At 37.5% G+C, this 72,089-nt stretch overlaps 1 protein-coding gene and 1 long non-coding RNA gene across 2 annotated transcripts in view; both read left to right on the top strand.

The window, feature by feature from the left end:
- Positions 1-14,887: 14,887 nt before the first annotated feature.
- Positions 14,888-47,227, top strand: LOC129268400 (uncharacterized). Its single transcript, XR_010294590.1, has 4 exons — positions 14,888-15,215; positions 15,574-15,782; positions 42,191-42,788; positions 44,379-47,227. It is a non-coding gene; the product is annotated as an uncharacterized LOC129268400 (long non-coding RNA).
- An 11,241-nt stretch (positions 47,228-58,468) lies between these two features.
- The window catches only part of LOC129267931 (CD151 antigen-like), a 17,271-nt gene continuing 3,650 nt past the window's right edge, over positions 58,469-72,089 (top strand). Inside the window, exons 1-4 of the mRNA XM_064104546.1 lie at positions 58,469-59,243; positions 61,107-61,211; positions 69,824-70,018; positions 71,455-71,538. Coding sequence (XP_063960616.1) covers positions 61,200-61,211; positions 69,824-70,018; positions 71,455-71,538 — 291 coding nt within the window. The 5' untranslated portion in view covers positions 58,469-59,243; positions 61,107-61,199. The remainder of the gene's footprint in view (positions 59,244-61,106; positions 61,212-69,823; positions 70,019-71,454; positions 71,539-72,089) is intronic.

Raw genomic sequence — 72,089 nt, 5'->3', positions numbered from 1 at the left:
AGAGGATGGCATTGACCCCTCTCCTTATGACTCTCCAGTGACCATTATGGACTTCACTCTGATAGAAACACCTGCTGCCAAACATTTAATTTTTCATTCATTGTCATTGTCAGATATTTATTGACCCTCGAAGACTGGTCTGTTAGTGTAAATTTGTGAAGAATTACTTTTTCACATATTTTGTATGTTTTCCTACTTTCTTGATTCTTGGAGAATTGGTTTGTCTGGAGAGTAAGTTTCATTTAATGATGAGTTAGTCTGTAAATAAATAGCTTAGTCAATATTGGATCCTCTTTTTATGTATTTGATAGATTTGATCAGAATTAATATCCTTTCATGAAAAATGACTTTTCTATAAAATATGTCCAAGTGTTTTCACTTTCGTATTCTTTCTTGTTCTTTCCCTAGATATTTTTGTTTTTCATTGTTTATTTCTTTCATTTTCTTTGCTAATAGCACTTTAAAACTTCTGTATAAAGCACTTTATAAATTTTGTATATTATTGTTATGACATTTTAAAGTTTCACCTAATTTCATAAAACAGTTATATGCACATCCTGGTCGGTATGCAAATGAAGGAATCGATGATGTCACCCACTCACTATTTCCTTTGTATATTATTATGTGATATACAAAGTTATAATTTTAAATCTGATTTTGATTTTTGATGTTATCCTCAGCAGTCTGTTTTTTTTTTCTTTTTATTCAAATCAACTTTTTGTTACAGTGGACTTGCCCATTAAAGGGGTACTTCAGGTTGAAAATAATATGATATGAACTGATTAAAGTGATTGGTTAACATTGGTATGACTTTTAAAAAATCTGAGCTAGAAGGTCACACTTGTCACCTGTGTCTGTGATGTTACAAAAATGAAGCCCAGAAAAAATTGCGTTCAAAAATAATTAATTAGTGCTTCAAAAGTTGAAAAATAAAGTGACCGAAAACACCATCTTAATTTCACCCCATACACTTATGTGTACTATTTAGGCGTCTATAAGACGCCTATTTACAAAATCGGGGTTTGCCTTGTAGTTTTAGCTTTTCGTTCTCAATAATGGTTGTTTTCAGGGTTTATTAGTTCTAATACATGCACTTGTACACATGTTTCATCTTGGTTTGAGAATTTTTTAAATCGGCTGCTCACAAAGTTAAACAATACCTTTAAGAAAAACAGACAAACAAAACACTGAAAATTTGATCAAAATCGGACAAGGAGTAACAGAGTAATGGCATTTCAAATATTTGCATTATTCCGGTGAAATAGTTCTATGCATGTCTTCATGAATATTCAATGAGCAAACTGATGATGTCATATCCCCACTTGTTCTTTTGTATTCTATTATATGAAATTAGGTTTATTCAAATTTTTTCCTTCAAGAACCCAAAATATTGGAATAACAACTGATTAAGTGAATTAGATTAGATATTTATTGCTGTAACTTATTTCATTATAACTATAAGGGAGACATATCATCCACACATGTATGAAAAAATGAAACAGTTATGATTTCATGTAATAACATAAGAAAAAGGAAAGAGGGGATATGACATCATCAGCCCATCTAATGAATATTCATGACCATGTGCATATGTTTTTGCAATACATGTATATTGCTAAACTTTAAAATTCAATAACTTCGCTGTTTGTTATCAGATTTTGATGAAATTTTCAGCATTTTGCTCTGTGAATGTTACTCTATTTATTTAGATTAAAATATTTTCAGCCCGGAGCATCCCTTTAAGCTCTGTATATTTCTAAAGACCAGCAAAATCTTGGATACAGATTCGCATGGATGAGTTTATTAATGTATGAGGAGTGAAACTTTGCAAGTTGTAACATAAATTTTACCTGAAATAGAATATGAACTTTAACTTTGGTCTTGTGCCAAGAAAGAGAGAATATGTTTTAATATAGACCCTACATGTAAATATCAAATTATCATCCCAGAAAGATAAAAAAGACTACTTTGCAATATCTGTTTCCGTCTATAAATCTCTGAGAATAATGTTTCGATGATAAAGGATGTGTACTTGTATATGTCACTGGGTCATTACAACTCTCTGGTCATATTCCTTTATTTTTTTTAATTTCCTTATGGGATTTTTCATGAAAAAAGGCAAATCCCCAACCACTATTTACTCTAGATTGCTGAAGATTTATGTCTATTTATATACCAAAGAGCTTATGAATGTACTTTTTGTCAAAAGGTTTATGGTCATGAAATGATTGGTTCGTGCTTACATAGAAACATGTACAATTGCGATTCACTTGATTTTTCTGAAATGAACAGTAGGGGAAAACAAACATTATATTATAGGCTATCTAGGCCGACTGAATGTGCAAACTCATAACAACGTGATGATAAGCAGGAGAAAAATAAGATTTTCTTTATGTCGGTGATTGTCCCCACCTCCCTTTCATTCCATGGACCTACAGAAATTAGAACAACTTTTTTTCGTCAGGAATTAGGGATGGGTCGTTTTGATTTGTATTAAAAGTTTCATGCTCGAAATCTTCAGTTAGACGGTGTAGAATTCAAGTATTTGGAAACTGGTATTCATGGGCATTCTACCCATTAAGCAGTGAAAGGAAACCAAAACCAAACGAGTGAAGTTATCTTATACCCCTTTCATAGTGCCCTCTTCATTTTTCACCGGCGAACTTCGCCGGCGAACTTCTCCGCCTCGCATTCCTCACTTCCCCGGCGAAGAAAAAATGTACCCTTTCGCACTGACATTTCTTCCCCGGCGAAAGTCAACGGGCGATTGCAGAACAAACAAAAGAAAATTGTAAACATTACTTCTTACCTATTACAAAAAGGTATCAAAAAAATTAATTACAACATATTTTGGAAGTATTACGATAAAAACAAACAATATCACCTTGTTTTTATATCTTAGCGCATTTTATACATGTAAAAAGTGCTTTTTAATAAATATTGTTAGTAAAAAAAAAAAAAAAATTTCGAGGGTATCTACTTGGCCATAGCATTCAGCTGAGCTTGCCACTATCGCGCGCGGAAACTCGGTGCAGGGGACTTTGGGAGAGAAAAAAATTGACCTCTGACATCATTAAAGAGGAGAAGTTCTCCGGTTTGCTTTCATACTGGCCTTTTCACCGGCGAACTTCACCGGTGAAACAGTTTCGCCGGCGAAGTTCTCCACCTCTAGAGGTGGAGAAGTTCACCGGCGAACTTCACCGGTGAAGTTCTCCTGTGTACCTTTCATACTGGACACTTTCCCCTTCGCCGGCGAAGTTCGCCGGTGAAGTTCGCCGGTGAAAGGCGCAATATGAAAGGGGTATTATTGGAAAGAGTAAAATGAGAGGAGCAATTCAAAACAAGTTTCATCAAACTCGGTTATCAAATAAGCAAGTTATGGACGTTTAAAAAGTCTTGTTGTACTGGCCATGGGGATCCTCAAACTGGCCACCATGCTTAAGAATCACAGATTTTGTGGACAACTCTCCATTTGTTTTGTATACAAATTTTCAGATTTTCCCTATTATCTTTCATCTTGCCTCCTTGAGTGCATAACATATGTCATGGGAAAATATAATTCACACCACACATGTCAGGGTCAGGATGAGATCATGTAAAATATGTAAAATAATGGGGGAAATCTGAAAATTTGTGTACAAAACAAATGGAGAGTTGTCCACAAAAATCAGCCATTTTGAAGCATGTTTGCCACTTTGAAGATCCCCATAGAAAGTACAACAAGACTTTTCAAACTTCCATAACAGATAACTTACTAATATTCTATAACCGATTTTGATGAAACAAGTTTTAGATTGCTCCTCTCATTTTTTTCTTTGTGATAAGATGGATTCTCTCCTTGTATTTTGGTTTTCTTTAAGATTACATGCTCATATTTGAAGACAGTATCAGACACAGAGACCTCCGTTCACATAATTTTAGAGATAATTCCCATCGAGCATCGCAGAGATGATGACGATGCTCTGTATGTGGCGTTGCTATGGAAACCGTAAACTCTAATCCAGGAGGAATATCAAATCAGGAACCACATAGATTGATGTTAGATATATAGAATTCACGTCAATTGACCAACTTGCCAACTCTTTGTTTTCATTTCATACATGAATGAAGAAATATGAATTCTAGTTGCCATGGTAAACTGCATCATATTTACAGGGTCTTGGATATTTTGATGCAGAGGATCATCTACAACATGAGGATGATTGAGGTTAAGGAAACAATAACAATAACCGCATCGTTGGGCTTTGTTGTGGTTTCTGCAACACTGCTTGCTCTTTTAAGGCCTAGTGATGCCGCCTTGCAATTGTATCGTCTGTTGCCTAGGCAACGCGTACAACATGTAGATTGGATTTTCATGGATTTCCATGGATATGTTTCTATTATGGATACAAGTAGGCCTGTATTCAAACATTTGTAAGGGCATTTCTTTGTATGCTTTCTGTGTTAAGTAAAGGGGGTGTAGGATTGAGGAAAAGGAAATGGATGTATGTTTTTTTTTTTTTGGGGGGGGGGGCTGAGGAAATATGTTGACATGATGACATCTTTCTATAATTGAAGAATGCAATCATTCTGAAATTGTTTACCCCCATCCCTTAAATGCATTTTTTAATGAACTGGGGGGGGGGAGGGGGGAGGGGGCAAAGCCATTATGGGGGCTTGGGGTGCCGCTGGATCTGTTCTTAACTCTTTGTGCGCTGGACCATGAACCCATCTGTACTGAATTATTTTCAGGGAGGGAAACAATGCATTGTTTGTTGAGTGTGAAATGCGAAGTTCGCACGGCACCGAGTGTGCATAGGTGCGAAGTACGCGTAAAAAGGGTTAAAGGACAAGTTCACCCCAACAACCCCAACAAAAAGTTGATTTGAAAAAAAGGAGAAAAATCCAACAAGAAAATCACTGAAAATTTCATCAAAATCGGATGTAAAATAAGAAAGTTATGACATTTTAAAAAACATCCTGCAAATTGGCAGACTGATGACGTCACCCACTCACTATTTATTTTGTATTTTATTATATGAAATATTCTAATTATCTCCTCCTTGTCAAGTGGTTTATGGTTAAGTTAAGTTGGTCCTTATTGTCAAATTTGTAAAAATTGAAATATTGTATTATTCAAACAATAAAAAACAAAAGAAATAGTGAGTGATGGACATCATCGACTCTCTCATTTGCATATTGCAGAGTTGTGCATTTGACTGTTTTATGAAAAATAAGTGAAAGTTAAACATGTGATAACTTTCTTATTTTACATCCAATTTTGATGAAATTTGCAGCGTTGTGTTTGTTTGATTTTTCTCTATCGATTCAACTCAACAATTTTCTGGGGTGGACTTGACCTTTAGTAATGATATGTACATACTAGTAGTCTTACAGTAATACTTGGTATTTCACTTTAATGTGAGTTGAAGACATTCTTTAATAGAGACACTTGTATATTTGTTTATAGCTCACTGGAACCATGGACATTCAACAATTTATGGACCGTGGGCCATTAAATCTTGTAATGATTTGTGTGTATGAAAGTCTCTCATAAATACCATGAGTCATGAGTTTGAATCAAAGAGCATGTTCATACTCATATACATGTACTTGCACACGTTTTCATGAAGTGTCCCAAGAGGTCTAAATTTATGAAGAATAAACAGGTATTTTGTTTTTCAGCTGTTATTGTGAACAATCCTGTCAATTGCTTATAATCTCCAAAACTCACTACACCTTTATTTTAATCAACAGTTGGTAAAGTTATAGTTACAGGGGTACTCCAGGCTGAACAGTATGATTTTAAAAGTAAAATCAGACAATGAAAACAATGACGATTTGATCAAAATCGGACAAGGAATAACAAAGTAATGACATTTTAAAGATTTGCTTTATTTTGGTGAAACAGTTATGAATGGGATCATGAATATTCAGTGAGCAAATTGATGATGTCATATCCCCACATGTTCTTTTTTGTAATTTATTATATGAAGTTATGTTTATACTAATATTTTCCCCTATTGAATTGACAACTGATTGAATTATTAGATATTCATTGCTTTATTTCATTATGGGAGACATATCATACACACATGAAAATATATGATTTCATGTAATAAGATAAGAAAAGAGAGAGTGGGGGAGACATGACATCATCAGTTCACCAATTAATAAATATTCATGAAGAAGTGCATATAACTGTTTTCACAAAATATTGTGGAACGTCAATAACTTCCTTAATTTGTTATCGGATATTGATGACATTTTCAAATTTATCCTTAGTGATTTTTCTCTGTTAATTTAAGTATATTTATTTTCAGCTTGGAGTTCCCTTTAATCAAGCTTTTTTGGGGGTAGTGGATAGCCCAGAGACATTATGCTAAGTTTTATCACATATCTACTAGTTTATGATAACCATCCACTTTAATAGACGGGTAACAGTGAATTTACTTTTTGAGAAAGAATTTATTGAAATAAGATACCCATCAATTAGAAACGAAGTGGTATCCTCACTTTTTTATGCCTCAGCCAACCAAGTAGCATATCCTTTCAAAGCCTCTCTTTGTCCTTCCACTTTCAATCTTTTTTTTCTCCGTCATTGAAATCCGCTTGCTTCTTTTACTTTTATCATATTTGTACTGTATTTTTGATATTTACATTTCTCTTTCTATTATTGCTATCCCTTCCATTCTATCTCTCTTTAGTCTCGACTCTGGAAGCTTCCCCCTTCAGTTGATCTGTATGTTCTTCAAACATCTGTTTCATCTCATCTTTCTTCATTCTCCCAACTGTCTGATCATTATCTATCTATCTATCTATCTATCTATCTATCTATCTATCTATCTATCTATCTATCTATCTATCTATCTATCTGTCTGTCTGTCTGTCTGTCTGTCTGTCTGTCTGTCTGTCTGTCTGTCTGTCCTTCTGTCCTTCTGTCTGTATGTATGTATGTCTGTCTGTCTGTCTGTCTGTCTGTCTGTCTGTCTGTCTGTCTGTCTGTCTGTCTGTCTGTCTGTCAGTCCGTCCGTCCGTCCATCCATTCATCATCTGTCTTATCTATCTGTCAGTCCGTCCGTCCGTCCATCCATCCATCTATGTTATATCTGTCTATCTGTATCTGTTTGTCTCTGCATCTGTTTCATTTTGTGTCTCATATTTTGCATCCGCTCTCTTTTTTTATTTTTCTCTCTGTCTCTTGTCTCCCATCTGTTTACCATTATATGATCTCTACTCCTCACTCACTCTGTCGGTAACTTCACCTTTCCGCTTCATTTGATGCATTTCAAACAGATGATGTCATTAATGTGTGTTTGATTTATGGTGTCTGTGATCTCTCAAATTTACAAACAAAATCAATTCCATTACCAAACTAGGTGCCTCTGGCCATGAATAGTAACAGATCCCTGCTCTGGCCATGTTCATGTAGAAGTCTCTGACACCGTTCTCACTACCTTCCTAAAACCAGTATAGTGGAAACTAGTTTAAAGTGTAGTCATAACGGTCAAAGCGATCTTCCAAACCGGTGCAGAAAACCACCTCGCGATGTAGTTTTCCAGATTGCTTTGCCTCGTTAAAATGGTTTTAGCGTAAGTGAGGACACAACCGTTCTTCGCACATTTTGAGTGGGCTACTCCACACGACAGGTGTAGAATGCCTTCGCTGTAGTTTTGATTTTCGCGCGAAACGTGTCACCCCACTGAGAGCATTTCCATAGCAACAAGATCGCTTTACGTGAAGTGATTTTGAAAACCACTTTCGTGTGATCAAGTGGGAAAGCTAGCAAAGCGATCTTTTAAACTGGTTTCCTGAATCGGTTTCCAGTAAACCAGTTATAAAAAGCGTAATGAGAACGGTGTCTCTTTCTGCACAGCAAACCTCACTTGCAACCAGGCAACTCCCCGTTGCAACATATCCGGATTTGATGTAATCACAATATGCTTACTGCCATGTACTTTTTTATTGTAAAAAAAAACACCAAACAACAACCATAATAGTGATTGGTTAAATCATGGCGGTAGCTTTTCTGCCTCCATGGTTAAATTTTCAACATTTTGTTTCAAGCTGCATGCAGTATTCTTTTTATGTATGATTCCCAAATAAATTTTGCTTCTTATTTTACTGTTCTGGAATTTGTCTTTCTTATTTTACTGTTCTGGAATTTATCTTTCTTATTTTACTCTTCTGGAATTTGCCTTTCTTCCTGTTTGAAAGGAATATTTCAATCAGTGATAGTGTGAAGCATATAATAAAATGTGTAACTTTGTATGAAAACTATGGTGTCTGTTTTTCATTGTCATCGGGATCAGAAATGAGCGGAACTGTTTTCTTTTTTACATTGCAAATTTTCTACACTTATGCAGACCTGCCAACCAGTACGTTTTAGGCGTATTTAGTACGTTTTTGCAACCAAAATACGGCAGTACGTTTTTTCTTTGAAAAATAAGTTTTTTTTTTACAAAATCGTAATTTATTGAGAAAAATCATCTCTATAGATATGTCTCTATTTCATAAAGATATACACATGTTTCAATGTTTTTTTTTTTCATCTGCAAGAGCAGTGCGCATTTTAGCTTGCATGCAGCTTGAGCGCCGCAATTAGCGAGTGCGCCAAGCATTTTATTATGAAATACACTTTTTTGGGGGAAAAATACATTTTTTTTATCACAGAATACAGTTTTTTATTCCCAGAGGTTGGCAGGTCTGCTTATGTACTATGCTGGTCCAAGGGTGCAATTTTTTTGCACTTCAACCAATCATGAAACTGGTTATGACATTTGCTATAATTTTACAATGATTTGTTATGACATTTGCTATTATTTTACAATAATTTGTTATGACATAAATCTTCAGTAAAGAATATAATTATAAGATGAAGATCAATAATTTTCATAGAAATAGAAATAGAAATGCTGATCTAGGCCCCGTTGCGTAAAGGTTACTATTATGGTAACTTTGCCATCCAATTGTAACGATAAATTGCCAATTCATCTACTGCCAACTCCTCCACTCACAACAAGGTCTAGTTTCATTTAGTCTAATGCCATTCCGTCCATCAACATTTCGTCTAACAACCATTTGGTCCAGTAACCATTTGCTCCAATTATCACTACGTCTAATCACCATTTTGTCTACGACCATTTCGTCTTATAACCAATAAGCCAGTTCACGGTTAGCTCATGATCAACTTTTCTCCAATGACCTTTGTGATTTTTCATTAGGATAAGCACTATCATTTTCAAATGTAGATGTTGCGTAAGCTTTACTGGTAGAGTATTCAAATTATAAGAACAAAAGGCATTGTATAGACCAGGTGACTAGAATAGTACATCAGGGATAAAGTTTGGAAATCTGTTTTATTGTCTGCCTTTGGCACATTTGACTATTGTTTAGGCTACTGTCAAATACCAGTGATTATGAAGGCTCTATTTATTACTCTTCAGCTTGGACGTGATAAATATTTTGAAAGGAATACATGAATAATCATCAAATCACAAATGCCTATGTCAGTGAATTTGAAAGCCACCTTCATGGTTGTCTCCAATGACCTTTTTCTGCTCGTGCGCAGTTTACAACCGTGAACAGGCTTATTGGTCTAATATCCATTCCATTTTTATTCATTTGCATAATTTAACACTTCCAATTAGACCAAATGGTAAATGGACTAAATGGCTATTGGACAAACTGGTTATTAGACGGAATGGCATTAGACAAAATGAAAGTAGACCATGTGGTGAGTGGACGAACTGATGGTAGACGGAATGAAAGTAGTGAGTTGGCAATTGGACAAATTGGTATTAGACGAATTGGAAATAAACCAATGTAGCTACCATGGTAACGTTGATCAACAGCCAATCAAAATCATCAAGGATTCCATGTAAGTTACCATTGCATGGCAAAGTTACCACCATGATGGTAACTTTCATGCAGCGGGGCCCTGACACAAAGAATGTGCTTTTGGCTATCAAAATAGCATTCTGCGTCAAGATACCCGAGATCGGCACAATGTTAGGTGGATTTCCACTGATGTGAATTGGGTACACGTAGATGTGAAATGGGCCTGAATAGAACACTAATTGAGTGACTCATTGTACAGATTCACATCTCTGATGATCTAGGGTCGTGTCCAAATGCTTTCGCTGTTTTGTTCCTAAATTAGTTTGCTTTATCGAATGGGCGCCGTGCATGCAGTTGATGGATCTTTTTGTCTTCAGTGATATGTACATTTGTGAGTGGTGCGCGTCGTTCATGCACCAATAGGTTTAATTCTTTATAGTTTACCGGTACAATTGAAAAATCCATTATTTCATCTAGTTTGTTGCTATTTTTGTACACAACTCAGAAATCATGGTTAAGGGCCCCGTCGCAGAAAAGATGCCATTATGGTAACTTTGCCATCCAATGGTAACTTGCATGGAATCCTTGATTTTGATTGGCTGTTGATCATTGCTACCATGGTAGCTACAATTGGATGGCAAAGTTACTATATTAGTAACTTTTATAAAAGGGTACTGGAGTGTAGCCAGGATTACCATCCATTTTCATTTTTTATATTCCATGCACTTAAAAACCAGGGTTGGTATTCTGAGATCCATTTTATCTTCATTTTATCTCTGTAAGACACACCTATTTTTTAATCAATATCCAATTAGAAACGCGCTTTTATAGCTATCATATCACTCAACCAATGGGAATCCATTCCAATAGGAGGTGTGGCGAAGGAGTGAGATTGCGTCAATTTATTGACTTCAAATACGCTTGCACTATACGCTTGCGCGTCTTTCAGAGATTTCTTTTTAACAAAACTGACAATACTCTAATCTTTTTTTCGAAGTCTATTTCGCATCTTTTCAAGCATCATTTCAAAGACAATTTTAGTCAAGAAAAGTCGTATGAAATACTTCCCGATTTTACAGGAATAACTTTAAGGTGTTGTTCTCAATGAATATATAATTTTTCTTCATTTTCATGTCAACATTTGGAGTTAATTTACCTAGAAATATTGACGAAATCAACGTCGCGGAGATAAAATAGCCCCTACCCTCTTTTAAGTTTATTTTATGTTTTCTTCAAAGTAACTTAGGCGCAAGCACATCACCCGCGTTGCAATGGCCAGATACACAATGGGTTTGTCTACGCAGGCACTGCTCTGTTGCGTATCATCATAGATACGCAAGATAACATTTATACGCAAGATAACATTTTTAATTTTATCTGAGAGATAAAATGTCATCTCAGAATATCAATTTCATTTTAAGAGATAAATAAAATATTTTAAAGATAAAATGACCTCAGAATACCGCCCCAGTTTTTGCCTTATTTACTGTGAAAACAGTGTTCTGTTAAAATAAAGCAAACATACATTGTATACATGTGATAATAATATTTAACATTTATTTGGCGCCAATTGTCTCGTTGCCTATTCAATTTTGCACTATTACTCCGGCTGTAAGTCCAGCTGCTGAAGGCGCTTGGTGCATTCAAGGAATTAATCCTGCTGGGCACCCATTTACCTCACCCGGGTTGAGTGCAGCACAATGTGCGTAAATTTCTTGCTGAAGGAAAACATGCCATGGCTGGGATTCAAACCCACATCCCTCAGATTTGAAAGATGAGACTCGTAACCACTATTACTTTACGTTTTATAACACTTTTGGGTGTTGAACTGTAAAGTAACACTACAATGTTACTATTGATGTAGTCTCAATGTTTGGTGTGGTGTAGTTTAACACTTCTAATTTTGCAGTGTATGGTGTAGGCTAGTCTGCAGGAACAGACCTTTTGAGAGACAGAAATTTTCCGTAAAAAGAAATGGTCTTTTCCGTTTCGGAAAATCTGTAATTCCGTTTCAACTAGATCTAAAAATGGAAATTCTGTTTGTCACTGAAAATTTACACAGCAAAAACCTGAAATCCGTTTTGCAAAGGTGAATTCCATGAATTTTTACATGAAAAGTATAAGAACCGAACAGAATTTCCATTTTATTTACCAGTAAAATGGAAAATCACTGTCCCTACCCTTGGTTTTCGCGAATTGCATAGGGCATAATGCAGAGTCTGAAGTAGTGAGACTAGAATCACCATGTACTGTGGCAGGATCTAGTTTCTATCTTATTCGATACAGAGCCTTTGGTGTCTAGTCTTCACTCTAGACACGGTATAATTAATTGGTTAAAGTGTCAGATATGAGTCTGTGCCTGCAGACTAGGCATAGGCCTATGGCTGCGTTTATGCGACCTCAAGCCAGAATCATGATTTGAATCATGATTTGAATCATGATTCAAAACACAAACATGAATCACAATACCACAGAATCAGCATTCAGACGACCTTCATTTTAAAGCTGTTTTTCCTCGGATTCGGACCGATCCAGTGCGCATCACAGTGCGCAGTTTAACAGAGGAAGTTAGGTCAACTTTTTCGCACGTGTTTTGGCTCTCGAAAAATCAATCCTGTACCTTCCGAATTCAGTCTATTATACCACAATTTGTTTACTTATTATGCTTCTTGTCGGTTTATCGAAAATTGTGTTCGGATGTAAATTGTAGCGTAGATCCAATTTCATATTGACACTTGTTAACTCAACAACAATTGATATCATTGTCTGTTCAGTTAGTTCATTTACTAGTTCACTTGAAGTTGAAGACATGACCAAAAAAAAGAAGTGGACGATGCGATGCCCAACACAGAATGCATGCATATCATATCATGTATAAATACACTGAGCACAGCGCGTCTTGAGCTTGGCAAGAGTCAAACCTAAAGTAGCCCGACACAATGACGTCATAGAATCATGATTGTAATCACGATATCGTTTATTCGAACATTTTCGTACGTGATTCTGCAGAAACGTCTTTCCAAACGCCCCTTTTTTCGTGTTTCATGTTTGTGATTCTAATCATGATTATATTCAATTTCGACTAAACGCAATCGTGATTCTGCAGAATCGTGATTTGAATCATGATTCAGATCATGATTCTAGGGTAAAAAAGTGGCGGATAAACGCACCCTATACATGTAAGTGTTAGTTGTGTATCTAGTATGGCCAGATATTTGGTAAGTTTATTGTGAAAACATGGGCCTTCTACTCAGAGTCCTCAGAGTAATAGGTCCATGGTGAAAAGGATAAATTCTCAAATGGATAGATGTAATATTCTGATATATTTCCATGAAGATATTGCCGGTATGATTTAACAAATTGCATACAATATGAATCAGCAACAAAAAAAAATCAGTAATAAAACTTAATTTGATAAAACAGAATGGTAGCGTATCAGTTGATCTGATGATATTTGCTCTTGACCTCCTGGTTGCTATAGGTCCATGGTGAAAAGGATATATTCACGAATGGATAGATTAAATATTCTGATATATTTCCATGAAGATATTGCCGGTATGATTTAACAAATTGCATACAATATGAATCAGCAAAAAAAAAAAAATCAGTAATAAAACTTCATTTGATATTAACAGAATGGTGGCGTATCAGTTGATCTAATGATGTTTGCTCTTGACCTCCCGGTTGCTATAGGTCCATGGTGAAAAGGATATATTCACAAATGGATAGATGTAATATTCTGATATATTTCCATGAAGATATTGCCGGTATGATTTAACAAATTGCATACAATATGAATCAGCAACAACAAAAAAATCAGTAATAAAACTTCATTTGATAAAACAGAATGGTGCTGTATATCAGTTGATGTTTGCTCTTGACCTCCCGGTTGCTATAGGTCCATGGTGAAAAGGATATATTCACAAATGGATAGATATAATATTCTGATATATTTCCATGAAGATACTGCCTGTATGATTTAACAAATTGCATACAATATGAATCAGCAACAACAACAAAATCAGTAATAAAACTTCATTTGATATTAACAGAATGGTGGCGTATCAGTTGATCTAATGATGTTTGCTCTTGACCTCCCGGTTGCTAGCGGTAACAAGATTAGGAGTAAATGGGTTTTCCAAGGTCCAGGCCACTGATAGAAATCCCAGATAAACTGGATTGCCTCCCTTTCCGGTTTATCAACTTCAGCAAAACTATCTTGCTTATGTTACTGCAGCTTAAAACTATGCGCTATAAAGTTTGGCTTGTGTTGATAATCTTTTATTGTGCGTGCACAGTGACTGTTTTCTTGTTAAAGAGGAATGAGAGATTTTGATGAAGGATAGATTGATATGATGAGTGAATAAATGAATGATGGATGGTGAAAAAAAATGAATAGTTGTCCCCTTCTTTTGTTTTCTCTTCCCTACCCCTTCCCGGGGGGGGGGGGGGGCACTTCCATTGACGAGTGGATACCATGCGTGACCATTGGGTCTCGAAAAGCAGCCTAAGCAAATATTTTCCATATTCTGAAAATGCACCCCCTTAACAAGTATTGGCGTGTGAAACCCTAACCTGAACAAGTAGGCCTATTGGAAACAAAACGATACACTTGGCAAGTATTCTCTTTCCACATCACTTCCTCTATTCCTTTCCCTACCTTTCCCGCCCCCTTTTCCCGACCATTTCCCCATCTCTTCTTCACTTGTCTTTCCCATCCCTTTCTTTATCTCCATCCCATCCCTTGCCATCTCTTTGTTCCACCACCATTCCCCATCCTTCTAGAGTTTTCCTTATTATTTTCACCTTCCCCCTTCCCACCCCTTCCCCATCCCTTTCCCCAACCCTCCCCCTACCCCACCCACCCTCCTCTACCCCCCATCCCTTCCCCACCGATTTCCAGGTAGGGGCAGTATACTCTCTGTCAACAGTGATTGCACCTTTTCCCATCATCGCCATACCCTCCCTTTCCAGCTACTCCAGCTAGAACCACTCAACACAAGGAGACCCCAGCCAGCCAGCCAGCGTGCACCCCGCAATAAAATGACATCACACTGTCCCGTTGGCCAATATCACACAGCATTATCTGTCTATACACACAGAGCATATCTCCATGCAGAGACACACTGGCACATTTTGCTCTCCTCGATGCACGCTTGAGTATTGCTACATGCTTTGTTGGAATACTCTTTTCGCTCTCCTCTCGCAACTGCCTAATAGTGCCTAGTGGAGGTTACTGGGGCTTGCTTGCATTTCTCTGGTCAGCCTTCTGTAAAATCTATCCACTTCATTAATTTCATTTTCCCCCGATCATCCCGGTTTGCTTGACAGCTCCGTCTCCCATCCTTCCATCCCAGCTCGGCTGCCGTAATGCCAGGCAAGGTCATCGACGCAACGTAAGCAAGCACCGCGTCCAGTAATTCCGACTTATGTTAATTTACCGTGATTTTCCAGGCTGCCGGCTGACACGGGCCGGGGATCAATTTATTCATAGATTGGCTTTTCGTAACAGAATGCGCCTCTGTCGTCGTCCTCGTACAACCAGGGGAAAAGCAAATTAAGATTTTTGCCATGGTAGTGAACGTGGCCCTGCTCTCTCCCCGGGATGTGTGTATCTTTCCGAATCACAGCGTTTTGTGATCTCTCACTTGCACTTCCTTCCAGTTGACATCTGTCAAAGAAACACCATTCACAATCACTGCAAAATTTATTCCTTTGTACCTGATTATTGTATGATCTCTTTTGTCATTGCAGGGTTGATACTAGGCCTTTAGAGATGTCCGTTGTCTCTTGATTACTCCTCCGATTGACAACCTTATTGTGACCTTCGATACAGCCCCTGGTGCTCTTCATACGTTCATGAACGAACCTTGTAGGAGTTTCATTGTGGAATAAACTCAGGAAATCGTACAATTTGGATTCTCTTACATAGTAGGTTCTATGCCTTTGAACTTGAAGCAAATGTAAGTACAGCCAGATGGCTTTATATGCTATGCTTAACTCTTTGCATGCTGAATCAATTCTGGTGGAATAATAATGCTAATTGTTAATATGATATTTTCTCTGAATCTAGATTTCCATATATATAAGCGACCCGATATCCGAACCGATTTCGATTTTTCAAGTGAAAAATCTGAACCGATATCCGAACCTACTTTTGCCCCAACTTACAACATTAGTTATAATTACGTTTTTAATAGGGAAATGATTTGATGAATTGACACTATTTACATTTTATTTCAGGATGATAAATGTATGATTAATTACAGACAGGCTGTATGCTTTTTGATTTTGAATAATGCAAATGAGCTCCATTTGTAGCTATCAAATGGAAATAAAATATAGTATTCCTAATATCTGAACAGCTACACACTGATTTCAATATTGGAAAATAAGGAACAGTGTAGGAAAACTTGAGGGTGGAGGAGAGAGAGGGAGGGGGGGGGGGGGGGATAGAGGGAGGGGGGAAGAGAGAGGGAGGGGAGGAAATAGGCAATAATTATCCCAATATTTGAATATTTGTCTCACACTGATTTCATCTGAAATTTTTAAACAGTGTAGAAAAAATGAGAACGGGAGAGAGAGAGAGGAAGGGGGAAATACAAGAGACAGAGGGGAGGAAATTGACATCAATTATCTAAATATTTGAATAGTTGACCCACAGTGATTGCAATATTTACAAAATGTTTAAAACAGCATAGAAAAAAATTTGAGTGGGGAGGGGGGGGGGGGGGAAGAGAGAGAAAGGGGAAGAACAAGAGACAGAGGGGAGGAAATTGACATTGATTATCCAAATATTCAAATATTCATCCCACACTGATTTCATTTGTTAGAAATTAAATAGTGTAGGAAAACTTAGGGAGAAAGAGAGGGGGAGGGGGGAGGAGGGAGGGGAAAATAAAATAGAGACAGATAGGAGGAAATTGGCAATAATTTTCCTAATATTTGAATATTTGTCCTGCACTGATTTCGATATTTGCATTTTTTCTTTAATAGTTAAGAAAGAATTGAGGGCAGGGTAGAGAAAAGGGGAGAAAAAGAAAAGAAGGGGAAAATACAAGAGACAGACAGTCCTGAGGAAATGGAAAATAATTATCCTAATATTTGAATGTTTGTCCCACACTGATTTCAATATTTGAATACCGGTATTTAATGTAGGAAAAGTTTCAGGGGAGGCATTAAAAGGGAGGGAAAGAGAAGGGGAAAGATGGGGGAAAGAAATGGAAGGAAGGGGGTTATGAGCTACGGAGAAGAGTAAGAAAAAAGAAGAGGAAGACAGATTTAATCGAAGTAAAATCAGTTTAAAATTTAACTTGGAAGATTTGATCACAATTACATTGGGAGTTGCTGGTTTTATTAAAGGTGTTGTGGTTTACAAGGCTTACCTACTATGTCATAATCCGAAAATGCTCAAGGACTTAAACTTCATATCATAAACTTCCAAACCTATTTTGGGCTCCCCCTTCGAGTTTGAGCTTCTCGCCACAGGACGGCCCTGACGCTTCGATTTGAACTTGAACTTGTGGAAAGTGCTCTTTCTTGTATGGTTGAGCCATTTCCCCCCTTGTTCAGAGACAAACCTTGTGACTGTGCTCAATTAAATTATCTCTCCGACTGGTGCTGGGTGAGAAAACTTCCTGTATATGACTTAAAGGGACGGATCAACTGCGAAATTTTAGAGGGCGGCTGTCAGTGTCTCTTTGAGGCCATTCTCATTGCGATTTCTAACACTAGTTTACTCGAAACCGGTTCAGGAGAGCAGTTTGGAAGATCGCTTTGCTAGCGTTCCCACTTGATCACACGAAAGTGGTTTTCAAAATCACTTCATATAAAGCGATCTTGTTGCTATGGAAGTGCTCACGGTGGGGTGATAGTTTCGCGCGAAATTCGAAACCGCAGCGTAGGCATTCTACACCTGTCGTGTTGTGTAGCGGGCTCAAAATGTGTGAAGATCGCTTCCCGGAAAATGGTTGTGTCCTCACTTACGCTAAAACCAGTTTAACGAGGCAAACCGATCTAAAAAAACTACATCGCGAGGTGGTTTTCTGAACTGGTTCGGAAGATCGCTTTGACCGTTCTCACTACACGTTAAACTAGTTTCCACTAATCTAGTTTTAGGAAGGTAGTGAGAATGGTGTCTATTTAATACTTATATTAGCACTGTTGCAGTTTTTGTCTATCCTGAATAGTGCTGCTAACTCCTTGGTTGCAGTTAGAATACGATTTAAAAAATTGATTAAAATTATTATGTTTAGAAAATGAAGTTTACTGTATGAAATAGGCCTAATAACAATTCTAGTGCATTGATTTGGTTTGATTTGATTTATTGATTTCCGTTTCACAATTGTACATGATATGATATTAACATAACAAGGTCGAAAATACTGCAAGACATAATATAATATATATAACATAATCTTAGATTTGAGGAACACAATTCAATAAATAAAGTTACCTAAGACGACATTCGTATTTAAAAGTAAAACAGAGGGTGTTGCCCTTGTGGTCAAGAAAGAATACATTGAGTGAATTTGAACATTTCTTCTTTGCCATTCATGGAAATACGATTACAATTGTTATGATTAAAAAGAGAATGTACTGTTTTAAATTATACCATTTCTAGTTGCATGTTCATGGGACCGTTAAAAAAAAGCCATTTAACTTTAATTGACAACGTGACGAAGGCAACCAAAAAAAAACTCTTTGAAAATTATGCAAATTGAAAACTTTTTGTATATATTTATATTGATATTTTATTTTTGAAGTACTAGAAAGAAATTAAAATTGAAAATGTTTGCCAATTTGAGAAATAAAAACCAAATTATCTTGACCTTATAATATAGACATCAACTGTATGGGTTAGTGCTGTCTGTGAACTAGAAAGACAGTATTTTCAATCAGGGTCGACTTCCTTTTGCCCTCTGACGTTCCTGAAAATGATATTGGTCAGTGTTTGTTAAATTCATCAATGATTTTATTCCAGGAATGGATCATGCCTCGAGGCCGATAAACTCTCTGGAACATATACCAGGGTTCATATAGGTTCAGCAAATTTCTTGAAAGTTAGAGATGGGCGCTGGAAGGGGGGGGGGCTCCTTTTTCAGAAAAAAAAGTTTCAGGGAAATTCAGAGAATTTTGACAATTTCTTCATAAAAAGTCATGGAAATGACATGGGTTGGGGAGGGTCTTTTTCCAGAAAATATTAATGGAAAATCAGTGAAGGATTTTGACAACTGATTATTGAATATTGCTGGAAATGACATAGAGGCTCATTTTCCCCCAAAAAAAATTATGGTCAATTTAGGATAGGGTTTGACATTTTTTGGCTTGAAAAGTTATGGAAAATCACATGTGGGGCGGGGCATCTTTTCCAGAAAAAAAAGTTAGGGGAAATTCTGGGAAGGATTTTGACAATTAACTGAAAAGTCATGGAAAAGACATGGGGGCGGGGTGGGGGAGGGCTCCTTTTTCGAGAAAGAAAAGTTAGGGTAAAGTCAGGGAAAGAGGGGGAGGGGTATTAAGAGATCTGGTATTTTGACAGGGTATTCATTGACTAATCCTATACACTGATGTGAGGATTGATAGTAACTTTGTTTTCAAAGCACTGTTATCTCTTGATACTGTTACACTAAGTGTTTTTCAATGATAATTGAATTAAAAAGCATTGAAAAACCATCTTTTTGGTAGTTTGTTTTAAGATTTAAAGATAAATGAAAGTAGTTGCAGTAAACACTGATTTCACAAGAAAGTTACGAACTCATTTTGAAATCGTCACCACAACTGGCATTTATCTTTAATTCCATAATTTCATTTGGTAACTGACTAACTGTTTTGGACTGTATGGAAAAAGTACCGAAAACGTACATGTAATGATAATGATTATAGTAGTAATATTAATAACGATGATACCAATAATGGTACTACTACTACTATTAAAAAGAACAATAATAATATAGCTTTATAAAGAATATTGAAGGGGAAGTTCACCCTGAAGAAAAGTTTGTTGTAAAAAAAGCAGAAAAAACAATTAAAAATATTTGTGACGGTTTGAGGGAAATCCATGAAAGATTAAGAAAGTTATTAGAATCTTAAGTTTTGGATTTGTGATGTCGTAAACGAGCAGCTGCCCCATGTGTTATGTTATGTTATGACTTACATGTATGTTATTTAATATCAAATGGTTGGTGATGACTTATTTGTGTTTTCTTTTTAGGAACGGGTGTGAAATGATTGGTCTATTGTTATACTGAATGTACAGTAAAAAGATAAAATACCATTTTGAATTTTCTGAGAAAATGACATTTCATTTATTTTCACCATGTATGTAGGAAAGCTGCTGGCATACGACGTCACAAATCATATGATTAAAATTCTAATAAATTGTTTATTCTTCGACGGATTTTTCTCAAATCTTCAACAGTACATTTATTATTTTGTCTGCTATTTTTGCAATAGACCTTTTGTCAGGGTGAACTTCCCCTTTAACATAATGCACAAAATAACCAGTTGAAATGTACATGTATATTCACCAGTTGCAAGTCATATAGTTTTACCCTAATCAAGGTCTTGTAGATTGGCTCAATAATTACAGTCCAACCTCGCTTCCGAGTGCGTGTCTTTTGGTCTGAAAGACTCAATAAATGGCCATAATTAGAGACATGATGAAGCAATGTGATTAGGAAAAGGGGCGAGGCTGATACAGCCCAAGGACGTCAAGTAGGCATGTCCCTGCGTTTGTCACGCCCATGCAGTCAGGCAGGCCAGCGTTGCAACAAATCTATGTCTTTCTTTGCTTGTTCTTCGACTGGTAAACCCATTTCATAGCTATCGCTTTGGCGTGGCCCTGGTTATTAGCACCCAAATGACATCACCAGTCGAGCGCTAATGCGTATCCATTACTGCGCTAACGAACTTTGGCAGTTACATTCACCCGACGTCTCACATTGTCAGTCCCACGTGTTCATTCTTGTGTCTCTGTTTCGTGTTGTAGTCCCACGTGTTTGTGTTTTTGTTTGTTATGAGGTCAGTGATGTTGACGGATGTACCTGTGTAGGCCGAGAGTTGGGGGTAACTTTAATAGCACCCTGACATCAGGCCAGTTCACAATTCAAATAAATACATGTAGGCCTACTGTATAAGATTGAATGCTCAGAAATTTTCTATTCGAATCGCAATTTTTGGTTGTCTACAAACATACCCATAATCAGGGCATGCATGTCACAATTCACAAGATTAAAAGTTAAGCATGATTTGTTATCAGCATTTATAAAGAATTCCTTTTTTTTTCAAACCACAACATTTGACCTGTCTTTAAACAAACACATAGTCAGGGAATGTCAGAAGTCAAATAAATAGGCCTACAAGATTACAGGGAGCATAATTTATTTCAACAAACAAAATTCTCCTTTATTCAAATCATAACTTTGCTTCATCTTTAAAACATATAGATCTGTTAAATTGTTTTGGAAAGATTGCAAGAGACATCAAAAATCACAAAAATCCTTCTCTGGTCACTTTTAAATCACAACTTTTGACTTGTCCCTGAACATATAATAGTTTATGACGTTATCTGACTCTGTATTTTCATGTTGAATGATGTTTGTTTAAGTGCAAGGCACCTTTGTGAAGCAGGTTTTCATATAAACTAAACAGGCCAACTCTGCAGTATAAATATGAAATATATAAAGTAAAATAAATAAAAAGTATCCTTGAAATATTTTTGGCAGATGATACATGTATATAGACGTGAAAGTTAAACTTGCAAAATTTTGAGTGAACTTGCAATGATATTTAATTCTGACATCCATAAATGTAAGGTAGGACCTTACTACCGGGTATATGTATATTTGCTATGAGTCGTATTATAATCATCAATGTTTAAAAAAGTTAAAAGCAAATATAGTGGACCTTTGAAACGAGGCAGCAGGATTACAAGCCCCACTACTCCTTTTCAATTTTTGTAGCTGTATTGTCTTCCCTAGCTGTATAGCCATTTTGTATCCCATTTTGAAAATTGCTAAAGAAAACAATTAATTTTGTCCATCTAGATTTCTCCATCACGTTTTGTATGTGAAACGGCTTCAAAACGGCCACTTTTACACATTTTTTACAGATTTGCTCACCGTGAAAGCTTCTTCAAATCTAGCTGGTGACTTTCCTCTGAGGTCCGTGCTTTAAATTAGGCAAGGGAGTTTTGCCCTGTCCCATTTGATGTCAAGGATATTAACCACCCGTCAGTTTGATAGCCTCATTTCTATTTTTGATGAGATAATAAGCTTGGTATTATAATTGAAAGGTCAGGATTCTTGAACATGTCTATCATCAACCAGAAACAAGACACAAAATTGATTATGTGGGACTGAGATAGATTTGTAGGACGCAGTGAACTTGTCTGGCCCAGCTGATTAGAGCATCGCCACCACCATCACCACCACCACCACTACAATGAAAAAATACCCCCAAATTTTTGTAGGCAATTATGAAATATATGATAATTGTTTTTTTTGTAGGATTGTGAAATTTTTAGTGTAGATTATGCTTTTATATTTATATAGAAAGAAAATCTTGAATCCATATTACTACACCTGTGTGGCAAGTGTAGATAAAAGCTTTGCCAAAGGACGCAAGTGCTGCGGTGGGATTTGAACCCCGGACCTTGTGGTTCAAAGTCCGGAGACTTACCCACTGAGCCACAACACCACTACTAAATCATTTTGCATGCAATTTTGCTTTAACCAACAGTTCATAGCTTCACATTTGAACCAATTGTAGGTTGGTTAAAATGTTTCTGTCTTGTGAGGAAATGATCGGTCTACCTTACTGATTATTTAAAAACGTAGTTCAAACAGATGTGAGAGCGTTTGGTCTAATTTCTTCTTCTAAGAATTTTGCCAGACTCTTAAACGTCTAGGAGCTTGTAGGGAGAGATCGGGGATGTTTCAAAAAACGGAACTCAGACGAATTGATTGCAACTTGTCTTTCAGCCAATCAAAAACATGCATTTGATTATGGATTGACTTGTGATTGATTTTTGCAGTACTTTGTATTGGAGGCAAGTTACTGTACTGCATTCCTGGAATCTGCCCCGGGATATTGATTATTTTTCATGCATGTTTAGAAAATAATACTGGAGGCCTATATGATAGAATCTGAGATCATATAAATTCATACAGTGCATTGATGCAATCTTACAAGCTCTGATTTTCGTTCTTATATTTTTACGAGATTATGCGGAATAATTTTCCTGGTATCGCATCGCAATTTGCTCCACAATATAGACTGTTACACAATATGAAGTCTTTTGTGTAGCATATTCTTACATGGGACTGTACAGAACGCAGTTGAGGACTTGTCTTTTATGACCAAAAATGCTAATCAAATTTGAAATTTAAACCAAATTATTCCCTGGAATATCAAGATTTATGTAATCTCCATGACTTCGAAAAATACAGTAGCCCTAAAAAGTAGTGAACTCTGTGAAAATTGTTTTATAGGAGATGTCAATTTCCTTTTCCAAGCCCCCATCATCAAGTTGGTAGTTTGTTTACTATGAGATTCAAGATGTTTGTATATTTTCATGGCCCATTGCACTACAAGAATGACCCAGCCCCCCTCTCTCTCTCTTGGGGTTTATTTATGATTGGTCGAATGTCGATTTGTCCAATTCCAAACTTGACTCTTATCATTTGGTCTACCATCAGTTCATCCACTATCCACATGGTCTAATTGCCATTTTGTCCACTCACCATTTCATCTAATAACCGGTTGGTCTAATAGCCATTTAGTCCATACATCATTTGGTCTAATCGGACTAAGTGTTAATTGCGCGAAATGAATTAAGATAAAATGGATACTAGACCAAGTGGTTATGAGACGAAATGGCTGTTAGATGAAATGTTAATGGACGGAATGGCATTAGACTAAATGAAGGTACCGGTAGATCAATCATGTGATGAGTGGACGAGTTGGCAATTTACCTCTCTTGGTGCAGGAACAAGAGAAAGCTGTCAAAAGAAGTTCAAGTACATGAATGTATTAATGGTTTATTCATTGAGAATCAACATGACCAGTATAGCAAAGAGTATATAGGCTACATATTTGCAAAAATAAAATTTCAAATATGATATAGAAAACTCATATTTCGTATAAAATGATTACATTTAGTAAATTGTATTCACAAGAATCACACGATTTTTTTCAGTATAATAATCGTTTATATCTTTATCCATTATATACATTAGACAACTTGTTAGAATATGGAACGATATTGTACAGTAAGTTTTGTATTAAAGTCTATGGGGACTTCATCAGATTTTAGCGCATCATGCAATAGGCTCAAATGTTGCAAACATTGTCTCGTGATGCAATCCAAATACGTATTTCTAATGCACGGCTAGGCCGATCTAATATCTATCAGTTAGTCACTCTGTAACCCAGGTCCATTTTATAAGTCGAAAACATTCCCTTTAAGATGCTGCCCCATACAAGTCAAGTTCCCTCGCAGCAATTACGTCATTGCACCGGGCAGGAGACAGTTGCTATGGCAACGCGGATGTGGGAGCCTGTATGAACTCCATCTTCATCAGGCCGAGCTTCTGACAATGGAATGTGAAATATGCCTGTCGTACATTACGCTGGACCATGAACCCAGACTGGGGTGTTAATTAAATGTACCTTCTCTCCACACCCGGCTACCCCGCCCTAGCGATCCAAGAGGAGAGCGTGAGTGTGTGTGAGAGAGAGAGAGAGGCAGACGGACAGACAGAGAATGTGTGTGTGGAAGAGAGCAAGAGAGAAAGAAAAAAAGAGAGAGGAGGAGAGGTGATTACCCTTGCTTTAGGGGGGAAGAATATAAATCTTCAGTTTCAGTGTAAATATGTGTTGATGAAATATTTTTGAGCAAAGGTCAAAGGTCATAGAGGTCACCCTGATCAGGTTCGTAAGCATTCAAGGATTACTTCCTACCCAGGTACCCATTTAGTTAAACCTGGGTCGAGAGTGGCAAATGTAGATTAACACCTTGCCAAAGAACGCGAGTGTTGTGGTGGGATTTGAATCGGACCTTGTGGTTCAATGTTTGGAGACTTATCCCCTGAGCCACAGCACCTTTATTTCCAATTTGAGAAATCTTCAATATTTATAGTCCCGTAGTTGCCCCCCTTTGCTTCAATAATTAATAAACCATCCATGATAAAGATAATTTACAATTGAAAAAAAAGGCTCTAAACATTTTATTCATTGATATAATGATTTTCACATGAAAATCATTATATACCTTACAGTATTTCCTGTCAGGCAATTAGTGTTTACAAAGCACCAATAATTGTGTAATTATCTGCTCTAATTATTCCGTAGGCCTACATATAGCTCAACATTTATACTTGTGTACTATTAGATTTATGTTGTAGTACACTCTTAAAACACAAAAGGATGGAAAAGGGCCGAGGATGGACAGCAATTTTCACCCTTGTTAAGGTCAAGTCCACCTCAGAAAATTATTGATTTGAATCCAGAGAGAAAAATTAGACAAGCATAGTGCTGAAAATTTCATCAAAATCGGATGTAAAATAAGAAAGTTATGACATTTTAAAGTTTGTCTATTTTTCACAAAATAGTTATTAGTCACATGCAAATGAGAGAATCGATGATGTCCCTCACTCATATTTCTTTTGTTTTTTATTGCTTGAATATTACAATATTTTGATTTTTACAGATTTGACAATAAGGACCAACTTAACCATAAAATGTTCAGCAATGGTAATTCCACATGTTCAGGGCAAAATAAAACTTTGTTTCACAGGACAATTGAGGAGAAAGTTAGAATAATTCATAGTTCATGTAATAAAAAGACAAAATAAATAGTGAGTGGATGACGTCGTCAGTCTCCTCATTTGCATACCGACCAGAATGTGCATGTAACTGTTTAATGAAATGAAGCGAAACTTTGAAATGTAATAACTCTCTTATTTTACATCCGATTCTGATGAAATTTTCAATGTTGTGCTTGTTGGATTTTTCTCTTTTTGAATTCAGTTCATCTTTTTGTTGGGGTGGACTTTTCCTTTGAAGATGCTATCAGTCTTCGGTCCTTTCAAAGTGTGGTTTACATCTTTCCGCCCTTACTTTTTTTTAGAGTGTGGGGGCGTCGTGGTCTAGTGGTAACGACTCTCGTCTTTCAATTTGAGGGACGTGGGTTCGGTTCCCAACCATGGCATGTTTTCCTTCAGCAAGATACCTACCCACATTGTGCTGCACACGACCAAAGTGAGGTGACCGTGTTTCCGGTAGGAAGAAATTCCTTGACTGGGCCTTGAGCGCCTATATGGCATCCCGGCCACAGCTGGGGGATTACTAGTAATATACCAAAATAAATGTTAAGTGCAGTAGAGTATGTTATTAAATATAGTAGCTGCGCTATATTAATGGTCCATATTATTACTGTACATGTATACCCAAGACTTGACTTAACTGGTATGTGTATGCAGTTGCCGACTTTTGTTCTCCCCAGTTTTGCGAACCAACCAAGCAAGCAATATCTTAAATAAAAAAATACCACGCACGCCCGCTGTGAGCATAATCAGCTCTCACTTACCGATCACCCTGGCTCGATTGTGACACTTCAAAAGTTGTACTCTCAAAATTATAAACAGTAGGCTTATGTTATTTGGGTCACAGTCGTAGCATGGTGCGGGTCCCGGGGTGGCCAATTACGACAGATTCCATAAAAACAATTGATGTCGTCTTATATTTTCTGTACACACTGTTGATGTCTGTTGGGTATTGTTATGGTCACTTTAAGGATGTTTTAAAGGCCGGTTGGTGGTATGCCATGTGGCCAATTTGAATAGCAACAGCTCAAAGGGGAAGGTCACCCTGACGAAAAGTTTTGTATAAATAGCAGAAAAAACATGTTGGTGAAGGTTTGAGGAAAATCTATTAGAGATTGAGATTCTTTTTCTGCTTTTTCTCCAAGCTTGCTCTTAAATGGAATGAAAATCATTTTCAACCTGGAGTATCCCTTTAAATCATTAGGAGTAGGCCTATTTGTGATACATATTGATATCTTGAATTTTAAAAGGGGTTTTCTTTCATAAAATCAATTCATGTACGTTCACTTATGATCTTTGCATAATTACATTTCAAAATACTCATTCACTGTTATATAAACCTTTATCCTGTACTTGTCAGCTATTTCAGAACCATGATAAGAAGGGGGGGGGGGGTGCCCTCTTATTGAATGCTCCGCTGGAAAATTAACATGACCTTGATTTAAATTGCACTGGGAACTTAATTGTCACTAGAATGCACCACATACCTCTTATCTCTGATTTTGAATTAAAATATTGCGTGCTGATGTTCTTTCACAGCAGCAAAAATTGGATGATTATAATTATGATGGTTGAAACACTCGACTGAAAAACCGTCAAGTGCCATCTTTTAAAGTGTGCTTGAGTGAAGAGAGGAGGGGGGATAATCTCAAGAGCAATTATACTCCTGATTGGTTTGAGTTTAGCACACAACAAGGCTATGATTTATTGATTCATTGATGAGTGGGGAGAGGAGGATGAGGAGAGGGGGAGGGGAGGAGGGAAGGGTAGGAGAGGAGGGAAGGGGAGGAGAGGAGGGAAGGGGAGGAGAGGAGGGAAGGGGAGGAGGGAGGAGGGGACAGGGGAAGGGGGAGAGGTAGAGAAGATTGTGGCCTTGGGGAGGGGAGGAGACTTCAAGGGAGAGGGGTTCAGTAGGTGAGGGAGAGGGAGGGAGGGAAATAGGGGGGGGGGAGGAAGGGAAGGTGGGGCAGGGGAGAGGGAGGGAGGATAAGAAGGAGGGAATGGAAGGGAAGGGAGGAAGGGGGAGGGGAGGGATGGAAATAGGGGGGGGGAGGAAGGGAAGGTGGGGTGGGGGAGAGGGAGGGAGGGTAAGGAGGAGGGGATGGTGGGAAAGGGAGGTAGGGGGAGGGGAGGGATGGAAATAGGGGGGGGAAGGGAAGGTGGGGTGGGGGAGAGGGAGGGAGGGTAAGGAGGAGGGGATGGTGGGAAAGGGAGGTAGGGGGAGGGGAGGGATGGAAATAGGGGGGGGAAGGGAAGGTGGGGTGGGGGAGAGGGAGGGAGGGTAAGGAGGAGGGGATGGTGGGAAAGGGAGGGAGGGGAGGGATGGAAATAGGGGGGGGGGAGGAAGGGAAGGTGGGGCGGGGGAGAGGGAGGGAGGGTAAGGAGGAGGGGATGGTGGGAAAGGGAGGTAGGGGGAGGGGAGGGATGGAAATAGGGGGGGGAAGGGAAGGTGGGGTGGGGGAGAGGGAGGGAGGGTAAGGAGGAGGGGATGGTGGGAAAGGGAGGGAGGGGAGGGATGGAAATAGGGGGGGGGGAGGAAGGGAAGGTGGGGCGGGGGAGAGGGAGGGAGGGTAAGGAGGAGGGGATGGTGGGAAAGGGAGGTAGGGGGAGGGGAGGGATAGAAATTGGGGGGGGGGAGGAAGGGAAGGTGGGGCGGGGGAGAGGGAGGGAGGGTAAGGAGGAGGGGATGGTGGGAAAGAGAGGTAGGAGGAGGGGAGGGATGGAAATAGGGGGGGGGGAGGAAGGGAAGGTGGGGCGGGGGAGAGGGAGGGAGGGTAAGGAGGAGGGGATGGTGGGAAAGGGAGGAAGGGGGAGGAGAGGGATGGAAACAAAGGGAGGAAGGGAGAAGGGAAGGTGGGGTGGGGGAGAAGGAGGAAAGGAGAGGAGGAGAAGGAGGAAAGGAGAGGAGGAGGGGAGGGAATAGGTGCAGGTAGAGGTTGCGTAAAGGAAGAATGAGTGAAATTAATGGTAACAATATTAGTAAAAAATGCAAATGAATATGCATAAAGTGAGTGTTCATAAGAGAGAGATGATGAAGACATGGCAAGAAGAGAGGAAGAGAGAGAAGTATAGAGATTGGAAGAAGGGAGAGAGAGCAAATGTATAAGAGGGAGCAAAATGTAGAAAGGAGAAGCGTGAGCAAAATGTAGAAAAGAGACTGGAGAGAACTCTCAAAGCAAAGATTTTGATGAGAACAGGCGTTGGTTGTTCCTGGAATAGATTCAGGCGAAACGCCATAGCCAGGTGTCTGAGTACATTGTTGTATACACAACCTGTCACCAATGTTTAGATCTTTATCAGATATGAACATATAGAGCAGGCAGAAAATGGGTGCAAGGCAAATCGGGACTGAAGGAGAGGGATTTATGGAAGAGAAGATTTTTTTGTGGGGGGGGGGGGTGGAGGTTAGCCTGCAAGTACAGTCTGCAGGTAGAGGGGAGGTGAGAGGGTGGAGGGGGGGGGGATTAGTCTGAAGGCACAGACCCATTGTGTTTGCTTAGTGAATAATACAGAGTCTGAAGAATGAGACTAAATTTACTTGTGTACATGCAGTACTGTGGATGCTTTTGTACACAAACAGATTTTGGAGTCTCGTCTTCATTCTAAACATGGTATAATTTCTTTAAGGGTTAAAATTGTGTCTGTGCTTGCAGACTACAAGGCAATCAGCATTGGAGGAATGGGATTTGTGGAGGGAGGGTAGAATATAGTCTGCAGGCACAGACCCTGATTGAAACTTTGATCAGCAAGTGTGTCTCCACGCAAAGACTAGCACATACAAAACTTGCTGTTTCGATTTGAGCGAAAGGGCCTTCAGTACACGAGGCATGGGTAGGCTGCACATTCCAGAACCTTAACTCCAGTGAAGGGTTTGCACGGCAGACTAGGTAGAATACAGGGGGAGGTGGAAGGGGGAGATAAATAGGGGTTAGGGGAGGGTTTGAGAGGGGAAGGGTTGAGGGGGAAATTGAAGGTTGAGTATAAAATGGTTGGTATAAGGGAAGAGGTGAAGAGATTGATTGATACCCCTTTCATAAACCCAATTATGCAGATAATATCTGCATAATTTGGTCGTAAAATCGGAGCGGGACCAGAGTTATCCGCATTATTTCGATGCTGCAATTATCCGCATAATAGCGGCATCGGGCCCAGATTTTGACTTTATGAACGCATTTCCAAAGTAATGCGGATAATTGCCATGGTGCGGTCACAAAGGTCACCCTTTTCCAGCACAACCCCATCGGAGGGGACGTGTGCAGTTGCCATGACAATTATCCGCTTTTTTCAGGTCGGGCGCTCGTAAAAAAATAGTGCGGATTATTTTCGGAGTTTGTGGATGCAATTTTTATTGAATTATCCGCATTACTCTTAGGCGGATAATTGGAGGATGGGTTTGTGAAAGGGGTATAAGTTTCTGTTTTATAGGTGACACGACATCTGCTCCTGCGACATTTGCTCTGGTTTTATTAATATTTCAGAGGTCATAGGGTTAGAGTAATTTTTGGCTCAGAATAAAGTAAACATTATGATTAGGGTTTATTCAGTTGTGGAGGTTATATTTTATGTTTGGCTTAAAGACCAAGTCCACCCCAGAAAAATGTTGATTTGAATAAGTAGAGAAAAAAACAATCTAGCATAATGCTAAAGATTTCATCAAAATCGGATGTAAAATAAGAAAGTTATGGCATTTTAAAGTTTCGTTTATTTTTCACAAAACAGTGATATGCACAACTCAGTGACATGCAAATCAGAGACTTGATGATGTCCCTCACTCACTATTTCTTTTGTTTTTTACTGTTTGAATTTTACAATATTTCACTTTTCATAGAAATGACAATAAGGACCGACTTGACTGAACCATATAGTATTAAACAATGCTAATTCCACATATTCAGGGAGGAATTGATCGTTGTATCACTTGACAATGAGAAAATTATAATATTTGATATTTCATATAATAAAATACAAAAGAAATAGTGATTGGATGACGTCATCACTCTCCTCATTTGCATACCAACCAGAATTTGCATATAACTGTATTGTGAAATTCAGCGAAACTTTAAAATGTCTATTTTACATCCGATTTTGATGAAATTTTCAGTGTTATGCTTGTTAGATTTTTCTCTGTCTATTCAAATCAACTTTTTGTTTGGCTGGACTTGTCCTTTAAAGCTAAATGAACGTAGTTGCAGTAAAACACTGATTTCGTGAGAAAGTCTGTAAAACCAAGGTAAAGTATTGATATATCATCGTGGATCTAGATCTGGTACAGTTACATAAACTGAACTTTGTGAAATCATAATATCTAGCTAAAAAACGATCACACTGAAGATCGCCAACACAGATAGGCACACGTGGGACAGTGTATTATTATTGCTGGAATAAAGACCCGACGGAAGTGACCGAATCCGCGCTTATTTTGCTTATTTCTCAGCAATTACACAATTTCTTCCAGAATCCTTTGGCACATATTTTTTATTCATACAAACAGACACTTTGGTGATCATTATATTAAATTATGTAAAAAGTCATTTTGAGATCGTTCCCAAAACTGGAATTTATCTTTAAAGTGCAGATTTTCCATCGGAGCAATTGTTGCCAGAGCTAATGTCATGGAACCGTTTTATCAAGACTAAAGGGAAAGATTGAGATGTTGAAAGAGGATAGACTGGAGCAGATAGGAGGGGTGATTTTTTATCTTTTTATTTTTTGTTAATTTTTTTTTTATTTGAATTGAATTGATCATTTATGTATTCCATTCTCATAAAAAGATATTTACACAATTATTACAAACAATGCATATGTATATGCAAATATTGAAATCGAAACAATGTATAGAGAATGTTCATCATTTACAAAGATTAATAACGGAAAAGGAGAACCTTTGGAAAAGCCTGATATGGCTTTGCAAAATAATAGTCCTCACAAGAATATGTATAATTCACATTAATATTTTAGAACGATTATACATCAGAAAGTTAAAGAAAAAAAGACAAAGAAAGAGACAAAAAAAATACAAGATAAAAAAAGATGAATATGGGTGGGTGAATTATCATTTATACTTTGAATACAAATTAAATTTTAGCAATTTTTTAAAAGTTGAATTGGATTTTATTAAACTCCTTGTTAATGGTATCTTGTTCCAATGTATAAGGGTTGAAAGTAGTACCAAAGCTGAACTGTCAAACCAAACAGAGGTTTGCCGAACTTGGCACTTCCAAACCGAACAGAGCCCAACACAAAACATTTCTAGATTATTTCCTCCAAAAATATCTTGACTAATTTCTGCCTAAAATGAGTCGTCTCCAAATGCCACTTGCTATTAATGGAAAGACTCTGCAACACTTGACACTATTTAGTACACTATAAGTATTCTCTTCAAAGGACAAGTCCACCTCAATAACAAGTTGATTTGAAAAAGAGGAGAAAAATCCAACTAGCAAAACACTGAAAATTTCATCAAAATCGGATGTAAAATAAGAAAGTTATGACATTTTAAAGTTTCGCTTAATTTCACAAACAGTTATATGCACATCCTGGTCGGTATGCAAATTGGCAGACTGATGACGTCACCCACTCACTATTTCTTTTGTATTTTATTATATGAAATATGAAATATTCTAATTTTCTCCTCCTTTTTAAGTGAAACAAACTTTATTTTTCCTTGAACATGTGGAATTACCTTTATTTTAACAGTTTATGGTTAAGTTAAGTTGTTGCTTATTGTCAAATCTGTAAAAATTGAAAAATTGTATTATTCAAACAATAAAAAACAAAAGAAATAGTGAGTGATGGACATCATCGTCATCGACTCTCTCATTTGCATATCGCTGAGTTGTGCATTTAACTGTTTTTGGAAAATAAGCGAAACTTAAAAATGTCATAACTTTCTTATTTTACATCCGATTTCGATGAAATTTGCAGCGCTATGTATGTTTGATTTTTCTCTATCGATTCAAATCAACAATTTTCTTGGGTGGACTTGACCTTTAAGTCTTTTTACTCCAAACGTGCACACTATATGGGTTAATTTATCCATGCACCCCCTAACACCTGACACTGTGTAAATAATGGAGTGTATGCGACGAGCTAAAAATGGATTGCCGAATGAGACAGATGAGTAAACAGGCATTTTAGCGCTTTTTCGTGAGGCCTGGTTCTCCTGCATCAGCTGCATGTGTACTATGAAAAGCTTTTTCATGCAGAAGCATGTATTGTGATAGCTCCAAATAAATTCCTCCTACACTCTAAATTCCAAGGCCCGTATTCTGAAGTCAGGTTTAACTTAAACTCAGGTTTAAAGTTGTGGTTTAAGTATGGGAAGCCAAAAGTATCAATTTTTTTAAAAAGTTGTACGTTTCTTATGTTTACTGTGCTCTTTCCTGATTCATCGATGGTGAAGACAATAATCTGATATACTTCCTAGACAATTATGAATGATTTGATAGCCAAATGAGCTGAGATATGATATCTCTATCGTTATTGATTTATGTAACAATTGGCTTCCCATACTTAAACCACAACTTTAAACCTGAGTTTAAGTTAAACCCGACTTCAGAATATGGGCCCAAGGATTTAAAATAAATCCAGATCGGCTGTGAGTAGTGACCAGCTGAATTTGAATTTTAGATTTATATTTAAATCAACAAGGTTTAAATCTAAATCTAATATTCGGCTGGTCACTATCCACAGCCGATCTGGATTTATTTTAAATCCTTGGCATTTAGAGCGTAGGCCTATTTTTTTACTTTTCTCTATGTTTTAAAATAAAAAAAATTGACGAGAAGGCGAAATCTATTTCTATAATAATTGTGACAATTTGTAAGATGCTGAACACTGTTGTACCATAAGCACAAAGTATTCTAACTATAAATTAAATTCAGATTCAAATTTATTTATTTCACATCTCTTAAAAACAGGGTACAATATATAGTGAGTTAATGCAATAGAGTAAAAAACAACAATGACAGTTGTACAATTTAGACAAACAAATAACAATAAAAACATAAAGTAATGAATGGGATGTGAGGGAGTAACAAAAAACCATCGGCCTATCTAGGCTACTCCCTTTTTACATTCATTACTGATAATAAAACAAAACAATATCTATTAAGTAGCACAATCCAAAAATAAAAGTGTAATCAATCAATAAATAAACCACTAAAATCAGAATTAGAAACAATTACCTTTGAAATAAACTTTATAAAGGATAAATTCAGTCAGTTTCAAGTTGATGCCTCGCAACAGGATGTTAGCATTGCAGTGGGGGATTTGAACCCAATTTCCCTCTGACTTCAAGATGAGGGTCAGAACCACTGCACCACACCAAACATATTATTATGTTATTGTAGCACCTTTGGTGTTGTGGTCCAACTTCATGGTGTATTCGACACTGGAGGGTTTGTTCTAGTCAGATCACTGCACTTTAAAAAAGTTTACCCAATATTGGGTAAAATGGGAACATGCATGTTGGTTGGGTGATAGGATACTAAATATTTTGCAAATTTTACGCGATGTTGCGTTGAAATGTACCCTTTAAACATGCATTTTGCCCAATATGGGATAAAAGAAATACCCAGCGAACGTGCATGTTCCCTTTCTACCCAATATCGGGTAACATTTTACTCAGTGTTTTTAGAGTGTGACAGTGTTATTAAAGGGGAAGTTCACCCTGAAGAAAATTTTGTTGTAAATATAGTAGAAAAAATTATAAAATATATTGCTGAAGGTTTGAGAGAAATCCATCCAAGAATAAAAAGGTAATTAGAATTTTAATTATTTGATTTGTGACGTCAGATGCCATCAGCTTCCCTACGTATCGTATGGTAAAAAATCAATGAAATATCATTGTCAATGGCCAATGTCTCAGGACCTTGTAATTTGCGTTATATCGTATTTTATGTTTCTTTATGTATATTAATTTCTTGTTGCTTTGTATCATGTTCATTTAGATCAGGTACTCTGTGGTAGACCATTGGCTCCACTCACATTTCCATGGTGAATGGGGATGATAGTCAGAAATGACGGTTATTCCTGTCTACTCTGGGGTTATTGTTATTATGATTGTTTCCCATTTTATCAATAAACGGTGATTTAAAAAAAAAGATGAACTTTGACAATAAGGAAACTCTCAAATCAATCATGCATCTAATACGTTTACTTTATTTTTATTTTTTTATTTTCTCTCTTGGTTTTATGACAATGTGGACATTCCAGGATATCATTTGCCACAATAAGGGAGGCTTATTATCAATAATCCCAAGGCCTGCTCAATCTCAATTGATAAAATTTAAACTTTTACAGTTCCATCAATGTTAATTAACTTTGGGCTGTGGCACTAGGGAGAGTGGGCAGTGCCCTTTCTTGTGAAATGCAAATATTTCATGTTCAACCCATTTATGAAAGCGAAATCACATTAGGCTTTACATGTACCAATAGGGCCATCTGCACCAGCCTGAGTTTTCAAATTAGCGCGCTATTTCTGATCCGGCAAATTATCTCAATCTGAACAATCTCGAGATTATTTATAATGGATACGCAGTTATTGCGCTAGTTCGGTGGATTAATCTCGAGATAGCAATATCAAGTCAACTTGGGATTTTTTGCAAAATAGCGTGCTATTTTACGAATTATCCCGCTAATTCGCAGGTTCAGACGCACCATGGCGTCAGACCATAATGCATCAATGCCTCGCTCGAGCAGGGATTGCTCTTGCGATGGTAGAGAAAGGGTTTCTTCAATCTCAAGATTAATCGCGAAGAGGGCCGATCGGGCTAAAATCTCAAGATTGAGCAAACTCGAGCTGGTGCAGCACCGCCTAATGTGGCACTTTAACTTTGAGTTGCAACATGAAAACTTCACTCCCAGCCGAGAATCGTATTTTCTCCTGGGGGGGCTTTTCTGTCATTAACCATCAGACTCAACCAGCGTTGCCCAGTAAATCTCATTGGCCACAGACATAATACATGAGAGGGTGTGAAAGGCCTTGATGTAAACAAAAGGTAAATAATTTGAAATCAAATAGCCCACAATGCCCCAGGCTTGTTGCTCCAATCATTAACAGTGTCTGGAAGATTCCGTTTGGAATTGCGAGGTCAGAAGTTCAGGCGATATCATTTGTGGCTAGTTTGCTGAAGTGTCTGACATACATGTAGGCCTTCATCCTGGCCTCTGTATATTATGAGGCCTTTCTCATTACGCTTTCTAAAACTAGTTTACTGGAAACCAATTCAGGACACCAGTTTGGAAGATCGCTTTGCTAGCGTTCCCACTCGATCACACGAAAGTGGTTTTCAAAATCACTTCGCGATCTTGTTGCTATGGAAATGCTCTCAGTGGGGTGACACGTTTCACGTTAAATTTGAAACCGCAGCGTAGGCATTCTACACCGGTCGTGATGAGTAGCGTGCTCAAAATGTGCGAAGATCGCTTCCCGATGAACAGTTGTGTTCTCACTTACGCTATAACCAATTTAAATGAGGCAAAGCGATCTTGAAAACTACATCACGAGGTGGTTTTCTGAACCGGTTTGGAAGATCGCTTCCAAGACCGCTTCGACCGCTTAAAACTAGTTTCTACTAAACTAGTTTCAGGAACGTAGTGAGAACGGTGTCTAGGTCAGGTGAAGTGAAAAGAGAAACCCCAACTTTGATTATCGTTTGCAAGAAAGCTTTCCGAGGAATTATCATGGAACTTTTGTTACTTGATAGTATGACCATGGAGCTACGAGTAGCTTCATGGTATGACTACAAAGATGGTTTCTTCGTTCAAACATCACTGAACAGGCAAATTGTGAGTGCGTATTTGAAGAAAAGATGCTCTGTTTACATTACTAAATAACAGAGTTAATTCTATGTGTTTTAATTGAAGTCACCATGCAGGGAGCAGAATGTTCTCAATAGAATGCAACAACTGATTTTGAGACATGAAGGTTTGATACTTTTGATGTTCTTATTCCGGCCGCACAAAAACGTTATTAGCGTAAACAGAGCACTAACATTAGACCAAGTCACATCGTTTGGATTATAATGTCAAGCAATGATCCAAGATGCAAGTGATGTGTTTTCGTGGCATAAAACAAATTGGTAGTGCTATAAACAAAGTTTCTGTGTGGCCAGTACAGAACTCAGGACTAGACTCTAGAGTTTAGATTAAATGCGAGTTCAGGGATATGGGCCTTTAAGTCAAAACCAAACAGTCAATTACTCAATCAAGCCAAGTTCATTCCCAGAGTCTTAATAATAATAATAATAAGATGTAACTGACGTGTAACTAACAAGGGGCAACCCCAAGACCTCACTGTGGTTTACTGTTGGCTACGCATTCTTTGGATGCCAAGCGTCATCAGCCCTGCTGTTCTGCGAAGCATCATTAACCGTCTTTCAGACTCATGAAAGGTTAGGCCTATTTGCAAACGGGGAAAAGTTTATTTGGCGGGTACAGCCATGGATTTCTGACTTTATTGTCCAGTTAAAGGAACTTGCAATCAAAATTTAAATTTTTCATAATCCATTTTGTGTTCCAAAATCAATTATTACTCTTGTGAATGATTCCATTTGATGATTTCGATGAAAAACTTGTGATGGGTCGATTTTTGGCCTGTCTAAATGATCAATCAAAGTCTTGAGCTAGATGGGAAAGGAGTATGAGGTGAAAATTCTTGCGCCGATATACCATGAACTTTTTATGGTGTGAACAACAACTTTGATCTTGAACATGGCCGTCAGGTTTGATTTTCATTATGAAAGTGATAGCTTGATTGTTATAGGCCCATTTCTACCTTGCTGGGATTACATACATTGTTTGATTATGATTTAAAGCTAAATTACAGTAGTTGTGCAGTAAAATACTGATTTCGTGAGAAAGTCTGTAAAACCAAGGTTAAGTATTACTATATCATCGTGGATCTAGATCTGGTACAGATACATAAACTGAACTTTGTGAAATCATAATATCTAAGCTAAAAAACGATCACACTGGAGATCGCCAACACAGATAGGCACACTTGGGACAGTGTGTTATTATTGCTGGAATAAAGACCCGACGGAAGTGACAGAATCCGCGCTTATTTTGCTTATTTCTCAGCAATTACACAATTTCTTCCAGAATCCTTTGGCACGTATTTTTTATTCATACAAACAGACACTTTGGTGATCATTATATTAAATTCTGTAAAAAGTCATTTTGAGATCGTCCCCACAACTGGAATTTATCCTTAAGGGGAGATAGCATTCTAAAAATAATGATCAACATATTATTTCTTTGACCAGTGATACAGACATTTGCACCGGTCTTAATTTTCTCAGAGGGCTTTATAGGGTTAGAGTTAGGGTTGTAATAGAGTTGTTCAGAAAAAATGTTAAGATAAGGATTAGGGTCTGTTTAGCTTTGGAGGTTAAATTTTATATTTGTTCTTATTTGCAGATTTTTCCATCGGAGCAATAATTAATGCCAGAGCAAATGTCTTTTAGTTTTGGAGGTTAGATTTTATGTTTGTTCTTATTTGCAGATTTTTCCATCCATAGGAGCAATAATTGTTGACCAAGCAAATGTGTTAATCCTCTCCAAACCTGAGTGTCTACAATATACTTTAGATAGTTGATAGGTTTGTAAGAATTTGTAAACCCCCACCCTATCCCCCAAAATTCAAAATTCTTCTCGTGACTTTCAAGGCTGTCCATGGTTTAGCTTCAGGTTATGTGACTTCCCTAATAGAACATCGTCGTCTACGTCCTGGCTTGCACTCTTCTGGCACTGATGTCACTCTTCATACATGTACCCATCACACACCTAAGGGATATGGAGACCGAGCCTTTTCATCTACTGCTCCACGCCTCTCGAACTCCCTCCTTTCTCCACTCCGTGAAATTGACAACATTGAACTCTTCAAATCATCTTTCAAAATTTAATTTCAGCAGATGTGTAGTACTTAGCTTAAAGGACAAGTCCACCCCAACAAAAAGTTGATTTGAATAAAAAGAGAAAAATCCAACAAGCACAACACTGAAAATTTCATCAAAATCGGATGTAAAATAAGAAAGTTATGACATTTTAAAGTTTCGCTTAATTTCACAAAACAGTTATATGCACATCCTGGCTGGTATGCAAATGAGGAGTCTATGACGTCATCCACTCACTATTTCTTTTGTATTTTATTATATGAATTATGAAATTGTCTAATTTTCTCCTCATTGTCAAGTGATACAACGATTAATTCCTCCCTGAACATGTGGAATTAGCATTGTTTAATACTATATGGTTCAGTCAAGTTGGTCCTTATTGTCAAATCTATGAAAAATGAAATATTGTATAATTCAAACAATAAAAAACATAAGAAATAGTGAGTGATGGACATCATCGACTGAGTCACCTAGTTGTGCATATCACTGTTTTGCGAAAATTAAGCGAAACTTTAAAATGTCATAACTTTCTTATTTTACATCCGATTTTGATGAAATTTTCAGCACTATGCTAGTTTGATTTTTCTCTATTTATCAAGTCAGCATTTTCCTGGGGTGGACTTGACCTGTAATTGGATGAACCTGCGCCTATGAAACAGAAATATGGCACAATATGAATGCTGTGGATCATCGTCATCTTACACAACAATTATGCCAAAGTTAGTCGTAAGTCTTTATTTCTCAACCGGGAGGCGCGATTGCTCAGTCGTTGGAGCGTGGATTTCGGATAACAGAGACCCAGGTTTGATTCCCACTTGGTGCGCTAGTGCCCTTTAGTAAGGCATTAATCCTCATTACCAGACCCCTCGGAGAGTTCCTTAAGCAGTCGGTCCTCTGGTTGCTTGCTTACAAGCATTTATGCTTTCTTAGCAATCGGGTAAAATACATGTATCACCACCATATATCAAGAATTGCTTCATTATATATATCATACTAGACTAACTATGGTTAGTTTTCCTGGTTGATAGCTCTCTTGACTTCTTTGTACCCAACCTATATCTGCAATTTTAATCTTCAGTTGCTTGTAAACGAGGGTCATTTTTGCACTACAATCCTGAAAGATGTTTGTCTCACCTTGTGACCAAAATTGAGACTGTGACTCATTCATGTATGCCATGAACAGGTCATTTTAATAACGTTTCTCAAACATGCTGTATTTGGCAGTGTCAGTATTCCCTCATATATGCTTTTCACACTGCACATTTTTTCCTTAACTCCAGGAAATTGATGGGGCTCAGGGGGGGGGGGGGGGTCTTAGCCCCACCAATTTCCCGGGGTTAAGTTTAGCTCACTTCGTTTTCACACTACGTTTTTAGCAAAGTGGGCTAGCACGATAAATAGTACTATCTGGCCCTGCAAAAAAGCAGGGTTAGTAGACGGCTCTCTAGATACATGTATGGTACTTCAATTGGAGGCCGTTCTCATTACGCTTTCTAAAACTAGTTTACTGGAAACCGATTCAGGAAACCACTTTGGAAGATCGCTTTGCTAGCGTTCCCACTTGATCACACGAAAGTGGTTTTCAAAATCACTTCACGTAAAGCGCTCTTGTTGCTATGGAAATGCTCTCAGTGGGGTGACACGTTTCGCGCGAAATTCGAAACCGCAGCATAGGCATTCTACACGTGTCGTGTGGAGTAGCGCGCTCAAAATGTGCGAAGATCGCTTCCCGAAGAACGGTTGTGTCCTCACTTATGCTAAAACCAGTTTAACGAGGCAAAGCAATCTTGAAAACTACATCGCGAGGTGGTTTTCCAAACTGGTTTGGAAGATCGCTTCCAAGACCGCTTCGACCGTTCTCACTACGCGTTAAACTAGTTTCCACTATACTAGTTTCCAGTAAACTAGTTTTAGGAACGTAGTGAGAACAGCCTCTTGGTTAAAGTGTCAAATATGGGTCTGTGCTTGCAGAGACTAGTGTGAATGTGTCCTTATGCAAAATCTGAAGAAAGCAACTTGACAAGATAAAATCTCAGAATATATTTTTCAAAAGTTGCATGTTTACGTAGTATCAACATGAATCAGAGTCAAAGGAACTGTTAAATTATTCATATAGGTCATCTTGAGATAATATGCGATATCATATTTCATTCGCACGGTGTAGATATTGTGATTTGGGATGTTTCCAAGGTTTTTTTTTGTGAAGTACGAACATGTGTGAAATCATGTGTCACGTACAGGATATGAGAGTGATTTAAGATTCCCCCGATATGTCCCCAATATTTTTCTCCGGATGTAAGGTGGTTTCAAACCGCTTCAATCACAAGAATCCCCGTTAAATTAAGAGAATGTTTTCAGGCTAAAAATACCTGTTGATTATAACACATTCACACTTACCTGGTATTTTCTGATCATGGTAAATTTCCCCATCAGAAAATACCTGGAATTGACAAACTTTGAGGCCGCCTAAAACTACCTTATGTTGACTATCATTGGGGGTAAAGGCACTTTACTTTGCTGAGGGAAAAGAGAAATGATGAAGTTATCATTTTTAAAAGATCATTGTTGCAGACGATGTTTTGCTATGGTGGTATAAAAGCATCGTAAATCATTTTTTTAGATGCACTAGAATTTTTTTTTCATTGGTAGTGATGTCACATATGCCAGAGGTGCCGTCCAAAAATATGTAATCGCACAAAATATCAACTAAATTTCGAATTATTCTTTAATATTTTTTGTCTCAATAGTTTTTAGATATGTGCCAGAAAAATTATCTTTGTTTAATGTTACAAATGATGTAAAATTATGAGATTGCTCAAAATACCATCCTTACCATGTGCTTCTCCATATTCTTTGTGAAGTAAATTCAGTTATTCATAAACACATTTATTTTTATCTTGAAAAAAGTTAAAAGATTGATTCGTAGTTATTATTGAGCATTCAATTGAATGATAACAACATAAAAAGACAAATTGAAGTAGAAATGACTTGGCGCATCCATTTTCATACAATAGAACAGTTTCAATGAGAACAATAGATATATAGTACTTTCAATTTTTAATTAATTATTGCAATTTATACAATCTCATACCGAATCGCATGACAAAGCCAACCAAAATCAATTTAGATAATTGGTCAGCATATTCCCTTTATGTTATTCAATTTCTCACCTTGAAATGCAATATATTTAGTGATATTTGTTTGTATGATTTTATGTTTTGATTCTGAGTAATTGAACATTTTGTTATATGTAACTTTGAATGAAATTTTATGCTATGTTTATTTCGCATGAAAATACTACAGTGGATTCACCTGGATGGGGTATGGGTTAGGGCGGTCCGCGGACTATAGTTATTTGGTTAACTTTGCCCAATGCCTGGCAGCTCATCCAGGTGAATCCAGTGTTTAATTATTGTTGTGTTACTGTATTATTGTAACAATTATTTTTTATGATTGTATTTGACTTTTTTGATATTCTGCCAAATAAAATAATAATAATAGGCGTATTATTAGAAAATGATGTTTACATTGTAACATATCTCAATCATCCCTGTATTATTTCCATAATTTTCTTTTATATTCATGAATGCTAAATCAATTGCTTGAAAAATCAATGATGATCTTTCCCGTTTATCTCCTTCGCAGATATTTAGCTGCGTTACTTCAAACCTGGAAGAATAACAAGGAAATTAGTCACAAGTCCGCTCAGATAGCGATCATGCTTGAGTGACGGCAGGAATGGTTCTTCAGTTTTAAGCAGAATATCAGAAGAAAAAAAATCCGCAAGAATGAAAAGAACTAGATGACATCGCCTGATTCGTAAAGTTAACAGGGGCTGACATATCAGGAGGAGGCTACCATCTTAAAGGCTGACTGCTTGCCCATGTGATGACCAATCGGGAAGGGGCTTTTATCAGAGGCTGAAACTTTTGACCAATCACAAAGCTGCTTGTGGAGTGATCATTGTTCAGATCTACCTCTTGGAGTGAAATACTCGTGAAGGGATTTCGATCCTTAGTGGGGCAGAAGGCACTTCCATTAAACCACATTTGAATATTTAAATATTTGAAACTGACCAATCAGAGAGGTTGTAACATAAGTGCTGGCCAATCAGATGAGAGTTTAGGCCTGGTCTTAACAATTTGAATCAGCTGAGCAGGAAAGGAAGAGTTGCATCATGTCGACAACACCGTGTGGCACCTTCGCGAAGATTGTACTATTTGTAGTCAATTTTGTCTTTTGGGTAGGTCAATTTTTTTTGCTTTTTCTGACAATATTTATCTTCCTCTTCGACAGGTCGACCAATTTTGTCAATTATAACGAAATGAATGAAACTTAACATAGATATAGAAGTACTTTTCAAGTTCTGCGCCCCGTCTTACAAAGAGTTACGATAGATCCGATCAACCTCAACTATATGGAAATCCATCAATTTCATAATTTTTCCTCCGGGAAATTTGCACAATGTCCTTTGTAAACAATTAGAAGCACACTGCATTGTCAAGACAACAGTAAATGTATGAGTATACAGTACATTCATATCTAGAACTTTTTTTGGGATAAACTTGCACTGTAGATGTTGACATGGCTGGATTTCCATAGTTGTGGTTGATTGGATCGATCACAACTCTTTGTAAGACGGGGCCCTGGGCTCTGTAACGTATATCGATTGATCGCTGGGACGAGTTTTACGACAGATCATACACAATCAATGCAATCAATCCAAGAAATCGGCTCCAAAATCAATTGCTAAGCTTACGCACCTGTTTTTTTGTTGTCCAGTTTTTGAAATATTTTGGAATGAAGTGAACAAATGGTTAGTAAATTTAAACATTCTTACTTTGCCTATTTCTGTTTTGGAGTCAAAATAAAAAATATTGTTATCAATACCATTATACTTTATGCAAAATTCTTTATTTATAAACAAAAATATAATGAGAAAAAATGCTGGTCTTCAAACACTTAAAAAATTACGTTATTTTTTAAGAAAAATTAGAGCGAGCAATCACAGTAAAACAAGGCAAACTTTCAGTTCACTTTGATAAATGGAATCCATTGAACAAGTCTCAAGATGTTCTTGCTGAATTGTAACACATTTTCTACTCATGTATTATGTATATGATTTATTGTATTGCTGCTATTATTTATGTATATTGTTATTTGATTTTGAAGCAATAAAATCCAAATAATAAAAAAATTGGTAAGCTTCATGTAACAGGGCTCAGTCAGATCCCCATCGACTGGATCTTATGGATGATGTACATAATTTGAGTCAAGTCAGGGGATTTATGATGTGGAGCAAGTACTATTTTTTAAAACTGTATTTGAGCCCCCCCCAAAAAAAAAACCCCTCAAACAAGCAATCAAACAATTTTTAGGGAAAGTAATTCATTCTGCCGTTATATGTAAAGGTGTCATATCATCCAGATTTCAACTTTGGAATCATGAAAATTTTCACAATGAAAAGGGCAATGCAATAATTTGGGGTGGGGGGGGGGGGAGGGGAATGGAAATTTGGCAGTTTCCAGCATCCCCCCTCCTCTTCAAACCTACCACCAATACGGCAGTGACTGAATCTTTCACATTTTATTATTCTAGATTGGCCACTCTACTCAAGGAAGGTGGGTGGGGTGGGGCGGGGCAGGGGGGGGGGGGTGATGGGAGGTCGGGATAATGGCCATCTCTATAGATTATAAAGCATCATCTAATTCCCCACGACGTTTTTGGAATTACCTCAAACTGCTGAAATAAATTAGTTCCTTATCATAATTACAACTATAGCGACATCTCTTCAGTATTCTCTTCTGCATCCTTCTTTCTCCCATCCACACAGCTAACAGGAGTAGCAGTACTAGGTATAGGAATATGGGTGAGCGTGGATCGAGGCACGGCCGACTTCCTACCGCTATTCGAGGACCCCCTCTTCAAAATACTGGGCTATTCCATGATCGGCATAGGGGGGTTCGTCACCCTCCTTGGTTTTATTGGATGTTTCGGAGCCTGTCATGAACACAAGTGGATGGTTTGGCTGGTAAGTTCGCTTTTAGAGCCCCGGAAAATCCCCATTTTCTTGCTGGTTTAGTCAGTAGGTTGTGAAAAGTGCCGGGAATAAAATATCTTTTTTTGCCTTTTTATGGCACCACAGCCAAACAATAAATGGCAAGTTTCTAGTAGACATAAATTAATCAAAAGGACATGGCAAGAAACAGAGGATTTGAAGGCCTCAGGCCATTTTGAAGCCTAAAAGAAATTTTCAAAGAATTATAGTTATAATTAAAGAAACAATGTTCAGTTACTCCGTTGCATTATATTGCAGATCAAACTAGTTCTGAAATTTGGTGCACATATTGACTTTGAAATGATATGTATTTAGGCAAATCCCTACTTGAAAGAACACTGTCCCACAGTGTTTTCACAGTGTGGAACACAATGTGAAATCACCTTCACACTGTTAAATTTGAGCATTTTAACAGTGTGAATCACATAGTCAACCATGTGAGCACGCTATGAACCGTCACAATGTCGATAAGTCCACAGTGTGAAAATATCTTCACACTGTTGAATTTGACCATTTTTACAGTGTGAATTATATTTTTACATAGTCCACTATGTAAACACACTGTGATCACACTTTGTGACATTGTTCTTTCGAACATGGCATGTTGAAATATTAGTCTATATTTTCATCACAATTCTTGCCTCACTATATTTTGGCGAAAAATCAGTAAAATATTGTGTCCCAACTTTTCTTACTTTTATTTACCCACACTCTCAACTGAAAAATAGATGGCAGAGCCCTTATACATGTACAGTATTTATAATGTTTTTCCCATCAACGTTTACCCTTGACTTTAAAGTCAAGTGGGATGAGTCTGCTGTGTAATATCACAATAGATACTTTCATACCCCTACTCCATCACAAGAATACCAATTAAGTACAAAAACTTGGAATATTCACGCCTCAACATGTCTTATAATTTTCAAGTATTGAGTGGAGAAGAGGAAGGCGTCAATCCACACGATGTGACGGCCCTGTCACATCGTTCTTTGCAAGCATTGCTTGTGATTTGCGGGTAACAATTTTTGCTACCCGCAGGTCGCCCGCATTGACAGTATCTTACACGTATCTCACACGCAGTTGCCCGCAGGAGCGCACACAAGTCGAATTTGCACACAGAAAAGTTTTGAACATGCTCAAATCTTTATTGCGGGTGAGTTGTGGGTGATTGCCCGCAACTCACCAGCAATGCATGCAAGCATGGAGCGATGTGACAGGGCCTTATCAGGACATACAAATACTCATAACTCTCTTATCGCTTGTCCATTTTCACTCAAACTTTTGTTGATCTTCTTTGATTTTCTGCTTTTATACAAGTTAGCTTGTTCCAAGGGTTTCAATCCCCCCCAAATAATTTGCTAATGTACATGTAAGCTGGCAAAAGCGTGGGGGTTTTTCACAAAGAATTAAGAATGACTTCGAGGAAATACCTAGTTGCATGCAGTATGAAATTCATAGAACGCGTGTGGTATGAAAGGCATAACCACATTGGTCAGTTCATATGCCAAGAGGACGCTCACTACTGCGTATCAATAAAAAAAGATTGCGCATTGCATATCATGTACATGTATGCGTCAATATTTAAGTCGATTCTAAGTCATACTTAAATATTTGTGAAAACACCCCCTTAAATATTTGTGAAAACACCCCCATGGTATTCTCTGATTTGGGTAGAATTCCTGATAAAAATACCATGTTTCTGTGACCGAGTAGGTATGAAAGCCCCATAACATCATGTGATTTCATGGTATACTCGCTGCATCACACAAAAGAGGAAAAACGATTGTGAAAACAGACAATTTCTTGTTCATATTCACATTAGCAGAAATAGTTGTTTAACTGTATGCAAGGTCCTGTGCAGGTTTGCATGGAATTTACAAAGTCTGAATGTGCTAGAAATGGTGAAAAACTTTATTTCAGATAACAGGAAGTGGGAGAGACCCTTGGGTGTAATTTCTTATGAAAAATTTGTCTTTGAGGTTTTGGCAAATAAAAATGATATGATGACAAAATAATGACTGGATAAATATCCCTGTCTTTTCCATTAACTTCACATTCATGAGCACGTAGGAAGCACTTTCTTTAATATTTTTTTTTTCATATTGCCACAATTGCTGAAAGTTTGGAGCTATGTCTTTAATTTCAAGGGCTGGTCTGTTTTGTGCAACAAGCAATATATGCTGTTTAAGGCATTTCTCATCATTCCAAGCACTGTATGATGTAAATTGATTTATACCGGTATCTAAACTATCTTGAATAATGTTGGTGGCAGATCTTTGGGCGACTTTAGAAACGATGGTCACCCCAAAGCCCGGGGGGGGGGGGGCAGTCAAATGTATTGCTGTACACATGCATGGCCAAATTATTTCCAAACACCCCTAAACGATTTTTGTCTGTGTGCAAAATAATCCCCATAACAAGTTTCTTCGCGGGCTTTATTTACACATTTTGGCCCCTAAACAAGTTGTTGCCAGATTATGACCCCGGGGAAAAAGCTTGGGGGAAAAAAACATAAACTAAACACGTTTGGCTAGTCTTAAAAAAAAAGCTTTGGAAAGAAAACATACCCAAATATTTTTGACCCTGCGATTGACCATTGACCAGTCTTTCAAAACTACCCCTTTAAAAAAAAAATTTGGTGTTTTTGATACCCTTAACAAGTGCACGCGCGGCCTGCGTCCAAAACTGAAAAAACATCCCTTTAAACGCATTTTTTTGGTCATGCGTGTGTACAGCAATATATTTGACTGGCCCCCCCCCGGGCCCAAAGCATTCAATTTTGGGAATTTCAGGGGCAGTTTGGCTTGTCATACAGGAGAAATCGCCTGTTGCCCTTATGTGCTGTTCATGAGTACATGTTGAAGGTGGGTAGGGGAAAGGGCAACATGTACCCCTCTTTGCCCAAGTTTGCCCACATTTCTTTGAGAAAAAAAATGATAACCTTTCTTTTCTTTGTGTTTTGCTTCCAGAAAGTTCTTTTCTGCAGCATTGCTAGTGATAATTATTTTGATGTTACCCAGAATTACAGGCATTCGGCTCCCCTATAGTATACAAAGGTTAGGGAGAAAAGTAAATTGGTACGATTGCGGAGTGCAAAATTCCAGCATTCATATCCAATTGGTGAAACAGCCCCTGTTTCGTAACAAAACACTATAAATCCCACATATCAAGTCATTTTTCTTGCAGTAGCACACATTCCTGCGATCATAATTGGATATAGGTTAGTGTTTATTTCGTGATCTTTTCACACCTACGACCTCTTGTGGGCTATAATTGACAGGTTTCTACTCAAGGTGAGGGTAGGACAGGTAGTTTGGAGAAAAACTTATGAGAATGTTTACATTTTTTGATAGTGAGAAGACTGATGAAGTTATCCAGATGAAAATCAACTTTATGTCTTTCAGAAAGCTGAATTGTAAAGTTTTGGTATTTTTAGGTGTTACGTCGGCATGTAATTTGATGATTAGATTTGGAATTATTGATTTGAATTGAATATATTTTTATGTTGCCTTATATATATGTAGTATTAAAGTGAGATATGTAAAATTCTCCATATTTCTTTTCAACTTTTACTGGTCTATTTTGAATACTAATTGATCTGGATCAAGATGTGAATTAATGAATAAAAAGATAAATATTTATTTGAATTTAACTTAATACATTGTGTTATATGATTTAAGTTAATCAGATTCACAGTGAATGAAAGCTAGGTAAAGCATACATGTTTTATGTAAATATTAAGAAGAGTCTTCCATAAGGTATTTCTTTCGTAAAATTTAAAGAAAAGAAAGTACCCAATAGCAACTGAAAATTTCACGTACAGTAATACAGCAAATTTAATTTAAAAACTGCCTATCCTAAAGCATCCATGGAAGAAAATAGAAATTTACAGTTGAGGATGAAAGTTCAAGAAACTTTATATTTTACTTAAAACTATATACTGTATTGTAATAATATAGATAAAAATAATAACCTGTCCATAGGCTAGCAAACAACACACAGAAAAAAAAAAACATTTAAGATATGAGGCCCTATAACAAAAGTGCAGTTAATCAGTTAATAAATAGAACATTGAAAAAGAAAAATTATCTGAATTGACCTCACAGAATTTGGTAATGATCTCAAAATGAGTTCGAACAGAATCCAATGAAATTACCACCAAAGTGTTTGTATGTATTGATATAAAATATGTGCCAAATAGGCTTAGCTCTGGAAGAAAATGCATTATTACTGAGAATTGAGCAAAACAAGCACGGAATTCCATCAAAATGTCAGGTATTTTTCGAAGCAATGTTAATACACTGTCCCACATATGCTATTCTGTGTTAGTGATCATCAGAATTATCGATTTCGTGCTAAGATTTGATGCTTTTACAAAGATAAGTTTACAGAAATGTACCAGATCGAGATGTATGATGATATTTTGACAATTCACCTTGATTTAAAAGACTTTCTCATGAAATGATTTTTTTCACTGCAACTACTGTCTTTTACCTTTAATGAATGGAAGAGCTGGTTATATGTCATATCTACGTAGGCCTATATACCCTGCAGCAACATCATCGCATACTGCATTTGATAAAAAAAAAATGGATTTACCAGTCTGAAGTTGAAAGACCTTTAATGCGCAGCGGTAGATGACTCTATAATGCCTTTAACAGCGGAGATGGGGGATGATGGGAAGGGGAGGGGGGGGGGGCGAGGGAGGAATTCCAAGGAAAAGTGATGCCATCTACTCATTAAGAATAGATAATGAAAAAAACATGAATGGACAAGGCTTTAAGGAGGATCGATGCTCTGAGCTCGGAGTTCACTCCCGTTTTCTGGCTGCGGTGCTTTGCATGAATTTTTAAATAGTCAAGCGTTGTATATATTTTGAAATGGTCAAGGGTATCTTATCTTGTGTACGTGATATGGCATGATAATGGTAGGGGGTCACTATCTAGCAGCCAATAACTCTTCACATGCAATGAGACCTTTTCTTTATCAATATTATGCAAAAGAGCTAATTTGGGATCCGTTGCATAAAAGTAACCATAATGGTAACTTTGCCATGCAACGGTAACTTGCATGGAATCCTTGATTTTGATTGGCTGATAAGCAGCGTTACCATGGTGTAGTTACCAGTGGATGGCAAAGTTACCATAATAGAAACTTTTATGCAATGGGGGCCCTCGCCCTTGTCCCTGATCAGACTCATCTGGTAATGAGACGATCTCAATCCTTTTGGAGTTGTAATTGTATCTCTTGAGAATGGAATTAACCTCTTTTTGGAGTGAAAAAGTTGGAAAAGATGCACAGTTCAGTATAGATGGAGCTGTAATGCACTCTGCCAGGATTAACATTTCACTCTGAAGTGATCATTTGGTATTTGGTACCTAGTATCGGTGTGATTATGGACCATATTTATAGGCCTTTTGCTTCTTATACCCCTTTCATATTGCGCTTTTCACCGGCGAAGTTCGCCAGCGAAGGGGAAAGTGTCCGGTATGAAAGGTACACAGGAGAACTTCTCCACCTCTAGAGGTGGAGAACTTCGCCGACGAAACTGTTTCACCGGCGAAGTTCGCCGGTGAAAAGGCCAGTATGAAAGCAAACCGGAGAACTTCTCCTCTTATAATGACGTCAGAGGTCAATTTTTTTCTCTCCCGAAGTCCCTTGTACCGAGATTCCGCGCGCGATAGTTGCAAGCTCAGCTGAATGCTATGGCCAAGTAGATACCCTCGAACATAATTTTTTTTTACTAGCAATATTTATTAAAAAGCACTTTTTACATGTATAACATGCGCTACAATATAAAAACAAGGTGATATTGTTTGTTTTTATCGTAATACTTCCAAAATATGTTATAATTATTTTTTTGATACCTTTTTGTAATAGGTAAGAAGTAATGTTTTACAATTTTCTTTCGTTTGTTCTGCAGTCGCCTGTTGACTTTCGCCGGGGAAGAAATGTCAGTGCGAAAGGGTACATTTTTTTCTTCGCCGGGGAAGTGAGGAATGCGAGGCGGAGAAGTTCGCCGGTGAAGTTCACCGGTGAAAAATGAAGAGGGCAGTATGAAAGGGGTATTAGAGTATGGCATTTTATAAGCAGGCCATGAAATGAAATAGCCAAAGTCACTTTTCTATCTATTGCAGCACAAGTAAATATGATAAGTATAATCCGCTTTTATATGGCACCTAATACATCGAAACAATGTCTCTAAGCGCTTTCCAGATATATTATTACCCTGGTCATCGGATCTTGGTATGCCCGCATACAATGTATGCACCTTCTCCACTCCCTGGGGAGCATTCCAACAAGAGCTCCAAGACTCGATTGCTAGGCATACAACATAGGCTTACACATCCTGTCGGCACCCATTTAACACCTGGGTGGAGAGTGGCAAAGTGTGGATTGACGTCTTGCCAAAGGACGCTAGGCCATAGTATGATTAAAACACACAATCCTCTGATTACAGAATGCTGAAAATAGAACATAGAAAATGTATTGTTCAATGTTTAATGCCCGTCATGACAAAGAGCAACCAAGTAGTCATTGTCAAATAATGGTTAATCAAAACATCTCGTCTTGGACTCTAGACAAACGACATATTTGCAATTTTTTGTCAGCTCCAACACCTAGGATGATCTGCTGTTCCAGTAAACTAATTTTCGACAAAGACCTCTAGCTGTTCATTGTCATTTGACAGGCATTTTTAGAATTTGTTCTGCATGGCAGTACAAAAACTCGCTATTGTTTCCAAATAGTCTAGCATGATATCGTTATCTAGCTCTTTCCAAAAAAAAAAAATCATCACCCAAAGATTATTGAATGTGATAAAAAAAATCATAGCAAAAGACATATATTCTTTATTAGCATTATTATTACAGAAATTGCTCTTAATATCCGTTCTCTTGTAAGAGCCCTTTGGCCTTGGGCATGGCTGCCGGCTGAGCACAATGTACGCCATTCTTAACAATGAAAAACCCTTTCATTAGGCGGTTTCAAATCGCCTCGATCACAAGAATCCCCGTTAAATTACGAGAACATTTTTAGGCTGAAAAATACCCATTAATTATTCCTGCATTCACACCGCCCCGAAACATACCCTTCGGGATAAATTCCTGAAGTTAGGAGCATGCCCAGTATGGTCTAATAAGCAGGCAAGGCGCGAGATTCAAAATCACTAGCCCAGCAGCCACCCACGGCGCCCGCGCCCAACGACACGCTGGGCTAAAAGTTCCCGTAAATTGCTTTCACATCGCCAAAATACCTGCGACCTTGGAAGAATCCCCGCGAAAGTTCTCGTAATTTCGCCAAGTACCTACTATTTAGCGGGTATTTTCTTTCGGGGAAATTACGCGTAGTTTGCTTTCACATTACCAAAATACCTTGTATTCTGATCGGGGTAACTTTCCCGATCAGAGAATACCTGGAACTGACGAACTTCGAGGCGGTCTGAAACCACCTAGTGTCAACTTGACGCTCCCCTATGACCAGCGTCAAATATGTAACCCTATTTGACGCTCCAGTAAAAAGTTGACGCTCCTGCTGGAGCGTCAACTTTTTATGAAATGCGCTGCAGCGTCAAATATTAAATTTGACGCTGCAAGTGAAAATTTGACGCTGTTTTGGGACTTGACGCTGACGCTGTACCTTTATGAAATGGGCCCCTGGTTGTTAAAAATAAGAAGGCAATGATAGTCAAAATTGACGGATATGCCAAATTCTTTTACCTACCAACCAACCTGTATGAAGAATTATAACATTCTTACGATTGTTTTGTTTGGATCAACCGCAACTCTTTGCGAGACAGGGCCCTGGGTGTCGTTGATTCCTCCTGCCAATAATTGGGCTCAGGTAGGCTACAAGTAAATTTTCACGAAACCTAATTGAAAATTCGAAGCAACAGATGTGACCAGATTATAAAAATATTATTAATTAAGACCAAGGTATGGTCTTGTTAACAAAAAAAAAACTGTGAAGGATATTCATGTATCTTGCCGGCATTCTCTCCATCAACTGAAACAAAATTGGCTAATATTATACTGCATTCTGGGATACCGCCACAGGGCAAAGAGGGCGACCACCCCTGAATAATTATTCAAGTAGTGAATAAAGGGGGAAAAGAAAAAAAAGGTAGACAAAAGGGAAGAAACAAAGAAGAACGGTGTAAAAAGGAGATTATACGGTGGGGAACTGTGTTATATTGTTGCTTTAATTGTAATATGAAACAAATATTACATCATGTGAAGTTTGTCTCCCCCCCCATCAACAATAGTGGGTTTTCGCCCAGCGTCGTACGACGCTATCTACGACGTAGAACGATCTCTTTGTTCGTGCGTCCGTCGCGCTCAACTCTCGCTTGTAAGCAGTTTCGCAAATCGCTGAACGCGGCCGGATCGACCGGCTGGCATGGTTGGCATGTAATGTTGACACGCCAACATGTGCATTGTATATGTTCCTACTATGTGCACACAACTGGCAGTGCCATGTGTCTTGCAGTCGCGTCGTCGACCGAGCCATGCAACGGCTTTTCAATCATATTTCAATAATCATACTCGTTTAAACTTCTACTGTAACATTTTGAAATTATACTTAGCTTGATTTTAGTATAATTGAAATGGTACTCACCGAAAAACTCGCATTCGAGTCCATGTTTTGAAGCTTTCAGCTATCAGTGTAGTCAGAGTAGAGTACAACATGTGCATGCACGCGATGGGCGAATGTGTTTACATCGATCGGCTCAGCTTGCTCGCTCTACAAGCGATCTGATTGGCTGTTGACGGCTGTTGACAAATCCTACGTTCTAATGCGGACGCCCGCTAATTTGCGGAAGAACCGTCCGTGATTTGAGCTCAAGAACGCTCGGGCCTCTGTTTCCATGAAAGTTGGCGATTTTTGCACACGTACGTTCTACGTCGTACGACGCTGGGCGAAAACCCACTAATATATCCTACAGCCACCCCAGCCCCTTTCATGGAACATATGATATGCATGCATGTCTATAGGTGGTTTCAAACCGCCTCGATCATAAGAATCCCCGTTAAATTACGAGAACTTTTTTAGGCTAAAATATACCCATTTATTCCTGCATTCACACCGCCCCGAAACATACCCTTCGGGATAAATTCCTGAAGTTAGGAGCATGCGCAGTATGGTCTGATAAGCAGGCAAGGCGTGAGATTCAAAACCACTAGCTCAGCAGCCACCCACGGCGCCCGCGCCCAACTACACGCTGGGCTAAAAGTTCCCGTAAATTGCTTTCACATTGCCAAAATACCTGCGACCTTAGAAAAATCCCCGCGAAAGTTCTTGTAATTTTGCCAAGTACCTACTATTTAGTGGGTATTTTCTTTCGGGGATATTACGCGTAGTTTGCTTTCACATTGCCAATACTACCTGGTATTTTCTGATCGGGTTAATTTACCGATCAGAAAATACCTGGAACTGACGAACTTCGAGGCGGTCTGAAACCACCTTATGTGGCAGTGAGGGTGGTTTTGATAAGATGGGAAGTTTTGGCCAGCCTCAAATTTTGTTGACGTGACCAACTTGCATGAGGTATATTTTGAATTTTAAAAATGGCCTCTCTGCTGGCCACAATGGAGCAAAATCAACTAGAGTATTTTTGGTAATTAAATGTTCCTTTCAACAAAGTGTTGAAGAAAGTTAGGCAAATCAGAAATGCTTTTGTCAGATGATGCATGTGTGGTAATCATGAATGAATATATGAATAAATTTATGCATGAACTTGATTATGGATTTAAATAACAGTACATTGTTTCATTTATGTATTGATGAAATAATTGATTTATTTATACATTATTTGATTTATTGATTGATTGATTAATTTGTTAAATTATTCATCTATGCATCATACTCAGGGATGCCAGTTTTCAGGCAAAAGCCTGAATTCAGGCTCTGGCCATTTATTTTCAGGCCATAGTTTTAGTACTTTTGTGTACAAAATATTGTATTCTAGGTGATTTTCAGGCCCTCTGATCAATTCCAACTGGCATCCCTACATACTATCATCAATCCATCCATTTACCCATCCATTTTGATATCCATCCATCCGTCCGTACGTCCATCCGTCCGTCCGTCCATCCATCCATCCAATAAGACGAGGGGACTAAAGTATTTTTGTTAGTGCATGCATTGCTTTTTAAAAATTATTCCAGTAAAGAGATGCCATTTCTTGATTTATTCTGAACAAAAAAAAAGTATGTAAAAGCCCTTTTGGGGTGTTATTTTAAATTGTAAGTGATTTATCATTTTATCATTTGGAATTTGATCAAGGGGGTTGTGGGGCAAATATCTGAGACATTGCCAATTTAATTCAGAGCATTGTTCCTAGATGCTGCCAACTGTCTGTTGTGGTTTAGGCAATCCAAAAATAAAACAGTTTTGTCTAAAAACCTATTGACCTTTTTCAAGGATGATGTATTACAAGTGCATCAAAAATATGTTCTTTTTACCTCATAAATGTTAGTTTTTATTTCATTACAATAAAGAATTCCAAAAGGCATCTGGGACCCCATAACATGAAGCTTATGGAGCCGACTTCTGACTTTGAATAGTATAAACTGCATTGATTTTTTTTTTCTTCGGATATAGGGATGTTGAAAGAGATTTACGGCACAAAAGATTACAGTAGTTATTAATTATAACCATGAGCAGTGCAATGCGCATTAATCAGTCTGTCAAGTGCATGCATGTGAATATGAATTATTGATGAATTTACAGACTACAAATTATGAAGTTGCCATGACAACTACATTACGATGCCTTGCAGTTTGATGACTTTGAGGCATATAGTAGGTAATGCATGATTACTTTTTAGACAAGAAATGGGGGTTGGATTTTTAGATTGGAAACTAGCCCTACTTATTTTCTGATAGATTAATCCATTAAAGGTGAATAGGAAGATAAATGACTATGTTCAGATTTTCAGAATATTGTGTTAATGGTATTACATGCTAGGGGCATCTGTAAACAGCAACAACATTTAATGCATTTTTTTCTGTTTCTGTTTATGGTAACTCCCGTATGAACTTGGCAGGATAGTGTTTTGCTGGTAAATGCCAAGCTGGTATTTAACCAATTACCTAGGAAACATTTTACGTCTAGGTTAATCAGTTATAATGGCTGACCTTATAGACGACAGATATTACTCTCGGGTCTTTTTATGAAAGTGGAGACAATGGCAGAGTGGGATTCGAACTCACAACCCTGCGATTAAGAGTCCAATGCCCTAACCTCTGGACCACAGGACCCGTTGGATACCTCCTTGCTTTCAGTGACTTTTTAAAAATATGAGCTGCAATCTGGAAGAATGCATTGAAAACAATACTGAAATGAAAGTCGAGTAGATGACTACACTGGAAAAACTCTGGTGTTGATTAAACACCAGCTCGGAATCTACATATGTCCACACCAGAGAAGTATTGAAACAACACCAGTTTTGAATCAAACCGATGCTGTTTTAATACTAATTGTGTTGTATAAACAACTATCTGGTGTTAGACTAATACCAAAACCGGTGTTGTTAAACACTTTTCTGGTGTGGGCATATATAGATTCCGGGCTGGTGTTAAATCAACACCAGAGTTTTTGCAGTGCATTGAATATCAAGTTGTTTAATACAATACCAAGCTGTGGAGATATGAATACCACTAAACAGATAATCTAGAAGTAAATGAAGTATGAAAAATGCTTAACTGTACACTGTAAAAAAAAACTTTGGTGTTAACACAGACTCCAGTAAGGTGTCCCGAGAGGGCCACACCATGAGGTGCTAGACATGATAGAGATTAAACATAACACCAAAGAGTAACAAGCAAAGGTGTTGTAATAACACAGTAGGTGTTGAATTACACTTTAAAATTTAACACGGGTGTAAAATAACTGGCTTGGTCCCCTTTGTATACCAATCATCACAGTTTATGATGTGTACTATTGGAAATAGACAGTAAAGGTAAATCCAATTCAATTCAATTTTATTCAACCATCAGGTACTGACAATTACATAAATACATAACAATATAGATAATTATACAAATACTAAATATAACAATAGAATGATGGTTTGGTGACCCCGGAGAAAGCAGAGCTTATAAAAAGGGGCCACCGAGTTAAATTGTACACTAAAAATATATACAACAATTAATAATAATTACACTAAGTACACCGATGTAACAGGAAAAAAAAAAAAAAGGGGGGAGAGGGCTTTTCAATGGGATAAAATCAAATAATTGACTGAAAGTTTTTTAAGCACATGTTAATAATTATAACAATAAACAAATTGAATTCAATTTGTTTATTGTTATAATTCAAAGAAAGCAAGAAGTAAAGATACCTGTGTGATGATGTAAGACTAAACGCCTGTATTGACGAGGAAATGAACACTCTAAAATAAGTTGTGAATAACTTGAGAGGTTGCAGAATTGCTTAGTTCACATTATTAATCAACCCTTAACTCTTTGCACGCTGAAATAATTTTGGGGGGATAATAATGACAATTGTTTGCATGTTATTCAAGATTTCCATATTGCACCATCGATGCTTATATACATGTAGATACTATCCAAGAACTATTGCCTCTTATTAGTTGATCTAATTTGAAGGTAGGGGAGAAAACTGATTATTACGATCTTTGATTTTAATTGTACGAATGAATGTGCAAGATGGCAACATCAGCGCTCAAAGGGTTAAACAACCTGTCACTTTCTCCAGAACTGTTCTTGGAGTGAAAAGACCTTCTTAAAATCTCCTTTTCAAAATGCCCCCTTCAGTAAAAACTCCCTTTTCATTCTCTCTTAAATCCTTCATTCCTTTATCACTTTTAACATATTCCTTGACTTATATTCTTAGAAAACAACAATTTGTTTTTTTTAATAAATACAATGTTTTCGAGAAGAGCTGTAGACTTAATTAAAGAGAATTCTTACAGGTTTAAATCAGCTGAATTTGATACTTTTTTTTAATCTGACTTACTTTGAGATGGCATCTTGGCATTGTGTCTTCAAACCACGCAGAGAGGAAATGGCCCATATCCTCTTTGCATTAGGGTTTTTCCAATATTTGATTACATTCTTGATTAGTCAAAACTGGGATTATATAATTTGAGAATCAGTCTTCATTCATCGTTCCTAGCATATCGCTTTCTTGGGAGTGTTTCCACGAAGCATCTTGACAGTGATTTTTACTGACAAATTTGCTCTGAGCCAATCAGAAGCAAGGATTTCAGTACCTTTTTTAACAGTTGCCAGTGATAATCTCTTATATGAAATGCTCCTGTGAGGAAAGGAGACCCCCAGTAAGATTCCTTTGTAGCACCCACCCTGTTCTCACTGGAATGATGGTGCGATCTAGTGCGCACTATTTCTGCAGTGAAAAAACTCCAACCCTGATCTCACTGCAGTGATGGTGCGATCTAGTGCGCACTATTTCTGCTGGGAAAACTCCAACCCTGTTCTCACTGCAGTGATGGCACGATTAGTTCGTACTTTTTCTGCAGTGAAAATGGATGAGCTCCTTTCAATCTGCCTTAATCTACAACACTGGATAAGTTTTAAGAATACATTGAATGGGAATTCTGCGGTGCTCTTTTTTATTTTTCAGGGCTCTTTTTATTTTTCAGGGCTCTTTTGAACATTTTGGGGGGCTGGGGCAATTTTGGCCTGAGCCCTGATTATTTGCTTTGTAATAAGAGCTTATGAAAAAAAAAGCCCATACTCGTTAATTTCATTATTTATATCTGAGCTTGTCATGTGATATTTAATGCCCGACATGTAAATCGTTATCTCAAATTTAGTTAAATTGTAAAATAAACACTGTGGAACTCTTACAAGACTTTGCACCTTTCCACAAATGTACATGTAGCTTTAAAGGGGAACCCAGCCTTGGCAATAAAATGTTGTGTTGGGAAGGAGAAAAATAAATTAAACAGATTGGTGAAAGTTTGAAAGAAATCGGACAAGCAATAAGAAAGTTATAGCTGCTTAAAGATTGAGATCACTAGTACTATGTAGATTTCAAATTGGCAACTGGGTAAGTAAATTATGACAAGGGGCAAGGACAACTTTCCCATAGGCCATGTACTTTATCATCAGGGATTTGTGGTTTTCTCCTAAGTACCCATTCCCCTGGGGCAGTAATCTAAATATAACCCAGGTAGTATATTGTTTATAAGTCCTCATGAAAGAAAAATATAATTTGAAATAATTTTTTTTGGAAAAATGATATTTTAGCCATAATATGTATTGGAGTACATGGAAGAGTAGTCCTTGCCTTACATCACTATGACATCCCATATGCGGCCAATTTGAAGTCTCTATGGGTATAGTGATTACCAATATTTACAACTTTTAAAAATTCATAACTTTCTTGTCGTTTGTCCAATATTGTTCAAACTTTCACCTATCAACTTGTCTGATTTTTTCTTTTCCTTATGAAAATAAGATTTTATTTGGGTTGGATTCCCCTTTAACACTGTCATGATTTAAAATCTATTTTAGTATACCTGTCATGCCTTTCTAATATGTTTGATTTTTATTGTTTTTTTTTTGTCTCTAACAGTATTTTCTGATAGTTCTGTTGCTGCTTCTAGCCGAGGTTGTTTCTACATCGTTATTATTTGCATTTAGATCAAAGGTTAGTACACTTTAACATATATCTTATCCATTTGTCTGTTAAATATACATGTGCCAGTGGAAACCAGTTTAGGGGAAACTAGTTTTACTCGTACGTGTGATGGGTACACTCTAAGAGGCCGTTCTCATTACGCTTTCTAAAATTAGTTTACTGGAAACCAGTTCAGGAAACCAGTTTGGAAGATCGCTTTGCTAGCGTTCCCACTTGATCACACGAAAGTCGTTTTCAAAATCACTTCACATAAAGCGATCTCATTACTATGGGAATGCTCTCAGCGGGGTGGCATGTTTTGCGCGAAATTCAAAACTGCAGCGTAGGCATTCTACACCTGTCGTTTGGAGTAGCCCGCTCAAAATGTGCGAAGATCACTTCCCGAAGAACGGTTGTCCTCACGCTAAAACCAGTTTAACGAGGCAAAGCGATCTTGAAAACTACATCGCGAAGGTGGAAGATCGCTTCTAAGACCGCTTTGACCATTCTCACTACGCGTTAAACTAGTTTCCACTAAACTAGTTTGAGGAACGTAGTGAGAACGGTGTCTAAGTGGTCTTCCAAACCGGTTCCGAAAACCACCTTGCGATGTAGTTTTCAAGATACCTTTACCTCATTAACTGGTTTAAGCATAAGTTAGGACACAATCATTCTTCAGAAAGCGATCTTCGCTGTTGGGCGTGCTACATCACACGCTATGAATAGAATGCACTTTAAAATTTTGTGCGAAATCTGTGACCCCACTGAGAGCTCTCCCGGAGCAGCAAGACTGCTTAACATGAAGTGGTTTTGAAAGCCACTTTTGGGCGATCAGATGGAATGCTAGCAAAGCGATCTTCCAAACTGGTTTCCTGAAAGGGTTTCCACTAATCTAGTTTTAAGACGGTAAATGAGAACATGGTCTACTTAAACTCAACTTTGAGCTTCATGATGTCTGTCAAACCTACTTCCCAAATTTCTATAAAATAAGCCTTTTGTATACAAGGTAATTAGAATAAAAATGAAGTAATGTGGAGAATTTGGATGTTCCCTCCACCTTTGGTTTGCAGGGGGGGGGGGCAAATGGGCATTCTCGAGGGGGGTAGCATCAATAAAATCAAAGAAGACAAGACTGTCAATTGGCAGTGAAGCTCATTGGCTTATCCTGAAAATCCTATTACCTTGGTGAATGCCAACCTATATATCTTCAGTCTTGCTTGAGTTGACTGCGTCCCGGGGGAAATAACTTTGATTGTGGCCGATATGTTGCACATGGACATACACTGTCAGTGCATGCATTAACATTCAAAGGGAAAGATGAGGTGTAATGAAGTTGTGGTCTTCATAGTTTGCCTGTCATTTTTTTTTCTCAATGAAAAACAAGGCTGCATTTTTCTTGTAAATTAGCAGGTAGTCGTGGCCGTACGCAGCGGGGGGGAGGGCAGTTGCCCCCAGAAATTATGAAAACTGACATATTTTTATTGAAGATCGATTTTCACAAAATTCACCAAAAGTATGCACAAAATCCTTCAGTTTCTCTTTACCAAATACAAAAGCGCCTCAATGACTAGCTCGGTTGCTTCACTCCTTCACTTTCAAGTTTTTTCAAAAAAAGTTTACACGTGCTGCCCCCCCCCCCCCCCCCAGCAAAAAATTTCTGTGTACAGCCATGCGAGTAGTAATGATCAGCATGTAGAAACAAATTATGACACTACAAATGTATTGTCTGATTTTATCCATATTGTTTAAAAGTCGAATCATTTGTGAATTCAAATTTAAAATGATTATAATACTATTGTTTGATTTTCTCCCTCATTTCAGGTCAGATCATATGTGAATTTCAAAATTCAAAATGATTATGATAATATTGTTTGATTTTCTCCCTCTTCTTAGGTGGAATCATTTGTGAATACAAAATTAGATTCAACGATAAAGACCCAATATGGCCAGGAGAATCGAGACGGGACGACAGAGGCAATTGATGCCATGCAGAGGATGGTCAGTAGCTTTTGTTAACCTGTTTACTACTGAATTCTGTAATTCCTGTAGGCTTTGTACAGGGACCATGTGGTTCCAGTATGCAAGGGGTTTATAAATTCATGTATGCGGATCGGATGCGGCTCATTTTAGTTCCAGGAAGGTCGAGGACCAGATAGGTTGCATTGTTTGGGTACTCCTTTTAGGAGGACTCGGGCCACACTTGACCCATTACATTTTTTAATTCATGAACCGGATACTCAAATATGGTGGCTTATTCTGTAGTCGAAGGGAGAGGGAGGAGGTGGGATGTCTTTAAATCATCTAAAACATAATTTCATTTTCATTTCATTTTTAATTTATTTCATTTTCATTTCATTTTTCATTTATTTCATTTTCAACAAAAAAAAATCAAATAATTGTTCTATAAACCCATTTGCCCTTCTTTAGCTTGGATATTTTTGCTTGTATCGGGCAAGCACAGGCTAATTCTTTGCACCTCTTCTGATGGCTTGACTTTCCCTATAATGCCTGGATGCACTTGTTCCAGAAGGGACAGTTGCTCTGGCGACCATTTCTACGGACTTTATTTCGTCGAAGATATAGGGTTAGGTTTATGATCGGGTATAGTGTAAAATCAATGATTGAAGTTGATAATTCAATTATTGTGTGATAGAGTTTACAGCGGAGCGAATGTCGCCGTGGCAAATTTCATGGAACCGTTCCAGTTGGCAAACGGGAAAGTTGATCCTGCCAAGAGGCTCGGTACACCAAGGAAAGTGATATTCACTGAATAATCCAAAGATCGGAAGTTATATACTTCATGTCTCACCCTTCCTTTGGACACCGAACATGTGTTCATACATCTTTTCTCTTTAATTTATTTATTTTTTATTAAATATATATATATTTTTTTTGGGGGGGGGAGTGGAGTTGGGGCACAAAATCATTGCTTTGAAACATATTACTGAATAATCCAAATAGTGGTAGTACTTACATGTAGGTATTTCATTTTTTCCTTAAGTATTCGGACATTGACCTTGTCATTGTTCTGAAATGTTTTCCCTGAATAATAAAAAAGATTGAAAGTTATGTAAGTAATTATGCCTTTCCTCTGGACCTTAAGATTTTTGTGAAGCAACTTTTTTGGTGCACAAAGTAGTTTGGGAAAAAGTTTAGATGATTAAGTTCCTGCTCATTTATCATCATGGTTACAAACTTTCAATCTATTTTGAAGTTGTACTCTATCCAAATCCAATGTGGCCAAAAACTACCAATACAAGACCACAGTCATTTTATGCATGTAAGTTTGGTTTTCATAAGAATTAGATCTTGCAAGAACATGTATCATGGAAATTGCCCTACATTCATGGGAAAACATTGCACTTTACGAAAACAAAGCTAGAATCTGGCTAGAATTATTGTTACCCCAGCACTGCATGAACGTTCTGTGTCTCGATTAAACTTTATCTTTTAGGGCTCTGACTTTGTCTGAATGCACCCCACATTATTGTTGTAAATCCATCTTAGCCTCAAGTTTCATCCATGGAGTTGTTTTACAATGGACTGGAGTCGGGAGATCTGCAGCAGTTTAGATTTGATCCAGTTTGAAAGCAAGAGATTACTGATACTATTTTCTAAATCTTACTGTGAAATTATGTATACCCCTGCTCCATTTATCTAACCTACATATAATACCCCTTTCATAAACCCAATAAAACCTATCCTCCAATTAGCCGCCTAAGAGTAATGCGGATAATTCAATAAAAATTGCGTTCACAAACTCCGAAAATTATCCGCATTATTTTTACGAGCGCCCGTCCTGAAAAAGGCGGATAATCGTCATGACAACTGGACACGCCCCCTCTGATGCGGTCGTGTTGGAAAAGGGTGTCCTTGTGACCGCACCATGGCAATTATCCGCATTATTTGGAAATACGTTCATAAACTCAAAATCTTGTCCCGATGCCGCTATTATGCGGATGATAGCAGCATCAGAATAATGCGGATAACTCTTGACCTCCTCTGATTTTACGACCAAATTATGCTGCTATTAGCCGCATAATTGGGTTTTATTGGGTTTATGAAAGGGGTATAAGTAGTAGACAGAAAATGGTGATTAGAAAGGTTCTAACTCTTTGGTGAGGTGCCTAAATGGATTTAAGCAATCTTTCTGTCCTGTTGTAATCAAAGATAAATGACATATGTATGTCTACTCGCCCTTTCTTGAAGAGGAAGCAACTTTTATCTGTTGATCTCGTGATTTTTAATTGTTTTCAAAAGAAATATATCCAGGCTTTGATGACAAGATGTGTTTGTTATCATGGTATTGATGTATCATTTATCCACTTGACTTTGAGTGTATTGAGTGACTTCTTCCTTAAAGAGGGGAAAAGGTCATTGAGTTATGCTAATATTTATGATGATTGTGTGTAATTGAATGAATTGTTTGTTGACTTTTCAAGCATTTTAAGAGCTTAAATACAGATGGTGAAATCCCCGGAAAACTTGAAATAACTTTGAGCATCTCTCTAAACTAACAATCAATTTGTTTTATGTGAAGATGAAGAATATATAAGATTTGTTTATGTGAATGTGGCAACATTAACATGTTTGTTTTGATTTTTATAGGATTTTGGTTATTCAGGTGGGTATTATCTGAAAAATGAAGTGGGAGAGGGACACCGTTCTCACTACATGTACCTTCCTAAAACTAGTTTACTGGAAACTAGTTAAGTGGAAACTAGTTTAACCCTTTGCGTGCGGGCCCGCGAAACCGGATACTTCTCCCTGCGGCGGAGCTGTTTTTGTACATTGCTGGTATTTGGATCTGTGGCGGTGTTTTCCTAATCTATTGCTAATTGCGCCAAACTGAAGTATTTTCAGGATTTTTAGTAAATGTAAAGATGAAAGATCAGACATTTTTCTTTATAGAATTAACGGTCTCGCTTCTCAAATCAACAGAATAGTTAAGGAATTTACGAGGAAAAAGTCGTGTTATTTTGTAAAATCTTCGCTTTTTCCCAAGTCAATAGGCACTGTGTACAAAAATGCGTAAGGGCAATCAGCACGCGCGGACAAGTCGGGTTCGATCGATACCGCTTTGTTGTCTGCTCTTTTTTCATTGCTCATGAATGGTCTCTTTACCCCCTTGCAGATCTTTGCAAAGTGTATAATTACGACGATAATCCGATAATTTACTAGGTCATCCTGACGAAATACACTAATCTTCCTTTTATTCAGGGCGTTGGCTATTAGTCCCCTGCTCTTTTTTATAAGGAATTTGTTTGAGCGTCCGCCATGACTTTCTTTTGTTCATTTTTAAAAGAGCAGAGGATAAACGGTGTTCTTAATTCCTTTATTTTCTGTTTGTTTCCTTTGAAATAGAAGACAAAAATAAGAGCAATATCGGATGAGAGAACGAGAGAAAGCGGGGGGGGGGGGGGGGAGGGTTCAAAAGTTGTCCAGGGGCCCGTTTTATATAAAATTTGTTTACAAGTTTTCAATAACACTTGAAAGCTATATCATTCTATTTGACTGGCGGATGGTAAATTTGTTTAAATTATTGCGCATTTTTTAATATAACATGTGCATGTATAATGTATTTATAAAACGGTACCAATTAGGGATTTCCTCGTTTCCCTTTCTCTGGTTTCTAACCTGTAACTAAATGTATACCGCTTTCATTCCCTTATATCTATCGTCTTTCTATATCCCCTCCCTTCTACACCTTTTTTCTCTGAGTTCTTCTCATTTGAATTATATCTGTATCGTCTTCTTTCTTCCCGATTTGGATTACGAGGTATATACCCGCCCCCATCCCCCTCAATCCTTTCTTTCTGATTTTTTTCTTCTCAGTACCTGTCATTTTACATTACATCTACTATCTCCCCCCCCCCCTCTCTTCATCGGTAACGGTTTCGAGAGATCAATGCCTCGTTTTTGCCAACTTGTATTGATTGGAGATGGTTGCATTTGTGGGCCTCTCGTCCTATTGCATCGTGGTTATCATGTCGAAAATTTGGGGGGTTTTCCCCCTATTTCTCAAATAATGTCCCGAAAAACCTTCTAAAATTACTATTGTAACTGTCATTTCACAAAAAATTCTATATCATCTTCCATTTTCTATATTGAAAACGTGGGTAGATATCTTTCACAAAAGACAATATGATGATGATCATCATCATCATCGTATAAAAATGCACGACTAAACTATTTTTTGTGAACCTGGGGCTTAGGGTTATGGCAAGACAGAGGCCTTAATCTTTCACTAAAAGTAATTTTCTTTTTTAGATTTTTTTATAAATTATATGTTTCATTTAATTCGATTTCCCCCGCAGATATTATAGTAATAAAATAATTTTGTTCCTGAAGTTTGCGCATCGGTATTCGATTTGTAATATCATGAAATTATTTCAAAGAGTTAAACGAATAAAAGTGACTAAAATTGTAAGTCTGAAATCATACCTCCCAACTCTCTTCTTGTCACTTTCTACGTTTCTTTATCTTACTATTCCCTCAAAAAGAGCAAAGCAATTACTGAAAGTAAAAGAAAGTATTTTTTCTTGAATAAATTAAAGCATCCGCAATCATAAGTGTTGTTTTTTATTTGTTCTTTCGTTTTGTTCTATTGTCTCCTTGATTTCAGAACCGATAATAAATAACCGTCCTCACCTCTTTCAGCAAACATGTACAAAAAATCCGAAGTCTATATAACTTTCTGATTTTTTTTTCGGCCGGTCCACTCCCTCCCACATTCAGTCACGGAAACAATTTTTTTTCCTCTATGAATCTTTTCTACCACGCTATTCGCCAGTTAAAAAAATGAGAAAGAAATCGGCAAAAAGTACGAAAATCAATAAAATTTGGGTCGGTATCAACCTTTTTTTTTTTGGGGGGGGGGGGTAGGTTGCACATGAATAAAAGTTTGTAGGATTGAGAGGATTCTGTCGGGTGACACGCCATACAAACGTGTTTTCTTTATAGGGGGTGCCTTAGCGTAATGTATCATCCTGTATTATTCTATTTCCTCCATTTCGCGCGAGGAAACTTAGTTCATTATTGGTTTTATCATTTGAAGTAATTATGTTTCCGTCAACTTTTCAATGCAGAAGTTTTCATCTGGGTGAGAAAAGGAAATAAGATGAAGAGGTTCTAAAACCTAACCTATTATAAATTCATTCTGTAAAATTACATGAATTAACAAATTGTATTTTTTTAGCCGCTTCATCCCCGTCCCACAGCTCAACACTTGCACCATAAAAAAACATTGCAGTCCCTGTATAACATCTTTTTCCAAACATTTTGGTTTAGATGCTAACCATGGTAAGCGCCCAAAATGCGATTTTTTTTTTTGGTCGTAACGGGGGAAAAAAGGGGCCAGGACGGTCTTTATTCTTATTTTTTCTACAGCGTTACTCGCAATTAAAAACAGAAAATCGGAGAGAGGAGACAAACAAGAAATATTAGAGTGTAGGTCAGAACATTTTTCTTCGGGTGGGGGGGGGGGGGGGGCAAACAAGAACAATGATAAAAAGTCATCAGTTTGGCAAGGGTCTTAGGACCGAGTTGCAACAAACAAACATTGTGGGATTTTTTTTAAAGTAATCTAACCAAAAAATAAAGTCATGTTGTAATTCGTTTAAGTAGATATTCATGGAATTTTAGCAAAAGCGCACTTGTCTGTTACCCCTTTTATCTCTGTATCTCATTCTCTCTCGTCCTCCCTGACATTTGAACATATTTTTTCGATAATTTCCCTAAATAATTATTCGTTCATCCTTATATGCATCATCACCCAGGGGAAGCGCCTTTTTGCAATATGAATCACTGACGGATGTCATAAGCACCTGTGTTGTCGGTAATGAGACATTTTTTTAGATACGGTATGTTGGTCGAAAAAAGATTCATAAAAGCTTTTTGTATTGCTAAGTACGAAAAGCGTTCAATGGGTCATCCTGCCGATAAACACTAATCTTCCTTTTGTTCGGGGCGTTGGCCATCTGTATCCTGCTCTTTTCGGAAGGAATTTGTTTGAGTGGCCGCCCAGACATTCTTTTGTTCGGGTAGTGCCGATATCATGAACTACATGGACGTTCCCCCTTTGAAAAGAGCAGAAGATGAATGGTGTGCTAAACTGCTTTCTTTTCTCCTTTTTTCAGAATAGTAGACAAAAATAATGAGAAGAAGAGGGATGATGGGGAGGGAAAAAGTTCAAAAAGTGCACTGAGATCAGCTCAAAGTACTAAGACATTACAAGCTTTTTGCTTTTCTGAAAATGCAATCGATCGATGAAACCAAGGAGATATCATTCTATCTAGAATGATATCTTCTTGATTAAACAAATTAGACGAAAATGGTGAATAAACGCGTAGCTTATTACGTGACGATCTTGCAGAAAAGATGTTAGCGTATGTATCTATCAGAACAACGATATGGATCAAATCACGTGATCAGAACGAATCACGTGATCAGGCCTTATGCGCGCGCGTACGTGCTCGTCACAAAATTTATCCTTCCCGTCCGACTCCAACGAAAAAATCGGGTAAAGTTGAAATGATTTCCTATTTTCGGGATTTTTCCCCACGTAGCTGTATATTTTTTTCAATCTGTTATCGAAATAGGTTTATGAAGGAAATAGTGTCAGAGGTTTTAGTACATAACAATTACGAAAAAGCTGAAAAACTTCACTGAATTAAACCAAACATTTCTCGGCTTTTGTAGAAGCCCGTCGTAGCTAAGTGAACGACTCGCTGGGCTTCTGTGGAAGCCCGTCGCACTCAAAGGGTTAACGTGTAATGAGAACAGTCGAAGCGATCTTGAAAGCTATCTTCCGAACCGGTTCACTAAAACCTATAATGCTTTGCGTACCGAATAGCAAGTATTATGTGGTATTCTTTGCAAGGATACCCACTTGTAGGTCAAAAGTTTCAATCAGGGTCTGAGCCTGCGGACTAGGGAAGACTGGTGTTGGTGATTTTGGAAAAGGAGAAAAGGGGGGGGGGGGTATATCACATATGGTGACACAACATTAGCTCCTGTGACATTTGCTCCGGTCTTGATATCTCGGAGGGCATAGGGGTAGGGTTGTAAAGAAGTTTTTGGTTCAGAATAATGTACATGTAAAGATAAGGATGGAGGGTTTATTTTAGTGTTGGAGGTTTGGCATAACGTGCGTATTTTCCATCGGAGCAATTGTCGCCAGAGCAAATGTCATGGAACCGTCACATAGGCCTATAGCTCGGCAGATGACAGGTCTCAAAGGATAGGAAAGGCATCTTGTCATAAGCCCGAGCCAGGTCTTTCCTGCAACAGACCCCCTCTAGTGGCTTGTCATAACCAATCCTCACATTTCTTCGTACACAAAATGATGGAGAACTGGGGATTAGCCACTATGAAATGATGATTACGATTTTATAGATGTAGCTTTGCAAAGCGCCTTTTGTATATTTATACTGTTATATTTACCCCATTTAATCCAATTACCAACAATCCCACTCAACTGTGCCCATGGTTACGCTTTTGTTCTCCTTTGTCTCTCTTTTCTTCTGTCAGTTTAAAATGATTGTTTTTCAAACTGCTTAATCAACCTCATTCCGTACCGCCGATCAAATGTTTCCATTTTTTTTTAGTTATCTTTACAAGGTTGAATGGAGTTCGCCCTTTTTTGTGCATACTGATTTATCATATTTCATATATATTTTGAGAGCTATGCTCCTTTTTAAATCTATGATTATATTTCTACGGCATTTACTAAACTATTTGTGATTTTATATATATATTGTATATTTTGTAATTTTGTAAACTACTGTCAAATTTATATGTGAATCTTTTTACCTTGTACAAATATTAGTAATTCAGCCATTGGCTGCCAAGAATGTTTTGATGCTTACTAAAGACCATTGTTATTATTATAGCGGAATTCTTAGGGGGTGTTGCAAGAAAATATTTGCAATCAATTGCAAATATTCTGTTGCAATTTTACAACTGATAGATCAACGTTAGTTTAAACAAATTAGATTACTTTTCTTGTTTCAAGTAGCAGATTAGCAATCAATCATTTATTTGTAATCAATTGGAAGACATATGATTGATTTAGGGACCAAAAATTGACTTGCAATTGATCGCAAGTTTCTTGCAACACCCCATTAGTATAATTAAGGTGCCCAGACTGTTGACCAGGGGTCTAAAATATCTTCAAAGCTGAATTGTGTTGTTATTCTCATTAATTGCAAAAAAAAGTATTACTTCTCACATAAGATGTTGGTCATAAATCAGAGAAAAGCAACTGATACGCTTAGGTGAAATATAGATATCGAACCATTAATCTGTTTTATGAGACAACTTGTTGGATATTTTTATGAGAGAGAGTATGTTTTATCCGACAATTACCTGTGGTAGCAGTCGGAAAGCTGCGCTTCTCAGCCAGTCAAAATCGAGGAAGTTGTCGGGTCTGGAAACTTGTCCGATATACACTGTACATGTATGACGCTCTCCTGGGGTCTATGAAAGAAGGGATTATTGATTTCCATGGGCAACTGTTATAAGCTACCGAGATCCCACCATCTAATTGGCTGAGAGATAAATTGCTTCACTGTATTAATTTTCCTCCATTTTCCTTTCTCTTTCTCCAGCTAATGTGCTGCGGAAACCATAACTTCACAGATTGGGAGGATAGCGATTGGTATTTGAAGGAGAATCCAGACAACATGACGCAGACGATTCTCTATGTTCCTCAGTCTTGCTGCATCGCAGACGGAGATAAACTAAGGAATAGAGCGGTGTGTCAAGAATCGCCTGAAGATATTAATCCAGAAAGGCATTCGGAGGTAAAAAACTTGATAGATCAATTCATATGGAGATTTATAGAGAGAATGATGGATTTTGATAAAGATGAGATAAAAAGATAGATACTGGTAGATGGAATTCATCCATAGAATTTATTTATCAGTACTGCATTTTGTTTTCTTTACGCTACATTCCAAAGCATGGTTCAGATAAAGAAAGATTTACAGACAGACCGACAGAAAGACGGATAGATAGATAGATAGATAGGAGATATAGACAAAGATTTTATCAGTCCATAACATCCCTATTTCCATCTGATCAATCCCAAGAGCAAGATTTGGGTTTGCCTGCGCAGTAACTATTTATATCACAATATAAGTCAGCCAAGATTGCTTCACGAATAACCAGAAATCAGAAGAACCAACCGGCAAACAGGCATAGAAATCAAAAGTCTCAATTACACATTAAAAACGGCTGTAGGCAATAATAATATTGACTGGTGTTAAAGATAAATACCAGTTGTGGTAACTTTCACAAAATTAGTTCGAACAGAATCCAATGAAATTACTACCCAAGTGTTATGTGTAAATAAAAAAAAAATATGTGCCTAAATGGCTCTGGACGAAAATGCGTAATTGCCATAAAATGAGCAAAATAAGCACAGAATTCCATCAAATGTCAGGTATTTTTCTAAGCAATATTAATACACTGTCGCACATATGCATTTCAGTGTTAGTGATCATCAGAATTATTGGTTTTGAGCTAAGATTTCATGATTTTACCAAGATAAGTTCAATGTACCAGATCTAGATATATGATAACATGTGACAATAAACCTTGATTTAAAAGACTTTCTCATGAAATAATTGTTTGCTGCAACTGCTTTCTTTTACCTTGAACTTTCTGGAGAGAACACACATTTATTTCCCTCAGAAGACCCATATCACCCTCGTCATCACTCTGGCATTATGAGACAACTTGGGAAATATATGCAGGGCTCTACACTAACCCTTTTTTTCTACTGGTCCGACCTGACTATATACAGTACATACCCAGTTTTTCAATTTTTTACTGGACTGACCCTTAAATTTACTGGTCCCCAAAAAATAAAGAAAAATATAAAAGAGACTTGAGTTTATTTTCCTGTCTTTTATTGCTTATATTGTTCTCCCCCCAAAAAAACAGTACACACACACAACATAATTCATGAGAGCCATTTTTTGAGACGCCAGAGCCATTTTTATAATTTACAAAAGAGAAGAAAATATATTTTGTATCAAGTTAGCTATAATCTTACTGGTCATGTTGGACCAGTAAATCTGGCTTTTTCTGAAAAGTTACTGGCCGGACAGCAATTTTTACCAGTCTGGGACCGTCTGACCAGTGCCAGTGTCGCATGCTGACATACATGTATGTCGCATCTCACTCAAAGTCACCTAATATTATATTTGTACTGTATTTTCTTTTTTTATTGCAGGGCTGTTTTAATGCTCTATATTCCAAACTACTTGACTACATATGGGTTGTAGGAGGTATAGGGATAGGAGTAGCTGTTTTACAGGTAAGCCAGACATTTTTAAAACAAAAATGATGCATATTGCATGCAATTATTGATTGCAAATATCAATTGTTAATGAAAAATCAAAGAAATACATACAAAATTCTGAAAACAAAGAAATAAGGAAAAATTGGCTTTCTTAATTTTTCTTTGTGAAAACTTTTAAATTGGATTAAAAAGATGACATCTGGAAAAAAAAAAGAAAATTTGAATTGAAATTGGGTGTTAAATATGCAAATAATATTTTTCACGAATAAATTTGCATATTTGATTCTTAATGAATAGAAAATGATAATTTATCAAATTTTCCTCTTTTTTTTTGTTAATTTGCAGTCGATCAATTAATTTTATTTGAAACAAAATATATGGTAATTTGAGCCTTGACATAACTGTGTAATAGTAAGTCTTAGGGGTTTGCCTGAAACTTATTTGCAGTTTATTGCAAGTATTAAATTATTTTTTTTAATGTGATCGGTCATATAATTTTAATGGAATCAATATATATGGTAATTTGGGCCTTTCTTGAAAAGGGTAACTGTAATAAAGTCTTGGGG

This window comes from Lytechinus pictus, chromosome 9 (genome assembly GCF_037042905.1).
Source record: "Lytechinus pictus isolate F3 Inbred chromosome 9, Lp3.0, whole genome shotgun sequence".
Lineage (NCBI taxonomy): Eukaryota > Metazoa > Echinodermata > Echinoidea > Temnopleuroida > Toxopneustidae > Lytechinus > Lytechinus pictus.
The sequence above is the reverse complement of the archived record's forward strand: the minus strand, read 5'-3'. Positions and strand labels throughout refer to the sequence as shown.